We start from the raw sequence: 58,571 nt of genomic DNA, 5'->3' as shown, positions 1-58,571 counted from the left end.
TGGCTGGCTTGCTAAACACCAGCCAACAAACACTGTGTGGATTTGTAATCAGACTCAGACAATAACCAATAAGTTTTGGTGGGCCGAGGGATATTTTTAGTTTTTTTCGAATTTATCATGTAGTTGTGGACCGCGTATTAACCATACATTGGACTTTATTTTAAAAATAATATTTATTTTGGCTCATTGTTGCTCTATACTTTTATCTAAGTTTTTCTATGTAAATATAAAAAAATTGTGCTGTGTGCAGGGCTGCGGAGTCGGAGTCGGACTCGGGACTCGAGGAGTTGGTTTGTTTTGCTGGAGTCGGACTCGAGACTCGAGTAAGACCACGTAAAACTACCCGAGTACGACTTGCGCATGCGCAGTACCAAATTTAAAACTGATATGGCCGCCAACTGGAATTGTAAAGGTGGTATAGCATATTTAGTGGAATATATTCCATCCATGTATTGTAAGTGAATAAATTAGATGACACTCCTATAAGTGGATTGCTGAATGTTCAGGTTATTTTAGTTACGTAAATTGGCGGAATACAGACTGTAGAATCAGGACCGGACTCGGGACGCGACGAAATCGCACATTTGACCGGAGTCGGACTCCGGTTATTTTAACCGACTCCGCAGCCCTGGATTTGTCAGCCATAGTTGTGCTCTGTGACCCATAAAAAGGGTCATTATACTTGTGCTAGCTTGGGCCATCGTTTAACACAAGATTAATCGTGACGTCATAGGGGGTTGTTTTTTATCCTTGTATACAGCTAAAGTTTATAGTCTGTTTATTTCTTGACATTTTTTGTTTGGCAAATAGTACTTCTCAGACAATCTTTTGCAACACTTAGGTCGTGAACCACTGTTATAATGATTTACAATTAAGTTTTAACTGCTGCCGTTCTACATTTGAAGCTTTGTATTGTTATGGTTTATAAATGTATACCATATGAATTTTGCTTCTGAAAGTTTCGTTGTTGTTATTTTATCAAACGCCATACATGTTAATTCTTTCACGAACTCTTTGCAAAACAAGAAAACCGGAAACCGTCGATTAATTTTGATTCTTCTCTTGTCGATTTCGTGAAACAGACTTGACCATCAACACAACCGAAGTAGAATGCAGGGAGATCAAATTCATGTATGAAAATGGAGCCACGTCAGCGGTTGAGGAGGTAATTTGAACAAAAGCAAGTAGACTACTTTGCAAGTACAGTATATCAATGAAGCAATACATAACGGCCCTTCAAATGCAACAATGTCTAAATCAGATTAATGATCTGTATTCTGTAATACCATAGTATTAAGACCAACGACATAATTAAGCCAAATACACCGAAGGCTAATATTCACGACAGATGGATATAAATCATCTAAATAAGACCCAAACCTGTCGGAATACGTCCTGAATGGCTAAAACTGTAGGTAGAGGGTATTTGGCGACCGGGACTGTGGGTCTGGCATTGGCCGTTTTGGAATCGACATTTGGACGCCTTAGTTTGGCCGGCGCCGTTATGGTGCCGCTGTTTTGGTACCGGAATTTTTGCCCCTGTTTAGGGTTATTGGTGGGTAATGGTGAGGTTAAAAAATTGGTTAGGGTTAAAATTATTGGGGGAGTTAGTGATGTACATAGTAGTGGGGTTTGGGGTTAAGTAAAGGTCGTATAGGTCTGATTCTGACCATTTTGGACAGGTCTAATACCGACAGATTTAGGACTTATTCTGTAGACGTTATTACGACTATTAGGTAGTAGTCCTATTTTGGTCTTATCCTGAATGTGTTTTATTCTGACATTGATGTTGTTTTCATATATGCCTTATGGCTGGAGTCATACGTAACCTGTTGCGTTATTGAATTATTAAAGTATCTAAATTGTAGATGAAACAATTGTAAAATTTTGGAGCATAATGGTTGGAGGTTGTGGTAAGACGTAATAAGAATATTAGAGCCCATACAGAAGTAGGTAACGTTTTGAACGTTTCGAATAAGTCTTTATTCATTTTCAACATGTTGTAAAATTGATCCACTCTATATTAGTATTCGCGCCCACTTTTAAAAGTTTTTCAAGTCGCGTTCAATAATCTTTTATTACCTTACCATATATTTTAATAAGGGTTGCGTCGACAAAACGATTAACCAGACTTGCGCAACCTAATACTCAAACCTGTCATTCAGCATATCGAAAACAGCGCACTGAAAGTACATCCTAAGCCGCTTTCTGTTCAGTTCGACATGGTATGTTCTGGTAAATGGAAAAAAACCATCGTCTTACTCGGTTACATGATCGGAAAATGTATCTCATCTTTCTTCAGCAGCTGGATTTCGGACAAGTGAGTAGTTTCGGGATTGCTTTTTTGAACCAAGGAGCAGCAGGCTATGCAGCCACCAGAAAAGAGAATTTCATAACATAATGATCATTCTATATTGCAGTGGTCTTCGACCTTGGTAACAAGTGACCCCAATTTGAATAAAATGAAATTAGAATTTACATTGCGACCCCATTTTGTGTCAGATACCAATTAAAATTACTTCTATTATTGCTGAAACAAAGTAACACGACCGAATATTCATAAATTATACACCATTCCAGAGAACTGTGGCTACACATGTGCACCAAAATGATTGCCTTAAGAAAGTTTTAGTTGACATATAAATTTGAATTTAACATACGAACGAACACAAAAAATTCAATTTGTTTAAAAACGCGGCTCCACTTTACATAACCGCACATTTTAAGATGTTTCGTTCTTAATATTATGCTAAAAAAATATTATAAGCCGATCCGAAATGGCGTAACTACTGTGCTTGTATCAGAAAAATATATAAAAGTGAAACGTTATTATTTTTTCCTAGGATATTAGGTTTGCTTTAACGTTAAAAAGTTACTGGATTTGGTAAAAAAAAATTTTATGGTGGAAACGCTCAGCTAAAACTAAAACCATAGATGAAGGCGATCCGATATTATCGTGCATCGCTATACTCACGGCGAGTTTGCCAATTAATTCATGGTAAAACGTGTTTTTGTCCATTTAAAAGACTTTGATAACTTTGCACAACGTAGAATTTAAATTTAGATTAAATTCATTATCGTTTTAAGGCCGATCAGAAGGCCGAAGGGGTAAAACTAAGGCTTTGAAGGGTAGGCTAAACTGTGAATAATGTTATCCGCAAATTGGTAATTAATCATTGTACAAGATTAGCTGCCGTCTATAAAATAATACATTTATTTGAAATAAATTACAAGGTAATAGGTTATTCTACTGTTGATGTCTCATTAATTGAACACAGGCCACGATTTACTAATTTAACAAAATACTATTTAAGTGTATTGAAACCAGTAACGAAAGATCTTCCAGCCCTAGAGCATATAAAAGGGGACCGTTGTTCGTAATTTTCCTTACGCAAAAACATTTTAAAAATTCGTTCCACGCCCTCAAAATTCTAGCTTACCGGTACGCTTTTCTTGGCAGGTTCGGGCGCCATTCGACCCTCTTCCTGTTTACTGCTGTGCAATTCGCCTGCACAACCGTCGTTTTTCTCGAAGCTTCGAAATGTACGCGGCCGTCGTGCTCATGATCGGGATGTGAAGCGTCGGCAATTACCAGGCGGCTATTGTTCTTGGTGAGGTTTTGCCAGCACACAATATTATTGCAACTATATATCCATAGAGGAATAATTTATAACGCTATAGTATTGAGCCATCGACGTAATGAAACTAGGCGCGAAATAACACCTAAACGAAATGTCCGAATAAGCCTTTAACGCTATATTAAAAAGTCCTTAAATCATCGCAATTGTTCTGAATTGCCTAAAGTTCTAAACCAGTGGTTCTCAACCTTTTATGCTTCGTGGCCCCCTTTGAAAGGCTCTTAAATCTTGTGGCCCCCTGCTTTAATTCAATTGTTTTACTTCTTTACGTAAATACCAAATACAGCCATCAATCAACGAACAAATGAACTTTCTTTCTGAAAAATTATCAAATAAGTCATTCTAATTCAAATTAACTAGTTAGTCATTAAAAGCTTGTTCTTGGACTCCACCAAGGTTTTTTTTATTATATTCTGCTGTTTTGCACTGACCCAAGCGATGTCACTATTTGTCGAGATGATTTCTAGTTTTTCGTTTTATTGATGCTTTACTATTACTTGGCAAATAAGCTGTGCATAACCTCATTGGCCTAAAATTGACCTTGAGCAACCCGGCAGCGCACTCTATGCGTTTTACGATGGAATGTTTCTCGCCCTTAAGGAAATTGCAAAATCGTTGCACCTGGCATGACTACACGATAGTTGCTCGCTCAACTGAATTTGTCGAACACCTAAGGATTAAGCGAAGGACAGCAAGTAAATGACCCGAAAAAAGACACTGACGCCGCACTGCATGGCTACGTAGAAACCAGCACCGTATAATTGTTTCGCCACAGGACAGGCGTTTAAGCGAACTTGCAACTCGCGTGATACGTTCAATTAGGCAGAACTTTCCGCGATTAAACGAATAAAATGGATCCAATATTCGACTTTAAACTTCTCTACTGACGAGTCAAAGCATGTGTCAGAAAAATGTGTTACAGAATTTAACAGTCATAATAAAAAAAACACAATATTAAGTAAAGTTGTCCTGTTTGAGTCACTTGCCACAGTTTAAAATCCGTCACGTTGAGATACTACCCTTTGAAATGTTGCAACCCAATCACAGTAACGTCTTTCATGCCCTCCAAACATGTTTACAATTGACAAAGCACAATTGACGTACAGATTTTTTAGCTAATTTATTTTCGTTGACAATCTTTAAATTAACGTAGCTTTTTTGTAAATCCTATTTAAGGGACACCTGCGATCTAAATACATCGGTATGCTATACATATAAAATGTTGACAACTATATGGTTTTAGTAAACAAAAATTACATTGGTCAACAAAATTTCACTTTTTTTCTAAACGAGAATGTGAGTATTTCATCTTAGATGTATTTATCGCGCTGATTTCGAATATACCTTTAGTTTTTCTCTAGCACATTTTTAAAATATCGTCAAATTTTAATTTTCGAAAAAATTCATTGAAAACAACGAACAGCTGTGATACACCGGTCCTTAAAAACGTCTGACATAAAACTTTTTTATGCACTTAACTCAAGTCATCACCATAGAACTTCTATGATGGAATTTTCTACTATTCCTTCTTCCAAGTTCCTTGGTGAGGGGGTTTCATAGCTTAAAATGTCGTTTTTGTTGGTCACTAACTGAACCAAGATTTTCTGGGAAAAAACTGTGGCCTCTACAAACAAGCAATTTTGTTAGGTTAAAATAAAGTTAAAATTTTATAAAAATAAAGTTAAAATATGTTTTTTTTTAGGTTAAAATAAAAATGGCCCTATTAATCACCCTTATTTGATGCAAGCTTTCTCAACTTTTTTGCGTCAGAGCGCACCTGTACACCTTTTAAACCAGGGGTCGGCAACTTTTTTCTATTCGCGGGCCAAACCAAACTCAGAAAGTTCTCGACGGGCCGTAAAACAATCGCTTTACCATAAAAGACGGAATGTATGAGCGAAAAAAGCACTGATTAAGTTGAATGAACTTTAATTTTAAAGAGTTTCATGCTGCGAATAAATAATTTCCATTTCGATATAGCTATCATGTGCACGTGGGCTTTGGTCTGAGAACCCTTTCAAAAACGCTAATATACCTAAAGGGCAAGGCAAAAACGACTCGCGCAAAGCGCGAAAAAATTTTTTTTTTATTTATTATAGGTAAAATATGAGGCATGGCTGATTGGCCGTGTCCTCTGTCCAGCTTGTGAAGCAGGTTGCGGGGCGGATGATTGTCACTGGCGGACCGGATCCGGACCGCGGGCCGTAGGTTGCCGACCCCTGTTTTAAACCGTGGTGCTTGGCAGCATGAAACGCCTGAAGCTGACCCTGCCTGGTAGTTAAGTTTAGTTCACTTGGCGGAGTTTGGCTTGGAGTTTGGCAAAATTATTAATTGAATGATTTACTGTAATGCTTCTAGCATTTTAACATTGTGTTTTCCAGAGCCTCTGGGCTGATTTCATAATCACAATAACAGCAAAGATCGTAGCGCTTTACGTTTCGACATCGTTTGACATTAGAAAATTCATTTTCATGTTTATCACAAAAAGCGTGCTTATGTTGACTCATTCACTCAATAACATTTTGTCTGTACTGACACAAAATGCCAGTCTTCACGTCAATCCGAAAGTTTACTTGATTGCTAAAGCAAGCTACCCACTTCTATAGGCTACAATGTGCTTTTTAGAGGGTGCATCTAAAATATACAGGATCGCAAGGATCGCAAGGATCGCAAGGATCGCTCGCTAGGATTGCTCGCAAGGATCGCTCGCTAGGATCACTCGCAAGGATCGCAAGGATCGCTCGCTAGGATCGCTAGGATCGCTCGCAAGGATCGCTCGCTAGGATCGCTCGCAAGGATCGCAAGGATCGCTCGCTAGGATCGCTAGGATCGCTCGCATAACTGCGCAATAAATGTTGTAGAAATATTGCACAAGAAAATGTATTGAGATGACTATAATAAAAAAAAAACATGGAAACATGCTCAAAATGCAGAAATTGTAGTTTTTTTCTGGCAAAATTTGCAACCCAAGTTTATTATATCAATCATTTTTCTTCTTCAGGAGAACACATCTTCAGAAATAATAAAAAATCAAATACGTGCGATTTCGTCGATTCTCGAGCCCGACTCTGACTCTACAGCCTGTATTTCGCCAATTTACGTAACTAAATACGTAGGATATTTAGCAATCACAGGGGTGTATAATCAACCGAGTCCGTATCTGACTCTACAGCAGGGGTCAGGAACCTGTGGCTCGCGAGCTCTTTTGATGAAATAATCTTGCTTGCAGATATATCTTTGACCTATCATTTCTGAGCATGATATGAACAAAACTGCAAGCGGCTACGACCACTTTATGTAGGGGGAGGTTGCCGGTGATGGGACATTTTTGTTTCCTATCATTGTAGCTTCATACTATAACAATAAATTTAAAAAAAAATTGGTCTAATTGTTAGTTCCGTCACCCCTGCTTGTTAAACACTTTCAAGTTTTCCTCTAGCATTTTAACTTTTTGGTAAATAGTGATTTAAAAATCGCATTTTTGTCCCGTCTCATGAAACCAAAGTTTCATGGACAGCATGAACCCCTAGATGGGACACATGCTAACTATATTATATTTCTTAACATTCTTGATATACTCATTTTACAACGCAATGTATACCATAAGAAATACAAAAGCTTTCAATTTACCTGCGACAACACATAAATTCCAAAACTAGTAATTTAAAAAAACAGACATTTTTATTTTTTACATTTATTAAAAACAACGAATATTAAGTTTAAAACTGACAATCATGAGCTTATGCACATACATCACATATAAAGAGTGGTCCTTCTGGGTCAGCACATTTCTCATGTGCCCATTCTCTGCATTGGCTGCATTGTATCCAGTCTTCTGTGGAGGTCAAATAGCTTTCACCACACACGACGCAGGGCCAATCTTTTTTGGGTGAGGGTCCTTTTCCATTTTGTGGTTTGTTTTTTTAGAATAAATTTTGTTTTGCTTTGCATTGTTTTGTTTTGCATTCTTTTTGTTTTGTTGTACTGCAGTGTAATTGTTTGGTTTCCAATTCCGTTTTCCTTCAAAGTCTTTTTATACGGTGATCCTGTTAGTAAAGTAGATGACTGCGCCCTTCCACTTCTTTTCTGATTAGTGGCAACTGGTGGAGGACTGAAATCATAAACCGATATGGATTCTAAATCCTCAATTGTAGCGTTTTTATCGTGCAAAGTTTTATCGTGCAAACCAGGAACATCTGATTGACTGTTTTGAAAATCCTCCACAGAAATGTCTGTTGTTGCAGATGCCGCAAATTCGTGTTCTTCGAAAATATCTTCGTTAGTCGGTCAGATTCCACATTTTCTAAAAGCATTTACAGCTAGTGATACAGTTGCAGCTTTCCCAAACGACAGAAAACAGCTTCAGCGATTTGAAACTGTGTAAATGCTCTTCCTGGGTGCTCACGCAACCAACGTTCAATTGCTTGGTCGTAGTAAATGCGAAAAGGTTTAAAGAAGGATACATCAAGTGGTTGCAATTTATGAGTGGTATGTGGAGGTAAGATAACCATTACTATGCCATTATCAGAAGCGTAATCCAACACTTCGATACTTTTAGTGTGCGAAGAATGGCCATCTAACACCAGTAAAATTGGTTTATTCTTTGAAGCGTTAGTAATATTGACAAAGAAATCCATGAATTTTTTAAACATCTCAGAATCCATCCATCCTTTTGGTTGGCAGCAAGCAACTGAACCAACTGGTCCGCTATCCATCAACTCTGCTTTCATATTCTTGCGGGGGAAAATGAAAAATGGAGGAATGTGCTGGCCAACAGCGCTCATCGCGCATATCAATGTTACCGTTTTTCCTCGCTCCGCACTGCTTAAAGAACCGATCTGATGTTTTCCTTTTCGAGCCAAAATCTTGGAACACGACCTTTGCACTGTTTGTACACCAGGTTCATCGCAATTAAAGATTCTCGAGGCGTTTATGTTACGATTTCCTAGGATTTCTTTTATAATTTTAAAAAACTTTGCCACAGCTGGTTTGTTAAACGCTCTGGCGCGAGCAAGAGATGTGGCTTCGGGAGAACGAAGAGAAACAGAGGGATGTCTCTTTAAAAAGCTGTATAGATATTTTTTCCCTGCCATACGTGTTTCTTTGTTAAAGTTATGGGGTAGATTATTTCTCTCAGCTAATTGATAAGCGAGGGTTCTTAATTGATGTAGAGTAATGCCGAAAAAACGGGATTCCATGTCTAAAATGTAATGTACAAGTTCCTTTTCCATCTCCAGCGAAAACGTAGCGGTAAATCCTCCGAGATATTTTTAGTACCAGTTGCGAATCGTTTTTTTTTCATTTTTCCGGCGCTAATGCGCTTTTAGAAACTCCATATGTGATTGCTGCTTTGCGAATACTCGTACATTTTTTGACAGCATTAAGAGCCTGTTGCATTGAGTAATCAGTCCAGTCGCCTCTTGTTGTTTTTCTTTTATATCAAGTTTCTTTTGGCATGGTCCTTAAAACAGTTACACATAAATCGTTAAATTCGTTATAAGTTATTTAGGAAAAGTGTAGTTAACTGTATATCTGCTTTTGCTTGGTCACAAAGACGTAACAATGCACACGGAGCCAAAGAGCAGTTGTTGTTTTCGCATTTATGTCTGTTTACTGATCATAATGAAATGCAATATAGTTTCCCACAAAAGAAAAATGAAGCTTAAATTAGGCATTTTCTAAAAACACACTCTAATAAGTGTGAAATGTTACTTAATTTTCCTCTTTTTTACCTTACAGCTCACTAATATAGTTTATAAAAAATTAGTTCTTAGATGGGACAGAGTGTCCCAACTTAGGCAGCAGCTACCAATACATGAAGAAGAAATGCTTTAGGTTTACCGGTGCTATATAACTTTAAATATTGTTTTGCATTATTAAATCTGATAAATTACCTATGAAATGCTATAAAGGCAATTTGGTACAACTACAACAAATACTAAATAAGATAAAATCAAAAAAACAAAAAATTAGAAAAAAACACACCTGATTTATTTAGATTCAGTTTTCGTAAAAATGCAGGCAGCCTGCCAAAATGTTGTTGTCCAAAAAGATGGCTTTAGTCACGTGCTTCAAATAATAGGCATAATTTGGCGCTACCTAGCGGAACATAGAAACAATAGCCAAGTCCCGACTCAGGCAACATCCCATCTGATGCAACCTTCCCCTACAACTGCAAGCTGCCACAACCGCTTTATATTTCTCTTTTTATTGAGCATTAGCTAATTTTCGGCGCTTCGCACGAATTTCTTTATTTTCAAAAGGCGCCTTTCTTTCAGTGAAACTCCGTAATCAAAGTTGGGCAGCTTAGCTAATTTATTTTAGGTGCATATTATGTTCTGTCCTTCAAATCAGTGCTTCGCAACTAGTGTGCCGCGAGACCATGCCAGGTGTGCCGCGACGTTCCCGGAGGTTTGTGGTTTTAAGGGTACTTTTTCTGTACAATTAACACAAAAATGGTACATCAAGGCAACGTTTAAACCCTATGCAATAATCCAGATGTAACTTTATGAACTTTCCTTCATAGTTAAAACTTTTTTAAAACCTATGTTACGTCCAATCGCCGGAGAGCGAACTTCAAAACATTTTTTAACTAACATCCCGACGGGTTTAGGACTTATTCTGATTTAGACGTTATTACGATAGGTATTATAGTTCCGAAATTTGTTTTATTCCGGCGTTGGTGTTGTTCTAATTTCAGTTCTATGGCTGGTGTTCCTTTGGCCTTATAAGGATATTTTAGAAAGAGCGTAAAACCATAAAGCAAATAAAAGGACGTAAAAAGCCAAATTATAGGCGCCTTCGGCGCGTTTATTCAGAAATCGCTTATTTTTTCTGGGGAGCCCAGCATATTTGGTTTTGTTGTCTATTGTCGATTGCCATATATTTCGTAGGTGTGACGCCGAATATTTTTTAGATCTGTTGGTGTGCCGCAAGTGAAAAAAAGGTTGTGGAGCACTGCTTTAAATGATAACTAAATAAACGGCCCTGCTCAATTTACTATTTTTTCCAACCGTATAATATAGCCTATGTAAAAAGTATTATATGGTTCTCCTGGAAAAACAATCATGAATATTTCACTTTTATGGCTCACTTAGCTAAAAAGGTTCCCGACCACTGCTCTACAGCCTGTACTCCGCCAATTTACGGAAATAAATACGTTGAATTTTCGGCAATTCACTCATAGGGGTGTAGCCACAATCCATCCACTCAAAATACATGGTTAGAAAATATGCACCATATGCTATTCCGCCTTTACAATTTACAGTTGGTAGACATATCAGTTTCACAATTTGGTACTGCGCACGTCGGTTTCGGGACTCGGGTAGTTTTACGTGTCCGACTCCGACTCTTCAGTCCTTGCCCTCCGTATACAATCCCTTATTAGATGCTCTCTGGTTTTAAAAGTCGACATGCTAATATCTTTAAAATCTAGGAATATGTTCATTAAATGACCTAGGGACTAGTGGAACAGACTGTTGGAAAGGTCCTCTAACCACCATTTTTAAGAAAGTCACCCGTGACTAGCCAGTACACTGAACCAAAAGTAAAAACTTGTAGTAAATCAAACAATTCCCAAAGCACGCTGTAGAACTTTTTAAACAAAGTTTAGCGATCCTAGCGATCCTAGCGAGCGATCCTTGCGATCCTAGCGAGCGATCCTTGTGATCCTAGCGAGCGAACCTTGCGATCCTTGCGATCCTTGCGATCCTTGCGAGCGATCCTTGCGATCCTAGCGAGCGATCTTTGCGATCCTTGCGATCCTAGCGAGCGATCCTCGCGATCCTTGCGATCCTTGCGAGCGATCCTAGCGATCCTAGCGAGCGATCCTAGCGAGCGATCCTTGCGATCCTTGCGATCCTTGCGAGCGATCCTAGCGATCCTAGCGAGCGATCCTTGCTATCCTTGCGAGCGATCCTAGCGAGCGATCCTTGCGATCCTTGCGATCCTTGCGAGCGATCCTAGCGATCCTAGCGAGCGATCCTTGCTATCCTTGCGAGCGATCCTAGTGAGCGATCCTTACACTGAACCAAAAGTAAAAACTTGTAGTAAATCAAACAATTCCCAAAGCACGCTTTAGAACTTTTTAGACAAAGTTTAGCAATCCTTGCGATCCTAGCGAGCGATCCTTGTGATCCTAGCGAGCGAACCTTGCGATCCTTGCGATCTTTGCGAGCGATCCTTGCGAACCTAGCGTGCGATCTTGCGATCCTTGCGATCCTAGCGAGCGATCCTTGCGATCCTTGCGAGCGATCCTAGCGATCCTAGCGAGCGATCCTTGCTATCCTAGCGAGCGATCCTTGCGATCCTTGCGAGCGATCCTAGTGAGCGATCCTTGCGATCCTTGCGATCCTAGCGAGCGATCCTTGCGAGCGATCCTAGAAAAATCGCAAGCGATCCTAGCGAGCGATCCTTGCGAGCGATCCTTGCGAGCGATCCTTGCGAGCGATCCTTGCGATCCTTGTGAGCGATCCTAGCGAGCGATCCTTGCGGTCCTTGCAAGCGATTCCTAACGATCCTAGCAAGCGATCCCTGCGAGCGATCCTAGCGGTCCTTGCGAGCGATCCTAACGATCCTAGCGAGCGATCCCTGCGAGCGATCCTAGCGAGCGATTCTAGCGATCCTAGCGAGCGATCCTTGCGATCCTTGCGATCCTTGCGAGCGATCCTTGCGATCCTTGCGAGCGATCCTAGCGATCATAGCGAGCGATCCTAGCGATCCTTGCGATCCTTGCGATCCTTGCGATCCTTGCGAGCGATCCTGGCGAGCGATCCTTGCGATCCTGGCAAGCGATCCTTGCGATCCTTGCGAGCCATCCTAGCGATCCTAGCGAGCGATCCTTGCGAGCGATCCTAGCGATCCTTGCGATCCTTGCGAGCGATCCTAGCGATCCTTGCGATCCTTGCGATCCTTGCGATCCTTGCGATCCTTGCGATCCTTGCGAGCGATCCTAGCGATCCTAGCGAGCGATCCTTGCGATCCTTGCGAGCGATCCTAGCGAGCGATCCTTGCGATCCTTGCAAGCGATCCTTGCGAACGATCCTATCGATCCTAGCGATCCTAGCGATCCTAGCGAGCGATCCTTGCGATCCTTGCGATCCTTGCGATCCTGTATACTTTAGATGTACCGCTTTTTAGATTTAGAATAAGCAATTGCAATCCATTGTTACTATGTCATTTAATGAATGCATTGTTGTTATAATCTGGGTTAAAGAACTTGGTAAATATAACTAAATGAAGTCTCTCACTCCTCCGTCCATGTTAAAATGATTGATAAAGAACGTTGTTAACAACTAAAATAAGACAAACTAAGCACACAACTCTAAAATAAGCACGTTTCTTAGAAATAAGCACATTTAGCGCAAAATAAGCGCAAAATAAGCGCAAATCTTAGAAATAAGCACGGTATGGCAACCCTGTGCATAACCCATCTATAGGTTAAGCAGATCATCAACACTGATCGGAAAAGAATGCAATTTTCATTTTCTAAAAAGTTGGCACACAGTCACTAAATGCCACCCAAGCGCGTAATTGCCGTAATTCCACCCTTTGACAATGTGCATCCTTTAACATGTTACAAATATTTTTTTTTTTATTTTTTTAAGATTTCTTTCGTTTTGCTTAGCTTTGTAGTGAAAACTTTTTGTAGAGAAATGCCACTTTTCTATTTCTTAAGCAAGAACATTTTCTAAGGGGCGTAACGTTTGTGTTATTAGCGACTTACGTTCTCTTATAGCAGTGATTCCGCAACATTTTTGAGCGCGACCCAAATCTGAGTTTTATGAGCATCTCACGACCCAAGCCTTAAACATAAAAAAATGTACTTTTTCTGATATGCATGAAATAAAAAAAGACACGACAACCAGATATAGTAGCCTACACAGTTCTATGACAATGATTAATCAACAAACAAATGATTGATTTATTTTAGTGTGATTGGTGAAACTGAATTTTATCCTTTTATAATATCAGCGTGGCTTGTTGTGGTGACTAAAAGCTTTCCTAGCAGCTACTGCAGTTGGCCATGGCTATACTGTAGCTGGCTGCCATCAAAACGTTCATAAAACCACTTATGATGCAATAATGCAGGTTACAGATTTGAAGCCACGTGAAAAGCTTATCATGCAATAAGTCAGATATGATTGAATCGAAAATAAATTAAATGAAAAAAGTTTGTTTGCGCAGGATTGAATCACCATAGAGCGACCCATTTTTTTACCCTGCGCGACCCATGTTTGGGTCGAGACCCATACTTTGAGAACCACTGTCTTATAGGCTCATAGTCTCTTAATAATGCAGTTGGTGGCTCGGCTGTTGCAAAAAGGACCATCTACTGTAGGTTGTTTAAGTTCTATTTTCGTTGTATCTTAATACTACTTCGATCTCAACCAAGTTATATATTTTAATCCTAACACAATCAGTTTTATATTTTCTTTTGAAAAAACACGCATCTATACTAAAGCTGTTTCAATCTTCTTGGAAAACGGAATTGGTTTTGCATTTTCGTTTTGTTCTTATTAACTCCATTCAATCATCAACTTAATCTGGTAGAATTCAAGACTTCCATGAGGAGGAAGTGAAACACGCATTGAGGCATTATGTGGCACAGGTCTCCTTGCTAAATCTAACAGCTTAAGCATAATTGTCCAACTTATTGATATCTGACATAATTTATTGCTTGTCTTTGGTCACACAAATTTAAAAAGTATAAGCAAAACATTACTGATAAAAATCTAGCATTACCGAACATTGGATTTTTTCTGCTGAAGTGCTACGAGAACTTGTTTAAACAACTCGGAAGCTGCTTTTACATCTAGAAATCAATTACATCATTACAAAAACGTTGATAAAAGATCTTTCCTATATTGTTTTTTTAATAGAGATATCAGTAAAAACAGATAGAATGGTGCGTGAGTCACATTATAGTTCGAATATATGTCACAGTGCGCAATTTGCCTATATTAATAATACAGCAATACATTGAAAAAATTAAAGTGCAAATACTTCAAAAACCGTGCTAGACAAAATGAGGACATTTTCAGGATCAACGCCGAAACACATTAAGAATTAATTTATCACATTTCCGTTTAAAATTTGCTGTTGACTAGTGTTATTGTCGTCTGATTATGTCTCCTGCTAAATGGATTTTATTTGTGTACTGCAGGAAGTGAAACCGTCGGCAAGAAGTACAGGAACCTGGTTTGCACTTTGATTTCTGTTGGCTACAGCTTGGGATACATGCTTACCCCACTGATCGCATACGGCTTCCAGAATTGGCGCAGTTACGCGCTTTTCACCGGTCTGATTGGAGCGGTGTACATACCTTTCTATTGGCGAGAGCTAGTGTTTCGCGGTGTCGCACGTTATAGCACTGTAACATACAAACCACTAACGGCCACAGCATTAAGGAATAGAGTATTCTCATATTCTTATCGTTTTCTGTGAACGAATCAAAACGTTTTTTTCGTACCCAGGCAAGCACGTATTTCCAAACAAATGGCAGGGATTAACATTATTTTCAGGGATGACCGATAATATCGGATCGGAGCCGATACCCAAGGGATAGTGTCCAAACTCGTTCGACACTAGGGTGCTATCGGTGCCAATGCGAAATCGATTCAATTTGGGTGTTTTCTAGCTCTAATTTGTCATCCAATGCAGCATGTTCTATCTTGAACGTAAATTGGTCAAACATATAGTAGCGGTATAGGCTAGGCCAGGGGTCGGCAACCCTGTCGGCAACCCCTGGCACGCGTGCCACCTTTGGGATATGATATTTGCATGGCACGCCAATTGATTTAACGCGCACGTTATATCACCTTAAGAAAGTACAAGCATTACATCACTACCACATCATTAACATTACTATTACATCACTAACACTAGCGCTAACTAAATGGTTACACACATTGCCAGTTCATGTCACAAATAACTGTCTTCTGTTGTATCTAATATTATTGTTGTATTTAATATTATTTTTTGTGGGCGTACTTGTTGTTTACCACTAACCGTTCCTATTACGTCACAATGTCCCAAATTTGGCGTAACGTTTACTACGTTAAAGCAGGGCATTCTACATCAGTGGTTCTCAACCGCCGGTCAGCGTCAACTTTCCTGCCGGTCCGCCAAATATATTACAAATTTATATCTCAATTGCAAAAAGAAAGATGTTGAAGGCGACTTGTCCATCAAATTTAGAACTTAGCGAGTTTCGTAGTTTACCGCATTGTGACGTAACATAGAGTTAATGGTCTACTTTGGACTTTATCGTACGACCCAATGCAAGTGTTGTGGCAACTGTTTAAAAGTAGGCTACAGATTGTTTCTGTCTTAAACTTTACTTGAAAAACTTCAATAGAACCACGTATAACAGGTATGATATTCAAAAGACAGCAGGAAGTTTCTCATTACATTGAAGTTTTCGATATTTGCTTTAAATTGCATACTTTTGTCATAATTACATTTTGGGTTCATTTTAATTTTTGAAGGCCACCGGTCCGCAAAAATTGTTTTAAAATTTTACCGATCTATAAGCTAAAATGGTTGACAAACACTGTTCTACATTAAAAGTATGCACGTGTGTTTTTCTGCGACTGAGAAACCAACTAAAACGAAACTGACAGTTAACACTTTTAGGTATCGGCTTAAAAGCATCGAAGTATATTTCGAAAAAGATACGTAAATTAGATGTCAGATCACAGTAGGGCTGCTGAGTCGGACTCGGGAGTCGAGTAAGACCAGGTAAAATACCAGAGTCCGACGTGTGCACATGCGCAGTACCAAATTTCGAAACTGATAAGGCAGCAAACTGTAAATAGTTAAGGTGGAATAGGATACGCATGTGGCATATTTTCCCACCCTATGAGTGGATTGCGGAATATTCACCTTAATTTAGTTAAGTGAATTGGTGAAATACAGAGGCTGAGACGCGATGAAACCTCATATTCGGCCCGAGTAGGACTCGCGTTGTTTTTAATCAACTCTGCAGCTCTGATTGCCAGTGCAAAACCAAACATAGAAAAATGTTTGGCACGCGAGTTGTTAATATTTTGACATTATTCATAAACTGGTACACTGCGTACGAAAGGTTGCCGACCCCTGGGCTAGGTGAACAAACTGAATAAAAGCAAATTTGAGATTAATAAACTCTTTCTCGCACAAGTTTTGACTTTGCTATCATATGCATCTTTCAAGTCACTCGCTAACACAAAGTTCAACAAGGTTTAATGCAAGATAGCGTTGTATTTAAAAAACAAAAACAAACATCCACCCGTTTTTGTTCTCAGCTTTTTTTTCGGTGTTTAAGTTTGTGTGGATGGAGAGGGAATAAAGTGGCTTTAGAATATAAACCGAAAATATTACATCAATAAAACAACAACAAGGGGTACAAAAATTTATTGGACCAACCTGCATTTAATAAGTAAATAAGGGTTAATAAGCTCGTTTCCATTGTTATAACTCATGATTTAAATATTTAAGGTGAATTTTAGAATGTTGGTCTGCTGTCAATAGTTTCGCATCCCCAGTTACTACTTACTTATAGACTTGAAGTCGATTTGGTTTGGTAATAACATGAATGTAATTTGCTGCATAGCAATGTACTGCACTTTTAAAGTGTTCACAAAACCAACTTTTGACGTTGTCCAAACGTCTTGAATTTTACTTTTATCGTTTTACGTTTCTTGGCATCGATACGTCAGGATTCTCGACGAATCTCCACTTTGGCTTGCTGCCGTTAATAGAAGAAAACAGGCGGAATAAGTGCTGCGGAAAATTGCGCGAATCAACAAGACGGACTTGAATCGCTCCGAAATGGCGGTTCTAGATGGATGCAAGGAAGAAACGGGAGACAGGGAAGAGGGAACAGCAAGAGGGGCAAAAATAGATCGCCACCACGCTAAAGACCTGGCAGCTCATGCTCAAGTCGCCCAAGATGATTTTTCGAATTTTTCTTTCATGCACTGATTAATTGGTACGTTTGATTGCGTGCTAATAGTGACAGGAATTTCACTGGTTACTGGTTAGTTGCCGTAACGGCCTCATTGAAACAACTGGAAATGCATGCATTTGGAGCGTAAATATGCGATCAGTTTTAAGTTTTAACTGAAGAACCTTATATATAACATAGATGACCATTAAATTTTGTGGTCTCCGATTTCAACCAATCAAGGTATATACTTTTTTAAACCTAAGCTATAATACAGGTTTTCGCTTCACATTATACAGCGCATTTCTCCTCTAGGATAATTTGCAACATGACATATTACGCGATAGTCTACGACAGGGTGGTCCAAAGCCAGGCCCGCGGGCCACATGTGGCCCGCGACATCATTGTTCGTGGCCCGCGAAGCACTGTTGAATTATTTTAATGCGAACAATTTGAGTTTATATTCAAATAAACATAAGTGACCAAAGAACAGCAAGCATGTTCGGATCCAGAGGGCGATAAGAACGCCTAATTTTTGGTATGTGTTGGGCCGGTTAGAACAGGGGTCGGCAACCTAAGGCCCGCGGGCCGGATCCGGCCCGCCAAAGTAATTCATCCGGCCCGCCGCCTCTTTGACGAATTATAGACACGATTCCATTTTATATACTTTTTGACTTTTTAACGACGTAAGTGCAAATTTCGCGTTTGGCGCCAATGATCTTTATACATCCGGTTCATTTACATTTTGATGCTGTCCTTTCATAAAGATTAATGCTTCTTTACCGTTGCGGCGTGAAAGGCTAACAATTTTTTGGACCGAAATTTTGTCGCGGCCAAGCTATATGCCACCACAATTTTGTCGCGGCCAAGCGGAAAACATATTTAAAAAATTTTATTTTCGGCAGTGTAATAAGACTTTAAAAAAAAAAAAATACCGGTAAAATTAAAAAAAAATACCGGTATACCAAAAGAAACGCCACGACTTAAGAACTTAACAAATACTGAACTACATTAACCAATAAAGTTATCGCGTTTCTTTAAAGTCGTTTTATAAAACTGTTTATTAGTAGCAACACTTTACTGCATCCTTAAATGTAATTAAACACGATCCGAGACCCGCCTGATTCACACCATATTAATAACTTAACTTTTTGTGTGGCCCGCAGAGACCTTTCTGAGTTTGGTTTTGGCCCGCGACAAGAAAAAGGTTGCCGATCCCTGGGTTAGAAAGTCGCAGTACGTATATAGAACTTTATAAAATGGCTATTTTGCAAACTTATAACTTATATTTGCGTTTTGTTTTTCGTCTTTTTAATATGAACATAATATAAAAGTGACGACCCTAAATAAATTACTATTTTTTGTCACTTTAAAGTAAATGCACAATATAATATATATATACCGCGCTTCTGGAAAGTATATTGTTTTACAGGTTTTTTACTGCGACCATAGGCTAACGGTCTGACCCTTTCCATTATACAATTTGATCGAGTCAAAAAACATTCTACGCTTATAACTGCGGTCTTCTTCAAAATTGAACGTTTTGTTAAATACGCAATTTTTTCGCGCTTCGCGCGAACATTTTTACACTCTCATGATAACTCGATTTAATTTGCGCACAACTTTAAAGATAGCAGCAAGTTTGTGAAGCTTATATGTCTGTGACGATGCTTTGTGACATCGTTTTAGAATATTTCATGCCCCGACCTAACGAAAATTGTTGATCGGCTGCTGGCACGCATGTAACCTGCATTATGTGGCCCGCAAACAACATGTAGGAAATATTGTGGCCCGCGATGCCCTCAACCTTGGACCACCCTGGTCTACGACACCAACAGTCTCAGCGGCAGCCGCTTCATGAACTGCTTCTACGCCGGGGTCACCGAACTTTTCTGCGTACTTGCTTACGTCACTGTTAAGTACGGGGGTCGAAAGAAAGCCTACATCGCTTACATGACCATCGCCGGAGTCGGTATTGCTGCAAATCCGTCCCTAAGATTATGTGAGTGCTAAGCCACGGTCTTTTTTAATGATGTCTAAAGACGAAAGTATTATGGGATTTGCGTACTTCTTTTTTGATAAAAAAATGTGTCCTAGGTATAATATAACATTAAGGGGACATATGCAACTATCGTGTTACACCTGAAATAAATAGGTTGTTTAAAACGAATCCATTAACAAACGCAATACAGCACCAAAGAAGTGGGTATCAGTATCGACCAAAATGTCAAATACCCAACTTCTATAACTCCAATCAAGAAACAACAACCTAGTCTAGCTATATTTCTAAGATGTTTAAACTTAAATTTTTCATTTGAGGGATCAACTTATTTACAGTTAGGTTTCGTGTTTACACAAAATTACAGAAAGTATACTGGTCTTGCGGTTTTACCTCCTTTAAAACCAAGTAAATTCGCACTGATTCATTTAAATTTACATTTACGCTTAACAAATAAAACAAGAAAAAAAAGATTTCCCCATCAAACCTACGTCACGTTAAAAACCTGTATTCTTGGTCAGGGAGCGAGACTGCCGTGACGGTTGTCACTATAGTCAATAAACTGCTGGTGGCTGGAGGATACTATGTTGTGTATGTCACCACTGGCGAGATGTACCCGACTGCTGCTAGGCACTCGGCGCTGGCGATTGCCTCTACTTTCGGCTGGCTGGGCGGCATGCTTGCCCCTTTGACTATATTCGCAGGTATTAACAATCTGGTACTCTTGTGTGAAATGCATGTTTTTTTTATTCAAACTTCTACATCCCGCTTTTTAAGGTTGTAAAAAAATAATAATGTGGCCTACAATACTAAACTTATAGTTATTTATTTACTCAATATGTTAGTAATGTAGTAAAAGCCTGTGGGATCCAGGATATTTGTTTAGGGGCCTATGAAAAAAATACAGTTTTAAAAGATGGGTCATGGCGACGTCACCCTTGATCCGCCCTGGTGACGACTGTGTCACGGTTCATATTTTGAGGTTTTTTGTTTCCGGGAATAAACATTTTCACTTTAAATTCCAACTTACACGTTGTTGCGGCATTTTCAATCAGCTGAACCTTTCACAAAAAAAAATGATTGACAGGCGATGAAGGGTCTAGCTTCGTCCCTTTTCTTGCTTCCGGAATTGTCACGATCGTCTTATCGCTCCTCTTCTTGTTTCTTCCCGACACACATAACAAGCCGCTTCCCGCCAGCGTGGAAGAGGCGGCCAACATGACAGGGTGAGACTTCGATTCTCATATGTTCGCAAAAACAAGCCAGTAACACTGCTTAGTGTTGTGGGTTTTTTATCATAGTTTTTTTTAGTAAAAATTGTTTAGTGAGGTTTCAGTGCCTTGGATATAGATTTTACTATAAGCACAACTCTCAATATTTGCAAGAATATTTTATGTACAGTGGTCATTTTTTGTTATGTTGCGCTAATTTTATATATTTAAATTTAGAAAAGTTGTAACGACATGTTGAGTATTATTTTGTTTTGCTGTATTGATGCTAAATTCCCATTGCTATTATGGTATTCATTACATTTGTTTCTTTTTAGATCTGTCATGGATCGTTTCAAGAAGCGTAGAATTGAAGAAGCTGATGTTGCTTTGTAGTTTAGTCATTTGCACTAAAAAATCACAAGTTGCCTTATTTTTCCCATTTAGAACAAACCTTTAAAAACCACAATTTAAATTGATTACTCGTTTTCAAGCCAGAAACCGACCCGAAAGAATCAGTTCATTTAACTGGAGTCAGGAGTCGGACTTGACATTATTTTTTGACCAAAGTCGGACTCGGGGTTTGGACTTTGTTTAAAACAATTCGAGCCCTACTTCGAGCTAAAAATATACTCGAGTCACGAGTTCGACTCCATGCAAATAAACCGATTCTATCGGGTACCGAATCCGCCCCGACATGTATTTCACCCCTCCACGTACACACGTAGGGGCGCCATATAACTCATCCACCCACAATAAGTGCGTCGAAAATATTACACCCTTTAGTTTCACCCTTATTCAAGGTGGGCGATCTTCTCATTTTCGACCTTTCTACTGTGCGCGTCGATTTCGAGGCTCGAGCATAGTCTTAGACAGGGGTGGGCAATTAATTTTAACCGCGGGCCGCATTAGAAACCTAAAATGTTGTGGCGGGCCGGGTCGAATATGATCGAAAATATACGCAATAGGACACGTACTCTCTGCCGCTATAAAACAAAAAAGCTAACAAACTTGTTACTACGTTTACAGTTGTGCGAAAATGTGCAATTTAAGTCACAAGTAAAGAAAAGACGACAAAAATGCGAACTTTTTTGTTTTTTATATAATTTACTTACGAATGAGGTATAAATCGGAAAAAAATGGTAGGTATTTCGTTCATGTTATAAAGAAGGAATACCTTCCACCGAAGCGCAAAAAATATGGGGGGGGGGTATAATTTCAGGATTTAGTGAACATTTTTTTTAATTTTGTTTTGGGGGGGTGGAGGGGGGGGGTAGTGGACCGTTATAAATAGCGACTTTGGTTTGTGGTTTAGTATGAACGTTACCTGTTGTATAGTTTTCTTAACTTGTTTCTACAAGCAAAAACAGGTATGGGCCGAAAATTTCCAGCCTTAACTTATGTCTTAGATGCGAAAGGGTTAGATGGCAGGGTTTCATTTTCTTAAACGTTAGTTTAGTAAAAACTATGCAAAATTTATTTTAGAATTGTTTTGAAATCAAAATATTTTATTCATTTATTTATTTTTATTTTCGCCGATTCCAAAGACTCATGGTCCAATCTGGCGACATAGTTCACGAGCGTCTTACAAATTGAGCTTCTAGCAATGCTTCCCTGCGTTCTACGATGGGCGAAACTTTATTACATGGCCTTGCCTCTTTTGTTACCGCGAAAAATAAATTCAATTACGGCGAGGTATTTGGGAAATGATCGAAAAATATAATTTACGTAGATAATGCGTACGGCCATGTTATTAAATTTGGGCCAGGTGACATGTTTAAAAAGCAAATATAATCATTCTCTTAACATAATTTAACTCCTGTGGTTTGCTATACTTTTGCCAGTTTTACACAGTAAATTTTCACCATGCGTTGGTCTGTGTAATCATTGTTAAAACATACTTTGAAACGGTTGTTGTGAGCAATACGCATAACTCTTTTATGTGCCTAATTCTCTTGCAGTTTTTGTGTAGTATTTTTTTTCAGTTAAAATTCAAAATTTTAATTCTTTCTAATCCTTGTGAAGTTGTGTAATCGCAAGCGCGTAAAACAGGGGTTCCTAACCTTTTTCCAATACCGTACCACTTGTACGTTTTCTTACGCCACGCGTACCACTTCTTCTATAACAGTGGTTCTTCACCTGTTTTCTACCGCGCCCCCCTGTGGTAATTGTTCTGTGCCTTGCGCCCCCCCTTAGATATTAAACAACAATAATAAAGGAAATTTGTAGTGTGAGCGCGAAAGAAATTGAGTTTATTTGGTTTGTATGGGCCAAACCTTAATTTTCGAGACACACAAAAGCTGCTCGTGCTCGATATATTGGTTTTCATCGAGCTAATTTTGACAAACATGTTGTAAAAATTGAAACATCGTGTTTTGAAAGGGGTGATGGCACACAATGCACATGCTATATATAAATAACATTACAAATTAGCGCAATAAAGTCGGAGTTCCCCCCAATTAGTGATGCGCAAAAAGTTGTTCGTAGTTTGCGCAAAGCGCAAATTTTTTTGTAGTTTTGTTGTAAAAATTGACAAAACACAGTATGTGGAGAGGGTGGCATGCTGCACAACTTAGATCTTTTTCAACCATATCATACTGTTCTGAATAGGCACAGCCCCAAAGTTCGCAAATCGCTAAATTATGATCGTGTTTCTTCAGTTTCTTTTCTCAACATGTGTAATTTTGATGTTATGCATAAGACAGCATACAAGCAGATTTAGTAACTAAAGCAACATGGAACTAGACGGGGGTGCGGTTGTTGTATATTTTGTCAGGGGGTATATTTTCAGGGCTTAGTGTTTATTTTAAATTTTTACTTTATTTTAATTTTTTTTTTTTAATTTTTTTTTTTAATATTTTGTATTGTGTACTTTATGTTATATATTTTGTTTTTCATTTTCCTTAACTTGTTTCTGCAAGCAAAAACAGATATGGGCCGAAAACTTCCCCACTTAACTTATGCCTTTGATGCGAAAGGGGTTCAAATATGGCGTAGATTTTGGGGAATGATCGAAACATATATTTGATGAATAGAATTTATGTAGATAATGCGTATGGTCATTTTATTAAATTTTGGCCAGCTTACGTGTTTGAAAATCAAATATTATTATTCTCTTAAAGACTAGAAATGGTTTAACGTCTATGGTTTGCTATACTTTTGCAAACTTTTACTCGGTAATTTTTTACCATGGCGTGGTCCGAGCAATCACTGTTAAAACAGGCTTTAAATCTGTAGTTTCAAACAATATGAAAAACACTATTATGTGCTCAGAACGCAAACTATTAAATCGAAAGTTTTGCTAGATGTTTAGGCCTGATGTTGGTATGCTGGATGGAGCAAGATGCGCAACAGGTGCTAACAGAGGCGTAGACTGCCTCAAGATTTCGCATTTAAATTTGCGGCGGTAAATACACCCTATTGCCACTTGATTATTAGGCGAAGCTTATCGCGAAGTTATTGGTCGCCCGAAAAAAAGCTAACGCCGCATTGAAAGCAAGCATTATAAATGAGTCGCCGATATTCTGCTTTGAACATCTCTACTCGCAATGCTTTCCTCCGTTAATTGTACGCTGGGTGAAACTTTATTCACGGCCTTACCTCTTTGTGTATTACCGCGACAATACGATGAAATACGATTTGGAGAATATTGGAAACATCGTATTTGGAGAATATTTGCTATTTGCACCTGTATAGTATGTTACTCCAATCCAACATATCAACACACAATTATAAGTTGTGTATAATAATATAATAACTTATGGCTTTGAAGCGAAGGGGGTTCAAATATGGCGTAGATTTTGGCAAATGATCGAAACATACATTTGATCAATAAAAATTTACGTAGATAATGCTTACGGCCATGTTATTACATTTTGGTCAGCTAGCATGTTTAAAAAGTCAATATTTTCATTCTCTCTAAATGATTTAACGTCTATGGTTTGCTATACTTTTTCCAACTTTTACTGTGTAAATTTTTACCATGCCTTGGTCTGAGCAATCACTGTTGAAACAGAGTTTAAATCTGTAGTTTTGAGCAATATGCAAACACGTTTATGTGCCTAATAAGCCACGTTTTATATTGAAAGTTTTGCCAATTTAAATCCAATAAACGCAAGATGTATTTATTTATGACGCCATGTTATGACGTAGCTTTGTAACGTCGTCCTTAAGAATGCGTTAAACTTAAGCTTTTTGTTGTTGCGGCCCTTGTATAATTATATTTGCTTAGACCTGGTGTTGATATGTTTGAATGGTGCAACAATTACAACATGTGCTAACAGAGATGTGTACACTGCCTGTAGGATTCGCATTTAAATTTGCGGTGGTAAAATATTTTGTGTTGTAAGAGCAATAGGTTTTTTTACTTAGAGAGGCCTCTTTATGAAAGGCAAGTCGCATGTGCATAGTTTTACTAGGCAAGCCACTTCCAACACAAATGTTGCACGCGCGGGACAATAGGGCGCAGCAGGGATGCCAGCAGCCGCCTCGTCGCGACGCGAGCTGGACAAAGCAAGCGAATATGAACGAATTCTGTATGAAAGTTTTTCTGCTGCTAGATGGCTGTCGTTAGCTACAAAGTGCTAAAACGCAATATTTCAGGTTTTTACCCCCCAAGCAAAGGCCCCTGGGAGTGCAGCCTCATAAACTTTTACAAAGCACCTACATACCACTCTACGCCATGTCTGAAAATTTGAAGGTTCTACGATGTCTACTTTTTCTATAAAGCTTCGGACAAAACTCGGTCTGAAACAAACCATAGGAAACCATAGGAAACCATAGGAAACCATAGGAAACCATAGGAAACCAAAAAAGAACTAGACGGGGGTGCGGTTGTTGTATATTTTGTCAGGGGGTATATTGTCAGGGCTTAGTGTTTATTTTTATTTAGTTTTAATTTTTTTTTGAAATTGATTTTATTTATTTATTTTTTTTTTTTCAATTTTATTTTGCATATTCATTTTTTAATTTTTATTTTTTATTTTTTTTGTGTGTTTTTTATTTTTATTTTTTTATTTTTTTTTTTATTTAATATTTTTTTTATTTTACACTTTTTACTTTTTAATATTTTGTATTTTGTATTGTGTATTTTATATTATATATTTCATATTTTGTTTTTCATTTTCCTTAACTTGTTTCTGCAAGCAAAAACAGATATGGGCCGAAAAGTTCCCCACTTTGATGCGAAAGGGGTTCAAATATGGCGTAGTATTTGGGGAATGATCGAAACATATATTTGATAAATAGAATTTGCGTAGATAATGTACATGGCCATTTTATTACATTTTGGCCAGAGCTTACGTGTTTGAAAACCAAATATTATCATTCTCCGCAAGACTTAAAATGGTTTAACGCCTATGGTTTGCAATACTTTTGCAAACTTTTACTCGGTAAATTTTCACCATGGCTTGGTCCGAGCAATCACTGTTAAAACAGACTTTAAATCTGTAGTTTTAAACAATATGAAACACACTATTATGTGCCTAATACGCAAACTATTAAATCGAAAGTTTTGCTAGTTGTTTAGGCCTGATATTGGTATGTTGGTTGGAGCAACATGCACAACAGGTGCTAACAGAGAGGCGTACACTGCCTTAAGATTTCGCATTTAAATTTGCGGCGGTAAATACACCCTATTGACACTTGATTATTAGGCGAAGCTTATCGCAAAGTAATTGGTCGCCCCAAAAAATGCTGACGCCGCATTTAAAGCAAGCATTATAAATGAGTCGCCGATATTCTGCTTTGAACATCTCTACTCGCAATGCTTCCCTCCGTTAATTGTACGGTGGGTGAAACTTTATCCACGGCCTTACTTCTTTGTGTATTACCGCAACAATACGATGAAATACGATTTGGAGAATATTGGAAAAATCGTATTTGGAGAATATTTGCTATTTGCACCTGTATAGTATGTTACTCCAATCCAACATATCAACACACAATTTTAAGTTGTGTAGGCCTGGTGTTGATATGTTGGATTAGAGTTGCCACCAGATTTCGCATTTAAATTTGCGGCGCCTTTGATGCGAAAGGGGTTCAAATATGGCGTAGAATTTGGGGAATGATCGAAACATATATTTGATAAATAGAATTTACTTAGATAATGCATATGGCTATTTTATTAAATTTTGACCAGCTTACGTGTTTGAAAATCAAATATTATCATTCTCTTAAAGACTAAAAATGGTTTAACGCCTATGGTTTGCTATACTTTTGCAAACTTTCACTAGGTAATTTTTTACCATAGCTTGGTCCGAGCAATCACTGTTAAAACAGGCTTTAAATCTGTCGTTTCAAACAATATGAAAAACACTATTACGTGCCTAATACGCAAACTATTAAATCGAAAGTTTTGCTAGATAAGTTTAGGCCTGATGTTGGTATGCTGGTTGGAGCAAGATGCACAACAGGTGCTAACAGAGAGGCGTAGACTGCCTTAAGATTTCGCATTTAAACTTGCGGCGGTAAATACACCCTATTGACACTTAATTATTAGGCGAAGCTTATCGCGAAGTAATTGGTCGCCCCAAAAAATGCTGACGCCGCATTTAAAGCAATCATTATAAATGTGTCGCCGATATTCTGCCTTGAACATCCCTACTCGAAATGCTTCCCTCCGTTAATTGTACGGTGGGTGAAACTTTATTCACGGCCTTACCTCTTTGTGTATTACCGCGACAATACGATGAAATACGATTTGGAGAATATTGGAAACATCGTATTTGGAGAATATTTGCTATTTGCACCTGTTCTGTATGTTACTCCAATCCAACATATCTACACACAATTATAAGTTGTGTATAATAATATAATAACTTATGGCTTTGAAGCGAAGGGGGTTCAAATATGGCGTAGATTTTGGCAAATGATCGAAACATACATTTGATCAATAAAAATTTAGATAATGCTTACGGCCATGTTATCACATTTTGGTCAGCTAGCATGTTTAAAAAGTCAATATTTTCATTCTCTCTAAATGATTTAACGTCTATGGTTTGCTATACTTTTTCCAACTTTTACTGTGTAAATTTTTACCATGCCTTGGTCTGAGCAATCACTGTTGAAACAGAGTTTAAATCTGTAGTTTTGAGCAATATGCAAACACGTTTATGTGCCTAATAAGCCACGTTTTATATTGAAAGTTTTGCCAATTTAAATCCAATAAACGCAAGATTTATTTATTTATGACGCCATGTTATGACGTAGCTTTGTAACGTCGTCGTTAAGAATGCGTTAAACTTAAGCTTTTTGTTGTTGCGGCCCTTGTATAATTATATTTGCTTAGACCTGGTGTTGATATGTTTGAATGGTGCAACAATTACAACATGTGCTAACAGAGATGTGTACACTGCCTGTAGGATTCGCATTTAAATTTGCGGTGGTAAAATATTTTGTGTTGTAAGAGCAATAGGTTTTTTTACTTAGAGAGGCCTCTTTATGAAAGGCAAGTCGCATGTGCATAGTTTTACTAGGCAAGCCACTTCCAACACAAATGTTGCACGCGCGGGACAATAGGGCGCAGCAGGGATGCCAGCAGCCGCCTCGTCGCGACGCGAGCTGGACAAAGCAAGCGAATATGAACGAATTCTGTATGAAAGTTTTTCTGCTGCTAGATGGCTGTCGTTAGCTACAAAGTGCTAAAACGCAATATTTCAGGTTTTTACCCCCCAAGCAAAGGCCCCTGGGAGTGCAGCCTTATAAACTTTTACAAAGCACCTACATACCACTCTACGCCATGTCTGAAAATTTGAAGGTTCTACGATGTCTACTTTTTCTATAAAGCTTCGGACAAAAGTCGGTCTGAAACAAACCATAGGAAACCATAGGAAACCAAAAAAGAACTAGACGGGGGTGCGGTTGTTGTATATTTTGTCAGGGGATATATTTTCAGGGCTTAGTGTTTATTTTCAATTTTTACTTTATTTTAATTTTTTTTTTTTAAATTTTTTTTTTAATATTTTGTATTGTGTACTTTATATTATATATTTTGTTTTTCATTTTCCTTAACTTGTTTCTGCAAGCAAAAACAGATATGGGCCGAAAACTTCCCCACTTAAAATATGCCTTTGATGCGAAAGGGGTTCAAATATGGCGTAGAATTTGGGGAATGATCGAAACATATATTTGATAAAAAGAATTTACTTAGATAATGCATATGGCTATTTTATTCAATTTTGACCAGCTTACGTGTTTGAAAATCAAATATTATCATTCTCGTAAAGACTAAAAATGGTTTAACGCCTATGGTTTGCTATACTTTTGCAAACTTTCACTAGGTATTTTTTTACCATAGCTTGGTCCGAGCAATCACTGTTAAAACAGGCTTTAAATCTGTCAACTCAAACAATATGAAAAACACTATTACGTGCCTAATACGCAAACTATTAAATCGAAAGTTTTGCTAGATAAGTTTAGGCCTGATGTTGGTATGCTGGTTGGAGCAAGATGCACAACAGGTGCTAACAGAGAGGCGTAGACTGCCTTAAGATTTCGCATTTAAACTTGCGGCGGTAAATACACCCTATTGACACTTAATTATTAGGCGAAGCTTATCGCGAAGTTATTGGTCGCCCCAAAAAATGCTGACGCCGCATTTAAAGCAAGCATTATAAATGTGTCGCCGATATTCTGCCTTGAACATCCCTACTCGAAATGCTTCCCTCCGTTAATTGTACGGTGGGTGAAACTTTATTCACGGCCTTACCTCTTTGTGTATTACCGCGACAATACGATGAAATACGATTTGGAGAATATTGGAAACATCGTATTTGGAGAATATTTGCTATTTGCACCTGTTCTGTATGTTACTCCAATCCAACATATCTACACACAATTATAGGTTGTGTATAATAATATAATAACTTATGGCTTTGAAGCGAAGGGGGTTCAAATATGGCGTAGATTTTGGCAAATGATCGAAACATACATTTGATCAATAAAAATTTACGTAGATAATGCTTACGGTCATGTTATTACATTTTGGTCAGCTAGCATGTTTAAAAAGTCAATATTTTCATTCTCTCTAAATGATTTAACGTCTATGGTTTGCTATACTTTTTCCAACTTTTACTGTGTAAATTTTTACCATGCCTTGGTCTGAGCAATCACTGTTGAAACAGAGTTTAAATCTGTAGTTTTGAGCAATATGCAAACACGTTTATGTGCCTAATAAGCCACGTTTTATATTGAAAGTTTTGCCAATTTAAATCCAATAAACGCAAGATTTATTTATTTATGACGCCATGTTATGACGTAGCTTTGTAACGTCGTCGTTAAGAATGCGTTAAACTTAAGCTTTTTGTTGTTGCGGCCCTTGTATAATTATATTTGCTTAGACCTGGTGTTGATATGTTTGAATGGTGCAACAATTACAACATGTGCTAACAGAGATGTGTACACTGCCTGTAGGATTCGCATTTAAATTTGCGGTGGTAAAATATTTTGTGTTGTAAGAGCAATAGGTTTTTTTACTTAGAGAGGCCTCTTTATGAAAGGCAAGTCGCATGTGCATAGTTTTACTAGGCAAGCCACTTCCAACACAAATGTTGCACGCGCGGGACAATAGGGCGCAGCAGGGATGCCAGCAGCCGCCTCGTCGCGACGCGAGCTGGACAAAGCAAGCGAATATGAACGAATTCTGTATGAAAGTTTTTCTGCTGCTAGATGGCTGTCGTTAGCTACAAAGTGCTAAAACGCAATATTTCAGGTTTTTACCCCCCAAGCAAAGGCCCCTGGGAGTGCAGCCTCATAAACTTTTACAAAGCACCTACATACCACTCTACGCCATGTCTGAAAATTTGAAGGTTCTACGATGTCTACTTTTTCTATAAAGCTTCGGACAAAAGTCGGTCTGAAACAAACCATAGGAAACCATAGGAAACCAAAAAAGAACTAGACGGGGGTGCGGTTGTTGTATATTTTGTCAGGGGATATATTTTCAGGGCTTAGTGTTTATTTTCAATTTTTACTTTATTTTAATTTTTTTTTTTTAAATTTTTTTTTTAATATTTTGTATTGTGTACTTTATATTATATATTTTGTTTTTCATTTTCCTTAACTTGTTTCTGCAAGCAAAAACAGATATGGGCCGAAAACTTCCCCACTTAAAATATGCCTTTGATGCGAAAGGGGTTCAAATATGGCGTAGAATTTGGGGAATGATCGAAACATATATTTGATAAATAGAATTTACTTAGATAATGCATATGGCTATTTTATTCAATTTTGACCAGCTTACGTGTTTGAAAATCAAATATTATCATTCTCGTAAAGACTAAAAATGGTTTAACGCCTATGGTTTGCTATACTTTTGCAAACTTTCACTAGGTATTTTTTTACCATAGCTTGGTCCGAGCAATCACTGTTAAAACAGGCTTTAAATCTGTCGTTTCAAACAATATGAAAAACACTATTACGTGCCTAATACGCAAACTATTAAATCGAAAGTTTTGCTAGATAAGTTTAGGCCTGATGTTGGTATGCTGGTTGGAGCAAGATGCACAACAGGTGCTAACAGAGAGGCGTAGACTGCCTTAAGATTTCGCATTTAAACTTGCGGCGGTAAATACACCCTATTGACACTTAATTATTAGGCGAAGCTTATCGCGAAGTTATTGGTCGCCCCAAAAAATGCTGACGCCGCATTTAAAGCAAGCATTATAAATGTGTCGCCGATATTCTGCCTTGAACATCCCTACTCGAAATGCTTCCCTCCGTTAATTGTACGGTGGGTGAAACTTTATTCACGGCCTTACCTCTTTGTGTATTACCGCGACAATACGATGAAATACGATTTGGAGAATATTGGAAACATCGTATTTGGAGAATATTTGCTATTTGCACCTGTTCTGTATGTTACTCCAATCCAACATATCTACACACAATTATAGGTTGTGTATAATAATATAATAACTTATGGCTTTGAAGCGAAGGGGGTTCAAATATGGCGTAGATTTTGGCAAATGATCGAAACATACATTTGATCAATAAAAATTTACGTAGATAATGCTTACGGTCATGTTATTACATTTTGGTCAGCTAGCATGTTTAAAAAGTCAATATTTTCATTCTCTCTAAATGATTTAACGTCTATGGTTTGCTATACTTTTTCCAACTTTTACTGTGTAAATTTTTACCATGCCTTGGTCTGAGCAATCACTGTTGAAACAGAGTTTAAATCTGTAGTTTTGAGCAATATGCAAACACGTTTATGTGCCTAATAAGCCACGTTTTATATTGAAAGTTTTGCCAATTTAAATCCAATAAACGCAAGATTTATTTATTTATGACGCCATGTTATGACGTAGCTTTGTAACGTCGTCGTTAAGAATGCGTTAAACTTAAGCTTTTTGTTGTTGCGGCCCTTGTATAATTATATTTGCTTAGACCTGGTGTTGATATGTTTGAATGGTGCAACAATTACAACATGTGCTAACAGAGATGTGTACACTGCCTGTAGGATTCGCATTTAAATTTGCGGTGGTAAAATATTTTGTGTTGTAAGAGCAATAGGTTTTTTTACTTAGAGAGGCCTCTTTATGAAAGGCAAGTCGCATGTGCATAGTTTTACTAGGCAAGCCACTTCCAACACAAATGTTGCACGCGCGGGACAATAGGGCGCAGCAGGGATGCCAGCAGCCGCCTCGTCGCGACGCGAGCTGGACAAAGCAAGCGAATATGAACGAATTCTGTATGAAAGTTTTTCTGCTGCTAGATGGCTGTCGTTAGCTACAAAGTGCTAAAACGCAATATTTCAGGTTTTTACCCCCCAAGCAAAGGCCCCTGGGAGTGCAGCCTCATAAACTTTTACAAATCACCTACATACCACTCTACGCCATGTCTGAAAATTTGAAGGTTCTACGATGTCTACTTTTTCTATAAAGCTTCGGACAAAACTCGGTCTGAAACAAACCATAGGAAACCAAAAAAGAATAGCGGCAAAAACAATATATGTCCCGAAAATAAATTTTCGGCCCATATAATAACGGCAAAAACAAGATATGTCCCGAAAATAAATTTTCGGCCCATATAATAACGGCAAAAACAAGATATGTCCCGAAAATAAATTTTCGGCCCATATAATTCTGATAAAACACTATAAAAAGTTAAATATTGGAATAGAGCTTGCACACCCCTAAGATTTGCTTGGCGTCCCCGGTTAAGAACCACTGTTGTAGAACAACTATTTTAATCGAATCATATTTTTGCCTATTTTTAGCTTACAACTAGCAATTCAATGCTATTTGTAAATTAAGCTATAAATCAGTAGATGATATCTATCAAGAGCAATCGTTTGACATAATTAACGCCCACTGTTCAACAGCATTGTACGCTTTACAAATCAACTGTGCTTCTTGTCGTCAATTAATATGACCTGTCTTTTGAAGATCGTAATGGTACGAAACAACAGGAATTATTACGTAACAATGAATAGGCTTTAGGGATTTTTTTTGTAAAAAAACAGACCAACAAAATATAAAGTTGTGAATCCAGGTTTTTGTGAAAAAACCGTAAGGTACTCGCTTACCACCTGGTACGCGTACCACAGGTTGGGAATCCCGGGCGTGAAAGGTTCCGATTCAGATTAAGCGTAGCCTAATTCCTTTCGTTTAGTATGTTTTACTATTCATTACGTATTTTCATTCCCCTGTCTGCATTGGAGGTCACTAGAACCACATAACTGCAATTTGTACGCAACAATAAACATAAATCAGATTGCGCTACGCGGTGTCTGTTTAGGGCGGCCAGGCATCAGTTTCAAGATTATGCAGCCAACCAAAGTTCATTTAATTCCGCAACAGAGCAATAAAAACTCACCCAGACTGCAGCTGCGATATAGAAGTCGAACGTTTGTGCGCCCGACTATGACACAAAGGGTTAACGATGCTGATAAGATGTATTTTTACTTGATAAAATGTATTTTTATTTTTTATTTTTCTAAAATCTTTGCCAACTTTTATTATATGTAAACACAAACTTTTTATATATTCTTCGCATGGCAATATTTTTGCATCAAGGCGCCATGTAATATTTTCCCTTGAAACAATTATTCTAAATCCGCCACTGTTTTTGTAGTGGATTTACGTAGTGGGCCTTGAATAGCTTTGAAAATAATTTTTTGGGGGGCGACACAAAAGTTTGCTGAACATTGCCTTGCAGCATCATTGTCGGTGAAATACACTCCCGACTACAGAAACCTTTGTAAAACGTATACCAATTCCACCATTGAAACGAACCTGCGTTCCTTTCAAATAAAACTTAACGACAAAAATATAGTGACAAACGTGCAGCTATATGTCTTTGAAATCAAAGATTCGTGCAAATATTGTTTTTGTAACAATTCTCCGAGACTTTGAAGCATATGTTTATGTTCTGCACTGATTGACTTGTTCTGGAACAATTTTATCACGTGACTTGCAAGACTACGTATGAAGACCGTGTTTTCACAACCGTTCTACTGTTTGGTGTCAATGAATCACGTTTAGAAACCGATCTTGTAAACCGTGTGTTATCATGTACCCGACTTTATATCTATAGATGCAAAATTGAAAACAGTTTAGTGATTCTTAAGAACCTTGAAAATATTATATGGTAGGCCTACATCAAAATGTCAGAATAGATTGCTAGCAAACGAAGCTAATGCTTAGAATACCCTACTAAGAAACATCGTGAATTGTTTTTATGGCGTTATGCTCTGTTTTTCGTTTTCTGCGCGTTTATTGACAATAACTGGAAGGTTAAGTTAAACAAAAAAAAACATCTATTTTCTACAATTTGAAACGGGTTTCGTCTTATGCGGTCCTTGTTTAGTGACTGCGACTTTAGCCACCCGGCCAAAAACACATTTAATACATCAACAGTCGATCAAGGTATATCTGTGTCATTATAATCCCTTCTCAAACCATAGACGCCTTTGTAAGCACGAAAATAGCCTCCGTGTATTTTTAAAAATTGAAAGTACTTATTTTAAAGTTAGGGAATTCATCCATCAAAAATGGTTATTTATAACATTACAATGTAAGTTAATTCTTTTGGCCATTAAAAATATACTTTCTGTTATCTAAAAGAATATTAAAATGTTAAGCGGTTTCCATGTAACCCAAGTTGAAGAACTACGGCACGCAATCGAACGTAGATACGGGGATTTCAGGTAGTTCTATGGTTAGATAAGATCTAATATCGCTCCAGTCGAAAACTGTGCTGTACAGTCTCAACAAGCATCGACAATTTTGTGGACAATGGCAAATCGCCGTCCTTATCCCCTTTTTCGTGCGTTCGTCGCTTGTGTCAACAGCGAGTTAAGCTGCGGAAGACAGAACTCCAGCACTACTGCCCTGACGAAATTGTGTATTAATATGACTACCGCCAGTTCTAAAGGTTTTACAGTTAGTTTAGATGTTGAAGCACGTTTTGCTGTAACATTTTCCTACAATACGAAGCATTCAGCCTATAGTTTTACAGTTTATTTTGTAGCAGTCGTATTACCTTTAGAACAACCTAATAAACGTTAACATTGTAAAAGTGGATTGGTTTTACATTGTAACGGTATTGTATTACAATGACCTATCGCAATCCACTTTGTGTTTAAATAGTTGAAATTCCACTTTTGTATGGTGGATTCGTTTAGTTGTCAGAACATTAAACAATTTCCCATGGGAGGGTGTGTGATACCAGTTAACATTTGTCAAGAATGTTTAAAACACGCACCATAGAGACTGTCGGTTTGTGGTAGAGAAGTAGAGTTTCGGTATTTAAGAGTAGCTGGATTAATTTTTTCCTTATATCTTATTCCATTGATACAATTTTTCTGTTCATTCAATATAGGCCTACGACTACGCGTGTTAAATACGTAGACGTTGTTAATTATTGATAGCTTGTCGGCGGTTGTCGTTGAAAGCGCAATCCCAACGTATTGAAAACATGTCAAGTACTACTTCAGGACGCAAAGCTTTGTTGTTGTTAGTGTGCAGTTTGTTCGAATCTTTCTTTTCTTATGATCAGCAAAGAGATAAAGTAAAGCTTAGCAGAGATGGGCCTACAACAAGAAGGAATTAAATGTAAACATTTTGTCAATGTACAATGTTTTTTACTGCATAGCGACAAACACAAACTAAGGCAAACAAATCGATAAATGCCATAAAAGATTTCTCTTGGTAAGCAAAGTGTTTACTCTGAAAGGTTGTATAATGGAACATACAGCCTTGTTTTCATTGTTTGAACCTTTTTGACGACAGCTAATTAGTAATTTGGTGTGCTAACTACAGCATGTGATTGAGTCCCCCTAAAATATCTACTTTTAGTCGACGAAAGGTTTGCCCTTATGTTTTCTGTACATATGTATACTGTACAAGTCGGACCACATAGTCTTTCCGTCCATAGGAACAGTTCATCCTGTAGTAATAACTACTGACGTGTTGTGTGTATGAGTTGACAAATAAATGTCATAATTTAAGAAAAAAGACTGATTGGCCACGACATATTAGGTCAGGGATCAGTTTTATAAACTTCATTATGCCTCATTGTGCAAGTGGTTTGTCATTTTTCCGAAATACAAGTTGATAAACATACAACGGCCCAGTGTAGGCTATGGTTTACCCAACCCCGTCCAAGTGTTTAAACGGTCCAATCGACGTTCAGCGCACCTAGAGCGTGTAGCTTTTACATAAAAAGATCGCAAGAATTCTAGAATTCTAAAGCATGTTATGCTTACGGTTCAAAACATTTCTATGGGTATTAAAATTTGTGCTTTGTTTACCAACGGTGTGTTCTATATAACTTTTTCTACCATTTTGGTAGTGTCACGAATATAAGCACCTATTGTCTGTTTGTATGATACAAGAATCGCCTTAGATTTACAGCCAAGTCAGTTGTTCTTTAAAATAGGCTATTGTCATATTCTAAATTTATAGTCTACCTAGAAACAAAAAAATACTTGCTTGACTTTAATGCGACACATTATAAAAAAACGCATTCATTATTTACAAAAAAGTACGGTTCTATTAACAATTCTAAACCTTAGAAATATAATCATGGGATTTTTGGCTGCATTTGCTAATCGTGGTAAATTTGGTTATCACTGTGCCTGAAGGGCGAATACATTATTTCTCTAAACCAGTGTAAGTGATGTTATTATTTAATTAAATGTGTGCTTATTATTGTTTAGGTGCAAGCTAACGTTGTTACTGAGATTATTATTTTTATTGTTGTTGGGAGAAATTAGGTTAATTAGATAAAGGTAGCCAACTAAGTGTTTCGTGGCCAAGTTGCGGTTGATTAATTCAGAATTTGTTTTAAAAGTTTAACCAAGAAATGGAACACAGGTCGGCAAATCATGAAAACAAATTTGTTTCGATATTTAACTGCGCTACTTTTCGCAGTAGACCACCATGTAACGAAAAGTTCATTATGTTAAAAATTATTATTTTAATTTTGTTGAGAGTTGTCATGAATGTCGACTCCCAACCGTATCCTCGGTGCACTCCAGTTGTTGCCTCCTTGTGTCTTGGAAGTGATAGTTCGTCTGCAGCAGACTTTCTGCCTTGGCCTTACAACTATACAACCTACCCGACTTTTGCCGGAGAACAATCGGAATACGAAGTGCGTGAAAGCCTTGCTTTCTTGCATCAATTTGTTTCTACTGAATGCTCCCGTTATATTAAACTGTTTCTATGCGCGGTACATTCGCCAGTTTGTACCGATCGGGGAGTTGTTCCACCATGTCGCGAATTGTGCGATAAGGTACGCAGCGACTGTAAAGTAATTTCTAAAATGTTTGGCATCCAATGGCCTACTAACTTTGATTGTCATCATTTTCCGAGCATCGCCAGAAGTACTGGGACTACATCTTTACAAGAAGAGCAGGGATACGTTGGCGAGGCAAACAGCATGCTTTTGGTTCGTCGCGCTTCGTCACCATGGAGTGAGGCCCTTCTGGATAACGGAAGAGTAAGATGTGTTGCATTGAACTTTTATGGTTGATTAAGTCATTTGTAAATATTCATTAATTTTAAAATGTTTGCAATAAATATTTTTATGTTAGCAAAATAGGAGTATGTGTCCGACTAGTGGTTCCCAAACCTTTTTGTCGTCGCGCCCCCTCTAATTTTTCACCTCCCAATTTTTTGTAAATAAAACATAAATCAAATTACAATTATATACAAATTAGGAAAATGTAATCATTTCCAGAAAAACTAAATCAAATTTGGGAAAAAATGCCCGGAATTAGTTCATAAGCATGCAATAATAACTACAGCTACGGTTGAAGGTTTATCTGCGTAAAGAATAAATGTGCATTGTAGTTTTATGATGTAACAGTTCTTACAAACGAGACTACTTACCGAAGTAAATGTTATAAATACAGCGGGAGCTTGCTGCTTCCTACTGCTATGTTTTTAGTTTATGGTGTTTTTTTTTCTTGTCGATTTTTTGTTTAACAAATAGTACATTGCGACCACCAGGTTTTTGGAAACCACTGAACTAGTAGTAATATGATAATAGCACTAATTAGAAGGTTAGATAGTTCACTTATCGTGAATATTTGAGTGTATAATACCTGGTCAAAATACAGCTCGCAGGAAAACGAATTCTCGTTATTTTCGGTGCCAGTTCGACTTCACATTTTTAAATGTTTATTAGCGTATTTTTGTAGAACATGTTCACTAGGAAAGTCTAGCGTGCACAAAATTAAAATCAAGCGTTACCTTTTTTGTATAATTGCGCTATAGCCTATGTATATGTGTACCTCACTCTATACCAGGGACGGCTCCAGGCATGCCCTCAAACCAGGGGTGTCCAACTCAAACATGCCGGCGTGCCAATTTTTATCTTATAACTTCTTCCCGTGCCAAAGTTGGGTAACCAATTCTTTTTAATATTAAAAGCGCTTTTTTATCAAAAATTAAAACGTTTATTTACACATGGAAAACTGTGTAGTAGGAATTCGCAATATTGTGGTTAAGTGTTCGTCGGTGAGCTGACTTTTGCTTCTTCACACCAAGCTATATAAATATGTAAATGCTAGCCTCCATTATACAGTATAATGTTACAATATCAAAAGTAGTTGTTAGTTGTTGTGATTGCCGCGTTTGTTTTATAGGTAACAAAACAATAGCAGTTGGCTGAACAACAAATTTAGTATTTTTTGGCAATTAGCTGAGTAACAAATTGGATTTTTTTGACAATTGGCTGAATAACAAATTGAGCTTTTTGGACAATTGGTTAAATAACAATTTTAGTGTTTTGGAGGGGGGCTCGCGTGCCATTTTTTATTAGGTCGCGTGCCACATTTGGCACGCGTGCCGCTTGTTGGACACCCCTGCCTCAAACTATAAGTTGTTAAGAAATAAAACATACAGAATTTTTGAATCTTATTTGTTTTTATGTATGATTTTCTTTTCAGACAAAACGCAACATGTTCACTCTTGCGATCTCTTAAATATTTTTTTTTGCAAAATTATTCGTTTTAAATTCATTGTTGCGCTTCGATCGAATTTATATTTTCTGTGGTAGTTCTGTGCCGTCTATAAATTATGAAAAAAATATTACTACAGCAGCTCAATTGAAACTCACAGGCCACAAAATGCAATCACTAAGTGTAATTCTTCTCTAAACCAGACGTGTGTAATCCAACAAAAGCAGTAAACCAGGTGGGCAACGTGCCGCCCGCTTTTCTATTTTTGTGCGGCCCTTCACCTTCTTCCAGCTGTTTTTCCCTAAATAAGGCTAGGAGTGTGCGCCATGTTGGGACTTTTGCTCTATTAGTTTCCTGTTTGAAGTGCGATGTAACCCATACCCATAGGCTGCACCGCTACACTAGCGCAGTTGAACTAGAATGGGAAGCATCTTTTACAAAACAATCTCCACTCATAAAGTTTTACTTGTGTCACGTGGTTATGATAAAGAATTGTTTTGCAACGATTACACTTGTCTAGTATGGTCAAGGTGTAACAGACTTTTGCCACGCATATTGACTGAGATGTTGTTTTTAACAGCTGGTTTTGAATTAAGACTGTTAATTAATTCTTACTGAGCCGATCCGTATGAGAAAGGCGTCATTGGAATTGTAGGAAAAGTTATTTCCGTATCTACATGCACAAGCGTAGCCAGGGGGGGGGGGGGTCTGAGGGGCCATGCCCCCCCAAAAAAAAATTTATAAATGTTTTACTCTTAATAATTTGTTTTGTAGTATTTATGAGCAGTACCACAACAGTCGATCACAGACATGCTATACCTTCAATTGTCATGTATTGCTACGTCACAAACGATGTAGTTAATATAACGTTTGCTATACAATAATGTAGTTTTACTACTTTTAAACAGTTTTTGCTCTTTGACTGTTTTTTGAGTATTGGCGTTAACACCCAGTTAGTTGGTGCTCAAACGGCTAGCATTGTTATTTGTGTTTGTTACGGCAGTTAATACAATGACAAAAGCTAAACAAAAAAATCCACCTTTTTGCCCCCCCCAAAAAAAAAAAAAATTCGGCTGGCTACGCCACTGTCCACATGTAGACAGCACAGGCAAAACTGCCGTAGTTGCAGCCTAGTAGCGCATTAGTTTTTCTAGTAAAAGCTAAAAATATGAATTAGTGTTTATTTGATGTGCGGCCCTCCTGTAAGCATTACATTTCCTTACTGGCCCTTGTGTTAAAAAGGTTGCCCACCCCTGCAGTAAACATTTGACGTGAACATCTAGAATCGGTATTCACAATGTACGATATCGGGGAAGCTGTTTTGGAATCATTTGAAAAAATTAAATATATTGACAATAATTTGCGGCCTTTTATTATTTTTGTTTTAAATATATTGAAGAACATAATTTGCGGTTACATTTTTGTTAACTTAATAATAAAAACTTATCCAGATATCTTAAAAGCAGTTTTATGTTGTAAAATATTTTTAAATACCCAAACCCGAAAACAAAAATCGTAAAATAATCAAAATCGACACACCCGAAAACAAAAATCCCCTTTATTTTTTGTATTATAGGTGTGCATTCCTGCCAGCGGGGATGACGTAGTTACGCCAGTTTTAAGAAAGTTGGCTGACGCACCAAGTAAAGATGAACATCAGGGTACCGGCATAAAGGAAATTAATCCGAACAGCTTCACAGTAACCTGCCCAGCAGATCTAAAGTCGCCACCGGGCCATATGGGGTATGTCGGTTAATTAGCAATATTAAAAACAAGATTACGTAAGAGTTATACATATAACAAGGTTATAGATAGATTCATTTTTATCAAAAATCCATATTTTAAGAAATAACAAACTTTTAGGTAAACTTTCATTTGTTTGTTGCGTCATGTAATCGATGAATAAAGAAGCAAGAGTAATCAAAACCTTTTAAGGAATCATAAATATATATATATACATATATATTGTGGTATCAGTAGTAAAATTGAAAACACACTTAATATTGGTCAACGATTGATTGCCACTTTACATGCCTACAATTAATGCTATCAGGTATATACCAAACACTATTTTAACTGTCTTTACAGCAATACACTACAACGAAATCTTTAAAATACAATACAAGGAATAACTTACAAGCCATGTATGTAGCGGCACGGAAGTGCCAGTGTATAGAACCGTTGAGCACCCTTAAAGTTCTCTTTCGTACTACTTGGGGGGAAAAGACTCAATCATGGGAACCTCTGGTATAAATCGAGGAAATGTTGTACAAAAAAACTGCGTTTTATTCAAATGTTTTTATTTAAAATGCGTCATTTAAAGAAATGTTTTTAATTGTTTTTTATTTCTTTGAACCAATAAAGACCACCTAATAATAAATATGTTGTCCACCTAATGATATATCTTACGGACAGGTCTTTGGGGGCTACGGGCATAACTCTCTAACAAAATATTAAAAATATAACAAGCTTTGTAATAACTAAGTTAATTTAAATTAAATGGCTGATTTGTTAAATTTATAGAAAGTAAATGCGTTTATTTGTTTATTTCGTTTAATGGCTGTATATTGTTTTGACGTAAAGAAGGGGGCACGGAGATTGAGAGTCTTTCAAACAGGGCCACGAAGCAAAGGTTGAGAAGCACTGCTATAGGGAGAGATGAATTGCCACGTGTAAAGCGAAATGATTTCGAGTTATTTTCTGGTTTGAAGATTTGGGATTTGAACCAGAGACAAAATATATTTACTATTTAATAAGCGATGTATACCAAAAAGGCCCTATGTAATACCAGATGGAACGTTTTAATTAGTTAAAAATACATCACTAAATAGCACCTTTGCTTTTTATATTTTATAAAGGTACAATTTTCTGACGTTGGAAAACTGCACTGCTCCCTGTCCAAATATGTACCTTGACAAAGAAGAGTTGGTTGCGGTGCGTAGTTATGTGTGCGCACTTTCCATCGTTTGCTTATTTGTCACCTCATTCGTTCTTCTTACTTTTGCCATAGACACCAAGCGGTAAGTGGAAAAAACAAAAAATTGAAATGGATTTAAAAAAAACGATTTCTAACAATGTTTGTGTCTCGTTTTAGATTTTGTTATCCCGAGCGACCGATTTTATTCTATGCCCTTTCCTATTTTGTTGTTTCCGTAGTATTTCTTGTAGGATTCTCACTGGGCGAACAAGCCTCGTGTAATGATAAGGTGAGTCAGTAGTTATTTGTATAACTCACTTTGTTTATATTATTTTTTTTTAATTGGATGCTAAATTAATAAAAAATATTGCTATCATCGTTAATGTTCTTTTGAATGGCAAATCCGCCAAGTGGCTCTTATCCAAAATCCGCAAATCCACAGATACCTAGTGGTTCGCGTAGCTTTTTGTTGGTATCTACAAACTTAAAGTTTGTTATTCATGTTTTGCGATATATTATATGTTTTTGTTTTGTTAAAAAATCCCTCAAAGGGATTATTAATATTTGATTTTTTTCTGATTTCTAGGTTTACATTTATTGTATAAAGGACATGTTTTTTTTATTTATTCAACGTATAATAATGAATATTTTGTCCCACATATCACCACCGAACAACACAATGTTATTTTATCAATACAATTCATTATTCACATACTATTCTGTATTGTTATTTAACGTACATGCGCAGTACTGCAACTAGCATCACAAGGTTAGCTGTTAAGGTTAAAGAAAGAAGATTGCCTGCACTGTAAAAATATTGATAGATTTTTGTCTCTAAGAATGCGAAATAAACCATAATATTGTTGAATTCTTGGGCAACACGTATTAATCTAGGTCAGTGCTCCGCAACGAGTGAGCCGTAAGACCATGGCAGGTGTGCCGCAGTGTTCCCGGAGGTTTTACGTGCATTTTTGTTTGAAAACTAGTAGAATTAACAGAAAAAATGTACACCAAGACAGGCATTTTGATAGTATGAAATAAAAATCCAGGGATAATTTTATGAACTTTCCTAAAAAACTTTTTTCAAGCGTGTGTTACTTCCGATTGCCTCAAGACATATTTTGAAAATATTTTTTGTAACAGCGGCCAACCATGCGCTGGAAACTTTCTACGCATGTTATCATAAACGCTCTTTTTGTTATGGGTATATATATACTGTTGGTGTGCCACCAATTGTTTTAGCACTGTTAGTGTGCCGAAAGTGAAAAAGGTTGCAGCATATTTTCCAGCTCATGACATGTAATGAATGTTGGTAGTGAAAAACATAGTTTTAGTGAAATAGTTCAATGTGATGATCTATATATTTCGCCTTATTAATAGGCATCATCAGTTTCTGTAAAAATAGCAAACATTTGTAAAATGCCAAGTAGTACTATTACATATTTCTGTAATATTAAAAAAAATGATTTTATGTTTTATAAATGTTTTTATAAACAGTCTTAAGATCTGATACGAAAGCAAGAATATTTCTTTTACATTTTATTGTCTGCGGTAATTCAATGACGAATTTATTAACCTGGTCTAAAGCTGCACACGTACTTGTATAAGCGACCAACTACAAGTATAAGTCGATTCTTTCTATGGTGCTTGACATTAAACGAAATATTTTAAACCACATTTGATGCGACAGACGACCTGACAGTTCCTACGTGTTGTACGGATGTCCGATACTTTTTTTCTTTCGAGATCCGACCCGATACCATGTGACGTCATGACGATGATTAAAAAAGCATAATTGATGAATTAAAGCGGTCATAGGGCAATTTTTAAGCTATTAGGCCAAAATATGTTTAAGCGTTACGAATTAAAAAAAATCGTTGCGTTGAATCGAAAATCATTGATGAATTTTCAGTATTAAATTGGGATCGTATCGGCACCGACACCACCTTAATGAGAACCGATACTACCGCTTGTCATCGGGTATTGGCTCCGATTCGATAATATCAAGCAAGATGTTTTCGCGGTCCGAATAAACTTGTTATTTTTACCAAATTTACTAAGTTCAGAATACTTACATAGTCTTCCACCAAACACAGTCCAGTTCTAAGGCTGTAGGATGATTTTATTTTATTATGTTTTATAAACAATAAAATATGTCTTAAAAGCTATCTTTTAGAGATATTTTTTGTTATACCCTCAATCAATAGATTACATTTGCGTGTTGTTGTTTTTTTCCAGATAGTGAATGAAGAAAATGAAGTAATTCAAGGTTATGCCTTGGTAAAAGGAGCACATCGGCGTATCTGTACACTACTTTTCATGCTTCTTTATTATTTCATCGGTAAATGTTAAAACCTATATAGGAATGAATTGGGTATAATTGTATAATTGACAAATGTTTGATTACAATTTTGACGAAAATTCTTCGAAAAATATATGTGCGTAAAATCAATGTCATGTGTAAAAGATAAACAATGTGTAAAACACAGGCAATTACCATTTTCTTACTTACATGTATTCACTATAGTTTGGGTATACTGAGTACAACAACTTGTTAATCACGGCCTTTTAATCTTTAGTTTAACATTTTGTGTTTTTTTAGTTAATGGTGCAATCTGGTGGCTTATCTTAACAATAACTTGGCTGCTGGCAGCTGGATTTAAATGGGGAAGTGAGGCAATAGAGAAACACTGGCTTATATATCACGCGGTTGCATGGACTCTTCCAGTTTTCCAAACAATGGTTGTGATTGTTTTTAACAAAGTTGAGGGTGATAACGTGTCAGGTAATAATTTTTATTTATGCAACGTATAGTGGCTGGCCCATCGGAGCAGAGTGCTGTATACCTGTATATCTCCAGAAATTAGAAAATGGCATTTAATAACATCTTAATTGGAACGTATTATGAAGAACCTACCTATTTAAAACTGGAGATTAGAAACAAAAAATCGCATAGTTTTATTTTTTACTTCTCGGTGTAACCACATAAAACCAGGGTGTCACGTCCCCATTCCACACAACGTCTAGTTTTGGAATATTTTGTCCGGCCCAAACATCTCATTAAAAAGCGAAATTTGACTATAACAAACGAATTTTACTGCCATTTTTAAGACTATTAGGCCTACATTTGGTTGAGCGTTGAGAATTAAGTCTATTTTTCCATCAATTTATTTTCACTTCAGAAAACGTTGCGCTAAATTTTTAAATATTGCTTAAATAATACAACATTAGCTTTGTATCAGATCGGCACCGAAATCACCGTAGTAGCGTTCGAATACGAATACTATACCACTCAGAATGGCAATTAACGGGCATCGATACTACCCACTGTTGTAATGACTTAAGTCAATAAGCATTTAAGTTACTTTTTTCCAACGACCTAACCTGACTTAAGTTTTTTGTACCAAATGACTTGACCTGACTTAATTCTTTTGGCAAATGACTTGACCTTATACTTATGTTTTTTGAACGACTTGGGTTGAAATGAAATGTTTTCATTAGGCTAATTGTTATAAAATTGGTTTATTTATCTTGAATTTTCACATATAATACAATTTGCTTTCTATATCGTGCGTTTTTGTTATTTTTTAAGTTATCGCTAATATCTCAGAGTATACCATTTTTAATGGTTAAACTTTCAATTATTATGACGAGGAGACTTAGATTCACCTTGCTTTACTATTACTCGTTTTTTGTTAGTTGATGAAAGGTAGCGCAATGCAACAAGTGCCTGCTGTTTCCTGCAAAATAAAGGACAAACACCAACGTACTAAATTATTTATACTCATGACTGAATGGCGTCTCCGAAAATTTCGTTATAGATTACGAACATGGAATTATCCATTTGCACTTTGCCACGAACAAGTGTTTATAAGAGAGTGCATTTCAGAAAACTGGAATATATGAAATATGATAACCAATTCAGTTTATAATTGTAGGTGTGTGTTTTGTTGGCATCCACGACTCAAACGGCCTAAAGTATTTTCTTCTATTGCCGATGTGTTTATACTTGCTGGTAGGAGTTACAGTGCTGTTGGCAGGTGGGTAAATGCAAAGTATACACATTTATAAATGGTAGTTCCGTATTTTGAGAATGTTAGTTTCACATTTCTTACAATACATCGACTAAACGGACACTAGCCAGCAATAAGAGAAATTTAGAACAACTTTAACGCCGGAACATAACACAGTTCGGAGTAAAATCAAACAGGACTAATACCTAATAGTCGTTGTGACGTATATCTGAATAAGGCCTAAACCCGTCGGAGAGCTAAATGGCCAGAATAATTTATAAGCAACGTTTAATCTACCCCCAAACTCCATCTCTAACTTCACCACAAACTAACTCCCCTAATAATTCCAACCCTAACGTAGTTTCTAACCCTAGTCATTACCCGCCCTTAATCCCAAACTGGAGCGAACAACCCGATGCCAAAACAGCGGCGCTCCAACAACGCTGTTCAACTAAGCGTCGACACCAAAAACAGCCGTTGCCAGAAATATGTCTCGTGATCATCCCATACCACCTCCTTCAGTTTTAGGCATTGTTTTATCCATTCAGGTCTTTTTGCAATGAATTCAGGACTTATTTCGACAGGTTTTGGTCTTATTTAGACGACTTAGATCTAATTATGTCTTTATTACTGCGCATTTGCCTTTATTATAACGCAGTAAATGCAAATATAGATTAGTCTGCTTTAGAAATTGTTGATTTGTAGGTCTTATATGTGTTTCCGCCGAAAACTTGCTGAGTTTGGATTGGTCCGCGACCGAGAAAAGGTTAATTTATATGTTGAGGGTGCGTATGCTGAGGCTGCACCTCGAGTTGCAAATAACAAGTGTATTTTCACTTGGTTATTAACGTTTTAAATGCCCAATTAATGTGCTCTCGTGTAACGTATTTGTTTTTGATGGAGTTCGAATTTATTTAAATACATTGTTTGAATTTCCTTTACTCCTTATTTTAAGTAGTGCTCCACAGGGTATATTTAAAATTTTAATCACTACGTGGTTACTCTGACATTTTAACCTATAGGTTAAGTACAGTTATTTGCTGTCATGCCGGGTCTGTGTATGCACAGCACACTAACGCGCTCTTTACAAACACCACGATGGTTTGCGTTTCAGTAAGAATTCGCAAAAAGGACGTGGCCATAGTTTAAACTATGAAAAATTGTGTTTTTAAATAGTTAACTTCAATGTTTAATGGTGAAAATAACGGCCCAAATAGACATAAAAAGCGACATGCTTTATTATTCAAACGTTTCGGCAAATGCTCATGCCATCATCAGTGATATGAAGGCCACATCAGTTACACCCGTTTATATACACTTTAGTCGCACGAATAATAAAGCATGTCGCTTTTTATGTCTATTTAGGCCGTTATTTTCACCATTAAACTTATGAACAGATCAGTATATAGTGTTCTAACTTTAATGTGTTTAACTTTAATGTGTTTAAAAAATATAATGTGTTTAACTTTAATGTGTTTAAAAATTCTAACTTTAATGTGTTTAAAATATATTGCCTTGACTTTTTGTGCGGTGAAATGCTTTAATCATTTCAACCAAATATATAATTATACAAAAATGGCTATCACTATGTTTATTTCTGTGTTGTTCAAAAACCAATTGCGTAGTTTGTCTTTTTTATAGGTTTCATTTGCCTAAACCGGGTTAGAAAAAGTTTAGAAAACGACGAAGAAAATAAAGAAAAACTCGCAAAGTTCATGCTTCGCATCGGAGTCTTTAGCGTTCTTTTTATCGTTCCCCAGGTATGCTTCCTTCGAAAAAAGTGATTCCTAACCTGGGGGTCGTAAAGCCCAAGGGGTCGCAAGAGGTTTTTTGGAGGGGTCGCGAAGTACTATTTGTTAAAAGAAAAACAGAAATAAAAACAAAAAAATTTAACTAAAAAATTTTTGAAGTAAAAGGACAACCGCCAGTCTAAGTACAACCGCCAGTCTAAGAATTGTTTTAATGACAGTTGCTTCGGAAAACCAATCGACGATCGGGTTTGTGATGTAACCATTACCAGTGTTTTCAATCGAAGCATATCTCCAGTCCTCTGTTTATGAGGACGAAGTTTCCCAAAAATTGGGATTAATTCTTTTATTATTTTTGGGGGAAAGGTTACTTAATTGAAAAATAAGGTTTCTGTAAAAATGTTTCTGTAAATCACTGTTTTTGATATTAAACTATATTTCACTAATCATTGTTTTTACTATATGGTTAGATCATGTTAAGTTTTAATACTTTTGGTATCTGTAGTAACCCGTTGCATATACTTGGCACAATCTTCTAAATGGCACAACCTGCTTTATAATTTACTTCTGTTTCAAAACTCTATTTGCAGATTGGGCTAATTATACTTTATGTTGTGGAGGATATCAACCGACACCAGTGGACGAATGCCTGGTACATTGAATCCTGCACAAAATATGCTGTCCCATGCCCTTCCTTAGTGGATCCCCAAAATCAACCAGTATCAAGTAAACATAATGTACCTTGCCCTATTGCGGATGTAAGCGTTAACAAAGCGTATAGTCAAGTAACGGTTTTACCAACTGTAACGAGGTCATTAACGCATGTTGCGGAAAGGCGTAAAAAAACACTAACTTATACATTATCCCAAAATTGCTTTCGGTAGTACAGTACAAGATGGATTTCCGTTTTTTAATTATTGCATTAAATTACAGACATCCTATAATTGCACGTCGCAAGACTACTGTACTTTTGTAGTATTCTGAATACACTTCTAAAATGTGTTAATATTCCTAAGTTTTATTTTAGATTTTAAAGTTGGAACAAAGCCCTCGGCTACATTGTTTATTGTCAAATACACTCTGATGTTAATTGTTGCCTTACCACCGCTGTTTTGGGTGGCCAGCAAAAAAACTATAAATTCATGGTCAAGATTTTTTAACACTTCATAGTAAGTTTTAAAATAGTTTAGTTCTAGTGTTTCTATTTATTATAGTAATACAATCGTTTTAGAGACGAACGTATTTTTTTTGTTTTTTTTCCTAGTTTTTTCAAACTTACTTTTTGTTTTAAATAAAAACCCGTCCACTTTTATACGCCCAGTAGGCTATTACAAAAATTTAAGCAACGGATTCTATCTTTCATATATTGATCAAAACATTTTAAGGATTATCTCCTATTAATCTCTTTACCAAGGCTATTATTTTCTGACCTAAAAAATGAAAAAATTTGACCTATAAAATAAAAATTTTGACCTATTAGGAACACATTGGTTTTACTTTGTGTAGACTTTAACTTTATAGTAAACACATAAGCCAAAAACTCTTTCTGAAATGTAAACTTTGAATTTGTCAAATGAGAGATTAAGGTAAATACAGTAAGTTGGATCATTATTTTTCAAATCAAATTTAGGTTTAATGTTTTTCGAATATAGGCTATATGCTACTGGCCGCCCCTTCTTAAAAACATTTTTTCCTGAATGTTAAACGCATGTTACGCCAACAACAGGACGTCTAAAAAAGTAACCCTATGAAACCTGAGGTTATCGTTCGATGTTGTAAAAATGCATTTGAAATCTTGGTTTAAATAGCAATCGCACATTTATGGCGATTGCGGGATGGCCTGGCGAAAAAACACATGGTATGGTAAAAAAATGGTAGGCCAAGGCGTATCTGCAAAAAATATTTTACCAGAATGCCGTTCCGGTTTACATTCACCACTGAAGAACACATACTGGTGAGCTTAGTTAGCCGCCTGGACATTTATTCATATCAAATCCCCTAGTGGTCTTTGGAGGTAAACTTTGCCTACATGTTTGCACAAGTTAATTTTTAAATCGATTCTAAAATGAAACATTTTGGAAATAGACCCACTTACCTGAACGTAATTGTTTGTTGTTTAATAATCAAGAGAAGAAAGGATTACTAGTTTCTGGTTGATTTGTTTTTATGTTAGAAAAAAACTATTTCCGTGCGAATTACATGGCGTAAAAAGCAAAAAAGTTGGCTATTTCTTGCATAAAACAATGAACCCTGCTTCAAAAAACTCTGGTTTAGATCAGTGGTTCTAACCAACTGTCCGCGATAAAATGAAACCTTTGTGCTTATCAAATTCTCGTTACCGGTCCGGAAAGTTTTTTTTAATTTTTTTGGTTCTAAGTGGTGTTTCTGTGCAGTGTGCACTCATTGTATTTTGTATGAGTAACTTAATGATTTACTTACAGTTGTTCAACAAATACTTCTGCAATGAACACAACTCAAACCAGATTGCTAGATGATTCTAATGGACCGCACGCCAGAGGTGTGGTAGGCCAACAGCTATAACTTTATCCACATATGGATGGTTCACTCATTTGGGTTAAATCATTTGTTCGGCTTATAACATTCATGTGACGACCAGGGCTTCATTTGAATTCAAACGAAATATCGTTATCAAATACGTGTACATATCAAATAGGGTCGCATTAAACTTCCCTTTTCTATATCTAAAAACTTGACAACTTTTTAATTAACTTAGTTATTATTGAGAACAAGTATAACACAATATTGTAGGAATGTTTGATAATAGTGGATTGGAACCTGTACTCAAATTTAAAACAGAAAACCACAATTTGGGCAGTTGACAATTTCTAGCATATTGTGCGCGATGGTGGTACCAACAAAGGCATGGGCCTGTAACGCGAAATTTGGTCCGGGGCCAAAACTGATCCGGTCGGATCAATTTTGGCGTTGAAACAGCCGCTAAAACAGGTCTGGGGTTAGGGTTCGGCCGGACCAGTTTTGGCCTAGCCGGACCTGTTTTAGCGGCTGTTTTGGCATTTCTGGTAAAAAATCGATCCGACCGGACCAGTTCTGGCGCTTGATTACGACCAAAATCGATCCGGCCGGACCAGTTTTGGCGCTTGATTACGACCAAATCCGGCCGGACCGATTTTGGCCGGACCAATTTTGGCGTGACAGGCCTATGGCTTGCGTGGCAGTGAGCCTGTGCCGTGTCAATTTCTATAGTTTAAAGGTTTACAGTATTTTCGGTCCTAGGTTATCAGAATATAAGACGAATGTCGGGCATCCCTGAATAAAAAAAAATGTATTTGTTTAGCGTCGTGTCTAATCCGGTCTGTTTTTATCTTCATTATTTCTACAACAACGTAGATCGCGATGCCAACCTAACTGTTAAAGTAGAAAATCACAAAGACGTGGTTTTCAACGAGTTTCGTGATTCCGGTCTTCATGGCTCATCAGCATCTGTTGCAGCAGCTCGATCAATAAACGGTACTAATTACCTTTATAGATTTCAAGTTTTCGAGCAGTTCTATAAAAAAATGGTACATAAGTGTAAAATATCTTCTTCGTAAAAATGTGGTTCGTAGTAAATAAAAAGTGTTTCTAGTTTCACTAAGATAAATAAACATGATTTTTATAGCACGTCAACAGAAATGCGAAAAGCTTAGTGACGCGTTTTCCAGCGATTCAACCAGCTCGTTGATGAGGGCGATTGAAAAAGATAAAACTGGAGAAAGGGTAAAAGGAAGAGGCCGCAAATTTCGAAGAAATTACAATGATAGCAACAGAACTGATGTTTACCTATCCAGATGTACTGACAATACTGATCAAGTTGTGGTTCCACCCAAACTTGAAGATATTGATGGCGTTTCATTTCCTACCATATCCTCTATGGAGGCTAATCGTGAGCGAACAAATGTTCGGTTACAAAATGACACTGACAAAGAAACTTCACAACTCAATAGAATAAGAAAGCCGGCGGTATATAATCGTTCCAAAGGTGCCGAAGATCGATCAGATGAAACTTCTTGCGACGCTAATCAGTTATCGAACGCTGAAGAACAACCTAAACCGGTTGGAATCGAAAATTATAAGCACAGAAAAGTGTCTTCTCAGTCAAATACACAGGATAAGTTATCTGGCGAACCAGCGTGTGTTTCAAACGTGAAAACAAGGCCACGGGCGCCTCCACCTCCGCCACCAACCAGAGTCGATTCAATTGCTGTGACACCGGAGTAGTGGGCACTAATATTACCTGTACAAAACATTTAACATCAATAAACAGTAATGTCTACATATTTTGTTGCACTGTGCCATTTTGTTTATCGCCTTTTTGTTATCGTCGATAATAACAGCTTTACATTATAATAAAACAGACTTTGTAGTTGAACCAAATTTATGAAAAAATAGCAACTTTAATGTGTTGAATAGTAACTTATAAATGTTTGTATTTCTAAACCTTTAGTATAAAAATTCAACGTCAACATCGCATATACACTTAAATTTGTTTGTTTTATCGCCGTCAATATAAGAATATGTTCTGGGTTTAAAAACTTAGTTTGAAAATATCTATACCTATAACGGTATACTCATTTTATAAACTTATTGAACCACATGACCCGTGGACCAACCAGGATAAATAAACCTAATTTTTTACATACCGAGTTAGGAAAAAATAGTAATTAAAAGATATTTATAGGCATTGATTTAGTGCTACCATATTAATAAATTTCCTATTTATCACAGGGCACAAAGGCAGTGTCTTACAAGACTTAAGTCAATGGCAGGAGTAGATTTGTGTATTTCAGTTAATGATTTCGCTCAAGTTTAAAGATTTGAACAAACCAATATTGTTGTTAATTATATTTCATAAAATTAGCGTATGTTCCCTTACGTTTCTATACGTAAAACAGTTTGCTTGCTTTACGTAAAATTTTGATTTTTCCTATGCGATATGTTGCTTGGAATTACATTATTAAGTTTAGCATTTCTTTTTCGATGGAAATAACTTTATAATGAATGGCAAAATGAATGTATAAAATAAGAAGACATCTCTTTGCGTTTAAATGTAAATGACGACAATGAATTGAAATCGGAGCAAATAAGGGGGGAAATGTAATTCTATATCCTCTAAAATAGAAAGTTTAACGAATTATAAACCCAATTAGCACAAAATTGTTTTGCGTTAACATGGCTTAAATTGGCAAAATCAAAAGTTCTTGAGAGAAGACTCCAGCAATAAGAACGAAATTAAAACACAACATCATAGTCAAAATAAAACAAAGTTCCGAATAAGACTAAAATATGACTAATACATAATAGTTGGGACAAAATCTAAATCGATATGGGACCTAAACCCGATAAATTAGGAACTAAAAGGCAAGAAGCGGACAAAATTATATCTAAACAACGTTTTACAAGACGCCACCCGGTCTTCCGGAAAAGTCCTCGTTGGAAATGAATTTACTCGCCTTAAAAGGACACTTGAGCTGCCTTGGAGAGTTATTTAGATAATGACTTGTGGTAGCCTAAAATTAAGCGTATCAAACAAGGTTTATCTAAAACAATTGGAATAATCTGAACTTCCTGAGTAAAAAAAGCAGATGATTTACAGCAGTGATGAAAGAAAGTCGAATTTACTTTTAATACGTCATATTCGTAATTTTTGCCATGTTTTTAAATGTATTTTAAATAGTTTTTTTTTTAATATTTGTGCACGGCATCGAACGATAAGCTCAGGTTTCCTCAGTTTACTTGTTTTAGACGTCCCTTTATGTCATGACGTAATTCTGTGACGTGATCTCTGAAAATGTTCATGCGTTCCGGTAAGTAACCTTTTTCACTTCTGATTTGCAGAGGGGCTTGCATTACTGATTTATGAAACACATTTTTTGGAAAATAAAGGCGCTATAGTTTGATAATGTCAAAACGGGACACAAATTAAAAAAAAAAATTTTGTTGTTTTTTGAGCTATCGGCCAGACTTATTTTAACGTGATGCTTGAAAATCTTAAGCCCCAAAGAAAACTTGCTTTCCTGTTGTTTCGATGCAATCTTTTGTTTTGCCAAACACCTGTAGGCCTATCTCCGTCGATTTGACTCAGCTAATCCAGCAGGCTCTTGTGCTATTATAGTTTCACGCGGCTGCTGGAAAATTGAGATCTAAACACAGCGATATGATCGCCTTACTTGCGAGAAGTGTTTTACTGCGCTGTAAGTTGTTTTTTTTTTCGACTGTACAATAAATCTATAAGCGACTCCACAATATGCACTTTGAAATGCAATAGCAATCGTTCAATTTCGATTAGTTGGTGGTCAATGCCCCCCTGTTAAAATATAGGCTACACCAGCAAGACCAAATACTGATCTGCCAATAAACTGCCATATTTAAATTAGAACACTTATAAGCGGTATCATCCCGATTATATGAATGCGGAGGCTCTGTTAGGCCTAGAAATATTTCTTGACGTATTTCTAGAATATTGGCACAACTATGTATTTAGTATTGCACATAAAACTAAACTAACAAAGAAATAAAATAAAACAGTCGTTTATTAGCAGTTTAAAATATTTGAGTAGAGATATACCGGTATCCCGCCAGTTTTGGCAACATTTTATCCTGATGGCGACCAATAGGCCTACTACACACAACACTCGAATATATAATTAAGATTTGATATTCTCGCATTATTATTACCATAAACTAAAGATTACTTCATGTTAGAGTGGGACCACTGGAAAGTTTTTTTTTACATTTGTCGATTACAAACCCAGACACTATCCATTCCTCCACGCAAAAATCACAAAGTGTTTCACCTTTTTTATTATTAATAACTCTATGTAAACAAAAACTCTTAACCAGCACACTGACTTTTTATATGCATTATAATAAATATACGGTTATCACGGGGTCAACACCTAATGATAAAACTGAAATAATAATAAAAGAGCAAAAATTGCTAAAAGTGCCACATTTGGACAGCGCCGACAGTTTGCCGCCCACTGTCATAGGAATTCAATTTTATACCTGTGTGTTTGTCTTGGTATTTTTTCTTTCTGTCTTTACTGACTATTAGACATAGGGTTACCAATTTTTTTGGTTAAATTGGGCCGCTTCTAAACAGTCACCAGACCCGAACCAGCATTTTATGTGGTCATTGATGTATGCCGTTACAAAAAATACGTCACTAAATATGATACGTCACTAAATATGTAACTTAAGACGGCCTTTTGTTGCTACTTAAATTCTCGCGAATGTGCAATTAAAAATTGAACTAAATATATTTCGGTTGTTCACGCCGAATGAAGAGGTCTAATAATTCGCGCGAGATATTTAGACCAGGTAAATGCTTGTGACAAAATAGTTTTTAGTTTATTCAATGGGATTCAATTGATTCGAGTAAAACGGAAAATACAGTACTTTTCCTTGGTATTGTAATTAATTTACGTATAAATTTTTAATTAATGTAACTCTGATTTGTAATGTTTATTTATTGCCCAAAAGAAATATTGCAAATCCAACCAGCAGTATCTTGTATTCGTTGTTTTATGGATGAATGGATCGATAGAGAAAACGAAAAGGCACAGAAAGAACAAAAGGCCCTTTTTCGCATTCACTAAATATGCGTTATATTTTGCGTTTCTTGGTTGAGTATAGAATCATAACAAAGTATTTATTATGGATGTGTTACAGCTCGTACCAATACAATAAATAAATGCTTCTTAAAAAAAAGTAAAAAATATTTCTTCAGTATGCAAAGTTATGGAGATGGCTCGTATCTGTCACAACGACGTTTAGATCAAGCAAGTAAAAACATAATTAGCGTTGCCCGACGAAACGCTCGTGAGCGCAAAAGAATTAAACATGTCAATTCCGCTTTCGACGACTTACGAAAACGAGTGCCATCTGGAAGTGAATACAGAAAGAGCAGTAAGGTATTGAATATGTTACATTTCTTAAATTGTAAGTTTATTTCATTTAGGTATCCTATTTATTATTTTTGATTGAAGTAGTTTGTAATATATTGCGTTGTCAATGCGGGGCACATGGTGTTTTCCTTGGGCCACGAGTATAAACATTCGATGGGCTATTCCTAAAACAAGTAAGAAGTATCGGAATTACAAAGTTGAGTTTTATAGCTTCTTTCGAATTTATGTAACTTGGCGAATAAATAACACCGTACATACAACAGTAAAACCTTTTTGAGAGAAAGCGGAACCTCGTATGTTTTTAGGATCTTAAATAGGAAACTAATGCGTAAAACGTTGTGAACATCGATATAATGTGATTGAAACGAAATAAATCAACTATTTTTCCTTATGGTAAATCACAGTGTAATCTTTCAGGTAGAAACGCTTCGATCTGCAATCGAGTACATCAAGGCTTTGGAAGAAATTGTTGAAAAACAGAAGTATAAACAAAGTGCGACTTCTGTGGAGCAATATCAGGTGGTCACACGTGAAGAAAGTCATTTCCATGCTTGCTGGCCTGAGCAAGCAGGCGAAGCGAGAAATGAATATTACCAAAACCATTGTAGCGTAATAATAGATCCAGGAAAGACAAATTTACCAAGCAAGCAGTTTATGGAAACTGGACCCTACGTCGAAAATTAAAGTTTCGCTTTTTTCTTGTATTTATGTTTTTTATATTGTTGTTTCCCACATGACTTTTGTGAAAAAAATGCACCCGTTTAGATTAATTTGACAGACAGCCAATTAAATGTTTTTATTTTTTTGCTGTAAATCGTATTGCAAGCTTTGACCGGTACAGTTTAAATTAATGCTTTAAAAACCACGTTAGGTAAATTATATAGTTAAAACTTCAGGTTCTGAGCGGCGGGGGTTTGTTTTTTTGTCAGTGTCACTAAAAGACCAACCTACAAAATAGATATTATAAAATCCTTATAGATCAGGGATGGCGAACTACTGATCAGGGATGGCGAACTATCATCCAAAAACCTTAAATTACCAACCCAAACAATAACACGACGCAGCAACAAAGTTTCGCAAAAATTTAACAAATAATTAAATACATGACCCACTTTGGCATTTTGTAAGGATTAAGGTCGTGTTTGTGACCCGCGCGATGAAAAGGTTCGACATCCCTGTTATAGATAATGGTAATAAGGTAGTCAAGTGAAACTATAAAAAACGAGAGATCATTCTAGAAGGAACACGCGGCGTTGTAACTTGACAGCAGTCGCGTGCCGCGAGTGACTTTGTCCGAATGCCACTAATATTTAGATAAGCACAGCCATGCTCACATCCCGCGACATATTAGAGCGTGAATGAAAACAGGTTTCAAAACGTAGATCGTATTTATCTCTTTTGCATTGCTATTCAACCATATCTAGGAACAACGTCTGCTCGTGTTGTTTTTAACTCACCTGTCACCAAATGATTGAAGCCCGGCGCGCTAAAATAATCCGGGGCAAGCAATTCGGCGCACGATCGCTTTTTGTGCAAAACCCGACTTGCAGTTTCCCTGTTGAGGTTAATTGGAGATTGCGCAATTTCGTTGCTGCAAATTAGAATAAATGTCATTTCAATCAAATTTATCGATGTTTGCTTGGTCGCCCCTAAATAAATTTAATGTAAATTTGCTAGGTCACTGATATATAGTGCGAAGTAAACTGTACAATACAACAAAATTCTACTTTCTCTTGACTTTTTAATTCAAGTCTAAAATGGTTTTACTCGTGTCGTTTCCGACAAATAGTTGAAAACGCTTGATTCGAGCTGTATTTGCCGTAGTTACTTTTAAAGAGTTGTCGATTCGGTGTACTTCGTACGTACTTTTAATAATGATTTTCGTCAACGCATATATAACGTACAGACTAAGCTTTAAGTTAAATGTACTATCATTCATTGAAAACAAGCCGGCCTAGAAAAACATAGGATATAAGATTTACTCGAATAGCAGATGCCTTTCAATCAATAATAATTCAATAAAAATGTTCGTATTATTGGCACACAGCAATTCACCATATACATAAGCTAAACCTAGATAAGTCAATATTAGGTAAAATCTTGATGCTAAAAATTGGGATTGGTTTAACAAACTTATTATTTAAATACTTGGAAACTTTTTTTCACATACTTTGGTAATTTTATCATTAATTTATAAATATATTTTTTTAATAACTTTGCTTGAGCTAAAGCAAACACTGTCGATTTGGTTTTAAGTTTGCTACTAAACGCAAAAACATAGGTATAGAATAGGGTTGCTTTTATCGAAAAGGCAAAATTCTAGCGCATTCGTAACCGTTTGGATAAACACCTATGTAGGCACCTTTAAGGTGCTGTATACTACGGCAATATATTTTTGTTTAAGTTTTCGAAAACAAAAGTGTATATGTTTCTTGCTGCGCGCCAAATTTTTACTGTTTTATTTAAATATGAACACAATATCAAGACTAACGGCCGTATTTATTTGCAACTTTTGCCAACTTAAACTGCATAAACGGTCAAACTTGATGGGCTTTAAAAAAGTATTTATGTTACGCATTTTCTACCATAGGCTATAGCGCCCCAAAAACTCATAACTCTCAAAAATGCAATCTCTTTCAGTTAAACTATAGTTACCATATTTTTTGGCGTTAGGGGCAGATGTAGAATGATCTGCAATATAGAAGCAGTGTTTTTTTTTAAATCAATATAAACATCGCTTGATCGAAACCAGTGTTTTCCAAGGTATGGGTTTTATAAAAT

General features: G+C 36.8%; 2 protein-coding genes across 2 annotated transcripts; both read left to right on the top strand.

Moving 5' to 3' along the window:
• The first annotated feature begins 14,541 nt into the window (after positions 1–14,541).
• Positions 14,542–21,168, top strand: LOC146136209 (organic cation/carnitine transporter 2-like). Its single transcript, XM_083396180.1, has 6 exons — positions 14,542–14,548; positions 14,803–14,953; positions 19,344–19,567; positions 20,086–20,268; positions 20,652–20,790; positions 21,111–21,168. The coding sequence occupies exons 1-6, from the start codon at positions 14,542–14,544 to the stop codon at positions 21,166–21,168; spliced, it is 762 nt and encodes a 253-aa protein (XP_083252306.1).
• A 15,987-nt stretch (positions 21,169–37,155) lies between these two features.
• LOC146136208 (frizzled-2-like) lies at positions 37,156–52,401 on the top strand. The gene is made up of 13 exons (XM_083395102.1): positions 37,156–37,719; positions 40,761–40,927; positions 42,043–42,204; positions 42,279–42,390; positions 44,340–44,442; positions 44,704–44,886; positions 46,040–46,141; positions 47,756–47,874; positions 48,453–48,588; positions 48,890–49,031; positions 50,304–50,380; positions 51,232–51,351; positions 51,503–52,401. Exons 1-13 carry the CDS (start codon positions 37,180–37,182, stop codon positions 52,099–52,101), a joined length of 2,562 nt encoding a protein of 853 aa, XP_083251228.1. The 5' UTR covers positions 37,156–37,179; the 3' UTR covers positions 52,102–52,401.
• Positions 52,402–58,571: the final 6,170 nt, after the last annotated feature.

This window comes from Ascidiella aspersa, chromosome 8 (genome assembly GCF_963924565.1).
Source record: "Ascidiella aspersa chromosome 8, kaAscAspe10.2, whole genome shotgun sequence".
NCBI lineage: Eukaryota > Metazoa > Chordata > Ascidiacea > Phlebobranchia > Ascidiidae > Ascidiella > Ascidiella aspersa.
The sequence above is the reverse complement of the archived record's forward strand: the minus strand, read 5'-3'. Positions and strand labels throughout refer to the sequence as shown.

Bases quoted from the DNA above. Each gene is read 5' to 3' on its own strand.
- LOC146136209 (XM_083396180.1), top strand. The intron at 19,568-20,085 runs GTGAGTGCTAAG...ATTCTTGGTCAG, and splicing joins AAATCCGTCCCTAAGATTAT to GGAGCGAGACTGCCGTGACG. The intron at 20,269-20,651 runs GTATTAACAATC...AATGATTGACAG, and splicing joins CCCTTTGACTATATTCGCAG to GCGATGAAGGGTCTAGCTTC.
- LOC146136208 (XM_083395102.1), top strand. From the start codon at position 37,180: ATGTTAAAAATTATTATTTTAATTTTGTTGAGAGTTGTCATGAATGTC. The intron at 44,443-44,703 runs GTAAATGTTAAA...GTGTTTTTTTAG, and splicing joins GCTTCTTTATTATTTCATCG to TTAATGGTGCAATCTGGTGG. The intron at 47,875-48,452 runs GTATGCTTCCTT...CTCTATTTGCAG, and splicing joins TTCTTTTTATCGTTCCCCAG to ATTGGGCTAATTATACTTTA.